Below are 70,981 nucleotides of genomic sequence, written 5' to 3' on the forward strand. Positions count from 1 at the left end.
GCTCAGCAGGGAGCCTGCTTCCTCCTCTCTCTCTCCCTGACTGCCTCTCTGCCTACTTGTGATCTGTGTCTGTCAAATAAATAAATAAAATCTTAAAAAAAAAAAAAAGAAAATGGGAGACTTGCCTCTACCAGGTAAAGAAATTCAGCTGTGTGGTATTGATGCCAGCAAGGAATAATAGATTGTTGAAACAGGATAGAGCCCAGAAAAAAGCCCTTATGGAAGTTTGATTTCAGACAGAACTGGAACTGCAGATTAGTGGGGACTTAATGGATTCACCAACCGATGCTGGGACAACTAATTAAGCATGTGGGAAAATAATGAAATCAGCTCCCTACCTCAACATACATTAACAAAATTAATTCCAGCTGGCTTACATGTAAAATACAAACCTGTAAATAATTTAGAAAACAAAACTAGAAGTCTTCATGATCTTGAGATAGAAAAGAATTTACCACAAACTATAAAGACAAAAATTGATAGATTCTACTATATTAAAATTAAGAATTTCCATTTATCACAGATACCATAAAGGATAAAAAGGGCAAGCCACAATCCAGAAGAAGATACTTGCAACATATACAAATAATAGGATTTTTCGTTTTTTTTCTTTATTCTTTTTTTTTTTTTTAAGATTTTATTTATTTGACAGACAGAGATCACAAGTAGGCGGAGAGGCAGGCAGAGAGAGAGGGGGGAAGCAGGCTCCCTGCTGAGCAGAGAGCCCGATGCGGGGCTCGATCCCAGCACCCTGGGTCCATGACCTGAGCCGAAGGCAGAGGCTTTAACACCCTGAGCCACCCAGGCGCCCCTTAATTTTTAATTTTAATTTTTTTTTAAAGAGAGAGAACATGTGCCAGCAGTGGCAGGGTTGAGAGGGTGAGGAAGAGAGAGAAAGAGAGAGAGAGAGAGAGAGAATCCCAAGCAGGCTCTATGCCCAATGCAGAGCCCAACGTGGGGCTTGATCCCAAGATCCTGAGTTCATGACCTGGGCCGAAATTAAGCCCAAATGTCTAAGCCACCCAGATGTCCCATGCACATCTGCATTTTCATCCAATCTTTGTATATAAGCTATGTGACAATGAATATTTTTAAATAGAAAGACAGATATGGAAGTAACCCACGTGTCCATCGGTAGATGAATGGATAAAGAAGAGGTAGTATATATATACAATGGAATTATTACTCAGCTGTAAAAAAGAATAGAATCTTGCCATTTATAACAACATGGATGGATCCAGAGGGTATGATGCTAAGTAAGTCAGTCAGAGAAAGACAAATACCATATGATTTCACTGATAAGAGGAATTTAAGAAATAAACAGGGGCATCTGGCTGGCTCAGTCAATAGAACATGTGACTCTTGATCTTGGGATTGTGAGTTCAAGCCTTGCACTGGGCATGGAGTCTACTTAATTAAAAAAGAAAGAAAGAAAGAAAACAAACAAACAAAGAAAAAAGGAGACAAACCAAAAAAGAGATTCTTGACTATGAGGAACAAACTGATGGTCACCAAAGGAAAGGTGGGGAGGTGGGTGGGGGAGGGGGGATATACATGAAGGGTATTAAGGAGTACACTTGTCATGACGAGCGCTGAGTAATGTATAGAATTGTTGGCTTATTATATTGTGCACCTGGAAGTAATATAATACTGTATGTCAATATATTGGAATTATAATTTAGAAAAAAAGGTAGTTAATAACAAGCATGGTTGAGGACGGGGGAAGCAGCAAATTGGAGAACAACTTGGCCATATCCATCAAAATTAGCATGCCTGCTTTTTGATATAAAAAACTCTCTAAAAGTAGTCACACTTGTACAAAGATGTACACAAAAATTTGTCCCCTAAAATGTTTTCTTAAATATTGAATAACTGTAAAAAAAAAAAAAACAGCCAACTTAAAAATCCTTTAATATCACCAACAAAAAAATTAAAGAACCTGATTCAAAAATGGGCAAGAGACTAAACAGACATTTCTCCGAAGCAGACATACAGATGTCCAAGAAGCACATGAACAGGCGCTCAACAAACACATCATTAGCGAAGTGCGAGTCAAAACCACAGAGAGCCATCACCTCACACACATTAGGATGGCTGCTGTCATTTTCTGTAAAAGCATACATGTTGGGGAGGATGCAGAGACACTGTGACCCTTGTGCATTGTTGGTGGAAATGTAAAAATGGCACAGACACTGTGGAAAGCAACTTAGTGGTCTCTCAAAAGATCAGGAATGGAATTACCATGCGATCCGCCAATTCCATTTCCGGGTGTGTACCCAGAAGAATTGAAAGCAGTCTCTCCAAGAGACCTTGTACACCCGTGTTTACAGTGGCACTATTCACAGTAGCCAAGATGTGGAAGCAGCCTGTGCATCCACAGATGCATAGATGAATAAAACACAGTCCGTCCACACAATGGAATATGACTAACCTTAAAAAAGAAGGAAACTCTGCCACATGCTACAACATGGATGAAACTTGAGGACCTTGCACGCTGAATGACATAAGGCAGCGATTCCTAAACTCCTATGAGTTACCAAGAATAGTCGAATTCATAGAAACAGAAAATGGAATGATGGTCGCCAGGGGCTAGGAGAGGGAGGGAAATGGGGAGTTCAAGTTTAAGAGGGACAGAGTTTCAGTGTGGCAAGATAAGGTCTGGAGACAGAATTTTGCACAATAATGAATGTGCTTAATGCTACTCAACTGTATAGTTTTAAAGGCTAAGGTGAGGGGGTCCTGGCTGGTTCAGTCAGTGGAACATACAACTCTTAATCTCCGGGTTGTTGGTTCAAGCCACTTGTTGAGTGTAGAGATTACTTAAAAAAAATAAAATCCTGGGGCGCCTGGGTGGCTCAGTGGGTTAAGCCGCTGCCTTCAGCTCAGGTCATGATCTCAGGGTCCTGGAATCGAGTCCCGCATCGGGCTCTCTGCTCAGCGGGGAGCCTGCTTCCCTCTCTCTCTCTCTCTCTCCCTCTGCCTGCCTCTCTGTCTACTTGTGATCTCTCTCTGTCAAATAAATAAATAAAATCTTAAAAAAAAAATCCTTCAAAAAAGGGTCAGGGAGGAAACACGAGACGCAGAACTTCCTTGGGTGTTTAAAGAATCATTTAAAAGATGGCTAAGATGACAAAGTTTATGTGATGATTTTAAATTTTGATGATTTTAAAAATTGGGGGGGGAAAATTCCATCAGTAGAGGACTGGTCACCATACATCTGTGCCGATCAACCGGCACATAGACAAGGTCGACCTGGTAAGGGCAGATCTCTAAGACATCTGAAGTTAGAAAAAAATCGTATCTGCGAAACAATGTGCACAATAGGATCCCATTTTATTTATTCCAGAAAAAATTTTAAAACTCTAATGTGCCTATCCATGTGTATGTGCAACCTCTTAGAATGTACGTGGGTGTGGGTGTGTATTATTAGACGTTGGGAAGTTCATAGAAACTGGACTGGAAGAGAGACCCCAATGTGGGGCTTCGGGCCAAGGCTGGGGGAGTGAGGGTGGGAAGGTACATTTCTGAGCCCTACTTTGTGTGTTCACTTTTCATCTGAGTCTTTTCCAACGAGCAGGTATTGACGTATCCATATCCATTGTGTAATTAAAATTTTTTTTAGTGTTTTAAGACCCAGGTGGCACTGAGCTAATGCCTCACGGAATAATGACATAGTATTACCCACAATCCGGAGGTAATTTGCTCTGCCCTAAGCATGCAGAGTGGCTGTCATTCTTGGGTAAGGGACGTAGACGCATAACCAAGTATTAGAAAAGAGGGTGATCTCATTCCTGCTGGTGAACAGGCACGTTTTATTCCTGCATTGATTCGCCGCGTAAAGTAAATCCGAAGGGATGGTCTCTGGCTCTCAGCTTCCGTACCGTCTTCCACCTGCCTCTCACCGGGTGAAGTCATCCTTCGCAAGGCTGCGGGCTTACAGCCCCTGCCACCCCCGCCCCTATCGCCAGGGCTGGTCATTCAGCGACAGGACTGGAGAGAAATGTGCTGTTTGTGAAACTGACCACACACCGTGCTGGGGCCCCGGGGCTCAGGGCAGGCAGGGCCCAAGGCCTCCACCAACGGCTGGCCGGGCTGGAAGGACAGATCCTCGGAACACAGGAATTCAGGGCTGTGTTTCAGACACTGGCTACATTCCATTTGGTTGTAAAAACAAAGCACCACTTTCTCTTCAGTCAACTTGGTGAAATTATCCTCCCTTTGAAAGAAGAAACCTCAGCTGAGCATACTTTTTATGGCATACTCACCTTTGTTCAGCTTTTTAAAAAAATACTCAGAGATGTGGGTCCAGTGAGGCCCAGCGCCCTGATCCTGGTGGCTCTCTTACCAGGCAGCTTCCCAGAGTCTGTTGTCCCCAACTCGAGAGCTGCGTCTATGTGTGGTTCCTGCATTACCTGCAATTTTGTTCTTGTCTTTGTTTCTGAAGACAAAGAACTTTTCATCTGAATTTTTTTTTAAAGACTTCTATTTGAATTTTTTTTAAAAGTAATCTCTACCCCCAACGTGGGGGTCAAACTCACGCCCCAAGATCAAACTTGCACACTGCACTGACTGTGCCCGCCTGGTGCTCCTCTCATGTTATTTTTGAGCCAAGCAAAAATTTCCAAGAGCAGGCTGAACTCAAAAACAGAATACTTTTCAAGAAAGAGAGGCCTCGAGGACATGGTCACACACAGAACTGAAAAAGCAAAATAAAGCCGTAGAGCCATGAAGCCCTGCAGGCAGACCTCATCAGGTTTGAGGATCGTGGCCACTGGCCCAGGACTGGTTCGAGAACCTGGAACAGCCCCTTCAGGCTGCAGGAAGCAGAGAGGATGGTGGTGAGGAAGACGATAGCGATGGTGGAAACGGCGAGCAGGTGAAGCCTTTCTCCAGGGCCCCCGGAAGCCCCGGGCCTGGGGCCTCAGGCCAGAGCTGGGACAGGGCGAAGGGCCAGCTCCAGAAGGACCCCACGCTGGGAGCAAACAGGGTGTGTCCGGGCCAGATGCAAACAGGATTTCCGGCGGCCCCTTCCTGCACACCTCACTGCAGCCCGATGACTCGATGCCTCGGCAGGCAGGTGTGACTTAGGAAGGTCCCCTAAGGGCAAAGATAGGGAATTTCCTTAAAAGGGGGAAAAAAAAAAGCTGAGATTATTCTGCAGGAAAATTTAATGTTCTCCTTATTCCTTAGGGAACGAACACCCTAGAACAGAGAACACATCAGCAGACTCTGAGATGAGACAGTCGGCCGCACTGAAAATAGTACTTTACATTTCATGTTTCGTAGCTTAAGAAAAGGTACTTCCCTTTTATTGTGGCCTTTGAGCCTTGCAGCAGCCCTACACTGCACAGGACAGGCAAGTTCTCGACCTCTCAAGAGACGAGGTTTTTTTCTTTTTCACGATGGATGGCGACTCCAGCCTCGTCGTAAGGCTGTGGGCGCTGAGGATTGGGTCGAAGGGGGCACAGCGAATCCCTCCGGCAGAACCGGTGCCCCACAAGGGGCAGAACGGGGTGGCGCGCAGCGCAATCCCCGTTGCACAGCGTGTGAAAGGAGTGGGTCACCTGGTCCACACTAGGCGCTCAACAAGCAGTCCGGTCTCCAGCCCCTGGGCGCCCCATGAAACCTTTCACGTTAGTGTCCTAAATCACACCAGAAACACAGTCCCTGATTTCCCCTCCCGAAGAGCAGTCTGGCCGTCACTTCCCTCGAGAGCTGCCATTCCCGCCCAGCGCTGGGCTGCGTCCCTCCGGGTCATTTTCTCCTTTCTCAGGACTGAGCTCTGGGCTGGAGCTTGATTCCTGGACCTGCTCTCCTTCCTCACCATCTGGGCCACGTGGGCAGCCTGAGGTGGCTCCCAAAGCTGTGGCTAGTGTCCCCAAGGTTGAGTGGACGAAGTGGGGCCAAAGTCCCTCCAACTTTGACCTCCGGTGACCCCCAGGCCTCGGAGGGTTCAGCCAGTCAAGCTGGACAGGCCACAGCCCTAACCTCCAACTCCAGGTGCTCTCAGATGCTCCCACATGCGGCTTGCTCCCCGCCCCCAGCTCCCTCGGAGGACAGCAGGTGTGTTTAGCGCCGAAACCGCAGCTAGAGAGGGTGGAAGCCGCTGCCTGTCGACGTGTCTAAAGCCAGTGGTTCCTGATCCAGCCAGAGGGGCCCGAGGTGTGGGCAAGGTGGCCGCCCCTGCCCCAAACCGCGGCAGGAAAACCCCTCCCCGGTAACACCTGAGCTCGGATTCAGGATCCTCTCAGAAATGCTCTTCCATTGTCGGCCACTCTGGAACCACCTTTTCTGGCTGCCCTAAGGGCACAAAAATTCAAATGATCCCCCATCCTCGCTGGTTCCCTTCCTGTGGATCCTCTGAAATTCCAGGGGGCCTATTCAGAGTCAGGGGTGGCTGGTAAAACTCAGGGAACTTCAGAGAGTTTACAAATGCTCACTGTTCTCCGGTCAGTAATTTGGGACTTTCTGGTTCCTTGTTCCTCAGTGAAAGTGTGTTTTACAGACACCCCGTTTGTCCATCTCATCTCCAGTCACCCCACCCACCCTCAACCACTTCCTCCGGCTCCAGACACAGAAGCTCCATTTGACCTTGTGTTCAAGTCAGAGATGCGGCCAAGCGCCCTAGCGCCGCTTCTCCCACTCGTGCACAGGCACCCGACCACTGCCTTCCGCCCCGATGCCTCAGAGCTCCTACCCCTGGGCCTCCAGCGGCCCTTCTCAGCAGGGTCTTTGAGCCAAGTAAGACTGGGTCCCTCCCTAATGGCTCCTTCTCTTAAGTTCCAAGCCTTGGCTCCAGCTGCCTCCCCAACTTCACCTCCCTGAGTTCCCCCACAACCGGCCCCCTTGCTGTCCCTCCACACCCTGAGTGCTCCTGCCTCAGGCCCTTCGCACTTCCGGCTTTTCCTTCCTGGAATGCTACCAGACCTGCCTCATTCACACCCAAATCCCAGGTTTCCAAGGTCCCTTTCCAGAGAGGGCTTCTCTAATCAGCTGCAGTGACCCTACTGCCTCCTTCCCCTACTCTCCTCTCAGAATAGTCTCAATCGTCCTGTCTCCCTTAGTGGTCTCTTTATAGCACCACAGTTTATCAAAATGTGCAGTTACATGTCTGTATTAAAAAAAAAAAATGATCCAGGGGCACCTGGGTGGCTCAGTGGGTTAAAGCCTCTGCCTTCAGCTCAGGTCATGGTCCCAGGGTCCTGGGATCGAGCTCCGCATTGAGCTCTCTGCTCAGCAGGGAGCCTGCTTCCTCCTCTCTCTCAGCCTGCCTCTCTGCCTACTTGTGATCTCTGTCAAATAAAAAAAAAAAAAAAAAAAGAAGCCTTAACCCTATTCCGCGCCTTTGGAGATGCAGCAGTCACTCATCAGGAGGCAAAAAAGCGCAGGGAATCTGCTGGCTTCTGTGAACAACCAAGAGTCGCTCTTGTTCAAGTCCCACGGGATCCCAGGCCAAGCACAGTTCCCGGCATTCCTGGCCAGGCTCTCCTCAGTGACAGGTTGGCTGCCAGCGGCTCCAGGCTCCCTGCCTGTCCTCGTGGCCACTCAGCAGACAGAACGGCAGTGGCAGGCACAGCAGAGGGCCCAGAATGGAGTCGCATGCACTGGTGGGTCTCACCCGGGTCACGTGGGCAGGGATGGGGGAGGGGGGGACCCTGGCTGGTGGGCCCGGGGCTGCGTGCACATCAGCCCCTCATGTCTGTTACCCGAAGAAGTGAAAACAGAGGCTGGGCCAGCCTCGAGAGGTTTTCACTTCCATCTGAGGACCCTTTCTGCAACAGAAAAAGGAACTGGTCAACAAAAATTCACTAGGACAGCTGACTTCATCAGTGTTTTTAATAGCACATTAACAATACACAGTTGACAAATGGGAGAAAATCACAAGCTTCTTAGATCTTGGCTTTTCCGCTTTTCCTCCTCGCCGTGTCCGTGAGCTCTGTGCTCGTGTAGCCCAGCAGCTCTACCGACAGCTAACGGATGCAAGGGAGGCTGACCGTGACTTTGGTTTCACACACGCCACCGAGGGGAAAGCAGAGACAAGGTCACTATCGGTAGTTCGCTAAATGCCATGTACTCTGTCATCGAGGTTCAGGACCACGGGGACCGGGCGCAGGCGGGGAAGGTCCGCTCAGGGGCAGTGACCCTTTTGCCCATTTTGCTTCGAGTGAACACGCAGACAACGATTACCAATGGCCCGTTTCCCTGCTTCGTGATCACAGATTTCTGCTCTAATCTTTAAGAACGAGCGGGGCCTTCACTTGGTCAGCCACGTCCTTGCCGCCCAGCGCCTCGACGATGGCGAGCGCGAACTCGAAGCTGGTTCCGGGCCCGCGGCTCGTGAGGATCAGGCCGTCCCTCTCCACGCGGTTCTCAGAGTAGCTGTAATGACCTGCAAAGCCGAGCGAGAAGGGGTCACGCCGCAGCGGGCTCTGTGGCACAGCCGTGAGCACTGCTCCGGGGGCGGCGCCGGGAGGCGGGCCGGGCTCCGGCGAGCACCGCGCGGACCCACGGCGGCGGCTGCCCACGGCCGGGAGGCGAGGACGCCCGGCCGCTGAGGGACACGCCGCAACTCACGCAGGGCAAACGCACCTGTGGAAGCCCTCGCGCGCGTGAGGCCACGTGGGGGAGGGAGGCCGGGCACAGCCGCAGGGCTCGAGGGTCCGCCTGGGCACCGACCACCGGCAGAGCGGCCAGCACTGGGAGGGGCTTCCTCTGGACCCCCCGCTCCCGCCTGAAGCCCGGTCCTCCTCGGCCGTCCTGTCCCCTCGGGAGTCCACCAACCGGGAGGATGGACTCGTGTCCCAGGAGAGGGGACCGGAAGTCCACACCATGCCCAGACTGTCACAAACCATCACCCCTCCCAAGTGTTCTCCCAAGGGCTCCTTCATCTTTCCGGAAAATCAGTTATTCTCTCCTGAGAGGCCCACCTTCCCTTCCCCTTCTCTACAGACTGCCGCCCCGCAGACGGCACGCCAGACTCCACGCCAGACTCCACGTCGGAGACCGCCTGCCACGCACCCTTCCCGTCACGCAGACGCCGTGTCACAGGCTACCTGTCACACAGGCTCCTGTCACGCAGACTCCCCCTCAGACTGCCTGTATCTCTCTCTCTCACACACACACACACACACACACTGCGCTGTCTCAAAAACAAAGAAGCAAAAACTAGACATGACACACAGGGGCAGGGTGAGGGAGATGCGTGGAGGGAGAAACCATATTCATTTCTCGGGGGCCCCTTCTGTGTTCCCCATTTGGCTTTTTGGAGGCAAATACAATAAAACAAGAATGTGCTTCCCCTGTATCTGAATTCAGTGAATGTGACATCTGGGCAAATCACAGCCACAAAGCTGGGCTTCCTCAGCATCAGCTCTCCAAGGCCATATCGTCCGCACAAGCAGTCACCAAACGTCCCTGTGCACAGACTAACCAGGCCCGAACTCCTCAGGAGCAGCAGTGCCCCCGCGACCTGGCCCCCCACCCTCCCCAACCTGTCCCCACCGGGGTCCCACCTGGCATTCCCCAGGCCCCTGCCTCCACTGCAGAGAAAGCTCTTCCCACCTCCTCCCACCACCCCTCAGAGGAGGTATACGTGATCCCTCCCCAGATCGGGTTGCTCGGGTCACTACACTAGCACCTCCCAGGACTGACCTGGTACAAACAGTCTCCTTGTTTACTGCCTGCTCTTCAAAAGGCTGGGCCGCCATCGGCCTCACGTGGCCTAGAACACTGATGGTACCCTGGGGGTGCCCCCACGTGTCAGGGGAACCTATGAACACACCTGTTCTCTCCTCTCCGCATCTGCCCCTTCACACACAATCTGCGCGTCCCAGCCCTCCCCTCGGCTGCCCTTCTCGCCACTCGCTGCTCAGCACCACAAAAGGTCACCCTTCCAAAGTGCACATCAGAGCATATCTGGTTCTGCCTCCAGGAGAAGCCTTCGCCAACTTCTTCCAGCACCTAAAGGTGACTCTGTACTCCCCATCCTGGTGGGCACACCCTCTGGGTCAGACCCATGCAGAGACTGGACTGGAAGAAACCAAAGGGGAAGACAGAAAAGAACTTGCCATCCTGGTGGGAGCTTAAGGTGACCTGGGTGGGGACAGTGGGGACAGAGAAGAAATGAAAGTTTGAGAAACCTCAGAGACAACACACAGGACCAAACGGGGTGGCAATGAGGACTCCCCGCTGCCTGTCCTGGGCGACGGGGCCGCTGGTGGCGCCACACAGACACCAGTCAGCTTCCACTGCATTCTCGGGCTTTAGAAACCACACACTCATGTTCACGTCCTTTGTGAGTGATCGAGAACACCTAGCACAGTTTATGTCCTATTATCCTTATTAGAAATCAAGTCACTCACGAAAATAACTGCCTACAGCACAGCACAAGTTTCCTAGTTACCCTACTAGAGAAAAAAAGATCATCTCCAGTTTGAAGAGAAAAGGTTTTCATCTCTAACCTCACTTACTGATGGTTACGCCGGGCCAAGGCAATGTCAGACGCCAAACCAGAACACTGGCTGGGTCGGACCTTCCGGAGCTCACAGATGAACTGCTGGTGAGGCGATTTCTAAACGGCTCACCGAACAACCCCTTCGTGGGCAAATATTACAAACACAGCTTAGACTGGTTAAAGACCTTTCAAGGCTCCACAGCTCTTTCCACAGTTTCCACCAGATGGAACAAACGGTCCCTACTGGCCAACTACCTCCACCTAGCGGCAGTGACGGACAAGGACGACACGCACACGCCGGGACCCGCGAGCCCCAGCCGGGTGCACGCAGTTCAGCTGATGTGGATTTGGGAACTCTGCAAACTGACACCCCAGAGCCAACTGCCACGAAGCATTCATTATTAATTTCTTTTTAACTTCACGCAAGCATCCCACATCCAGAAGTCTCTTCAGAGGAAAGGCAACTGGACCTGAGGGGTAGGCACCGAACCGCAGCTTTTACTGGCACACGTCTCACCCACTTGGTCAGTGGCTCTGTGACAGCAGAGTAGTTGCCATCCACACCCAATGTCCTGAAAGCCCGAAACATTTACTCTCTGGCCCTTTAAGGAAAAAGTCACTGACCTCTGAGCGCAGCAGCTCTGGATTCAAATCCCAGGGCTGACACTCAGCAGTCAGCTGACTGCTCTGAGCCTGACTTTTTTCTTCTGTAAAATGGGGAGGATGCCACCCGCCCAAGCCTGCTGTGGGAGTCCAGTCCCGTGGAGCAGGACCAGGGGGTGGTGTCAGTACAACACACGGCGGCCCGGTGAGGACAGTCTTCACTGCGGGGCTCCCCGCACTCGGCCCAGAGCTGGGCACTTACCAGCTCTCCCTTCCCCCGCGCGGGCTCGTGCCAGGCAACATTCTGCAGGCATTACACATAGTAAGTAACTCACGGGACCTGTCAACAGCCCTGCGAAGCAGGGGCCACCGGTATCCTCAGAGGACAGGTGAGAAACCAAGGCTCGGTGGTGGAAGGAGACCGCCCCCAGCAGGGAGCCGCGCCCACACGGCCTGGCTGGGGCCCAGCTCCTCCGGGCTCAGCTTCCAGACTGGGCCTCCAGATGCCTGCCAGCACCACCAACAGGGAGGAACTGAAAAGGCTATTAAAGTCACAATTTCTTCATTTAAAAACTGAGAAATGGGAAGACTGTGTCAGTCTTCTCACTGGATTGCTTATCTGAGCAAAAATTTCACTCCTATCTACTGAGCACACCAGAGGAGACACCCAGGAGCTGATGAGAGCTCCGCCTCTCGGAGCCTCTGAAGGGGCAGATGCTTCCAGCATTTTTCTCTTCACAGTAGGACTTACTGGCTGAACTCAATACCTCGTAACTTAAACGCGTGTGGGAGCCTCACTGGGACAGAGGCGGGGCCTGAGTTCCAGCCTGACTCTGGGCAAGTCGCCGGGCCTCTCCGAGCCGGTTTCCTCATTTGTGAAGTCAGTACCTGCCTCGCTGGGCACTAGGGCCTGCGAGGCTCCATGGAGATAATGTCTGTGAATGTACTTTATAAACTCCAAGAGTTAACAATCTAATCTGCTTCTATTCCTAATCAACCTTAGTGTTCTTGAGGCCTTACAAGAGAACAGACACAACAGATCACCTTCAGATAAAGGAGGAACTGTGGCCTACTACTCGACCCTTCCCCCAATATGTCGTAAGGACTAAAGGAAGCCTGATTCCGATCTTTCCAACTCTCCCAAACCTCTCCTTTAGCTCCATGTAGATTCTTTTTTTTTTTTTTTTTTTTTAAAGATTTTAGATTTAAGGATTTTATTTATTTAACAGTGAGAGAGAGCGCGAGTACGTGCTCAAGCATGAGCAGGGGATTGGGCTAGAAGGAGAGTGAGAAGGAGACTCCCCACTGACCAGGGAGCCCAATGTGGGACTCGACCCCCAGACCCTGGGAGCAAGACCTGAGCCAAAGGCAGACGCTTAACTGAGCCCCCCAGGCACCCCAAGTAAATTCTATTCCTACATTTAAAAATGCCCAGCAGCAAGAGCCTTTAAAAAAAAAAAAAAAATCACTTTCCACCCAGATGGTTTTATCAATAACTTAGTTATCTTCCTAGCAACTAAAATAAAATTGTAAGTTTTTAAGAACATACGACCTTGGATCAGATTTAAGAATATTCAGAATAGAGGCGCCTGGGTGGCTCAGTGGGTTAAAGCCTCTGCCTTCAGCTCAGGTCATGATCTCAGGGTCCTGGGATCGAGCCCTGCATCAGGCTCTCTGCTCAGCGGTGACCCCGCTTCCCTTCCTCTCTGCCAGCCTCTATGCCTTCTTGTGATCTCTGTCAAATAAATAAATAAAATCTTAAAAAAAAAAAAAAAAGAATATTCAGAATGTCAAACAGCAAGAGCGAACCCTAACATAAATGATGGATTTGGGGTGATAATGATGTGTCAGGGCAGGTTCACAGACCGTAACTCAGAGACTGCTCGGGTGCGGGAGAGGAAGGCTAGGAAGACGGTGCACGCGCCCAGGCAGGATGCATGCTCAAACTCTGCACATCCAGCTTCATTTTGTTGTGCGCCTAACACTGCTCTGAAAAACAAGGTCTGCTACTTAGAAGAAAAAATACAGTGAAAATGCACAACTCGACTTGGCTGTAAAGACCACAAAAGTGATGCTACCTGCCCTCCTTTTTGTCTTAGTTCAGTATCAGCCTCCAGCAGGCCTGAGGCAGGGGAAAAAAGGTAACCTCGAAATCAGCTGCTAACGTTACCGTGTTGTCTTCTCGTTTGCTCAGCGAAATGAGGTTGGTTGATGTTTTACCCAGAGCCAGCCGCTTCGCCTCCCTGCGGGCTGAGCGCCAGCCGAGCCACTTCTGGCTTCTAACTGGAAATTTCAGGTGCTCCTGCAATTACCCACACGAGTGTGAGTTTTCTCTCTCTTTGCCAAGTTCCCAGGTCTCTGCCTCTCTGCTACAGGCACTCCAGGGACAGATGGCAGAGGAAGACGCCACCTGTCTGACAGAACACAGTACGGGGCTGGTGTTCTGAAGCTCGTGCTGGGAGCGGCGGTGGTCATGAGGAAGGCTCCATCAGTACGGACTCGTACCTCAGATGCCTGGTCACCCTGCTTTGCTGGGAGTTACACACCGCCTTCTAGTTACAGAAATGCTTGAGAGATGACCCCTACCCCCCAGCGCCCAAAGGATACAATCTTAGGTTTAAAAAGCAAGCAGCAAAACAATGTATCTAGATCTCATTTGAGTAAAAACATTAAAATACAGGGGCACCTGGGTGGCTCAGTGGATTAAGCCGTTGCCTCTGGCTCAGGTCATGATCTCAGGGTCCTGGGATCGAGCCCTGAATTGGGCTCTCTGCTCAGCAGGGAGCCTGCTTCCCCCTCTCTCTCTGCCTGCCTCTCTGCCTACTTGTGATCTCTCTGTCAAATAAATAAATAAATAAAAATCTTAAAAAAAAAAAAAAAACCAAGCCATTAAAATACAAAGGATAATGAGTATGTGCAGAGAAGTTCTAGAGTTGCACACGGAACTTTCTAACAGAAGCTACCGCTGAAAAGCAGAAAGGGAGCAAGGAAGTAAGAAAAGGCATCTTTAGGTTTTGACTTCATCCCCCTTCTGTACTGTTTACACTCTGTACCACGAATATAAATTGTTTTTATAAAAATAAATTAATAAAAGTTAGCTGTCTAGCTGTTATTTATAGAAGAAATATGCCACCCAAGGGAGCACCTCGGTGGCCGAGTCAGCTGACTAACTCTTGGTTTCGGCTCAGGTCATGACCTCAGGGTCCTGGGATCGAGCCCTCCATCGGGCTCCCTGCTCAGCAGGCAGTTTGCTTGTTCCCCTCCTTCTGCCCCTCCTCCCTCCCCTCGTGCTCTCTCTCTAAAAATAAACAAACAAATCTAAACGAAGGAACAAAAAAAACCAAAACAATGTCACCCAAGGAAACAGACCCACCACCCAGGAAGAGAGCAATATTCACTTTACTCTGGACTGCAGGCGAAAGGGCACTTTCTGAAACTGCTGTCAAGGCTTAAAGTTTACCCTCAGACATCTGGCAAAGTGTTTAGTAAAAAATCCTAGTAAACCTGGCATTTCATAACCATTCCCATCTAGGACAATCGGGCGTCTGGCTGGCCTTTGCGTAGGCCACGTCCCTGTCAGGGCGCACACAGAGACAGGCACACACCATCTCTGCCCCCGTGCTTGCTCCCTCTCTCTCCCCTCTCTCTAGCCGGAATGCTTGAGAAGAGAGCTAGGAAGAGCCCACGCCTCAACCCACAGAGTCTCTCTGCACAGGGCTAACCTGGGCAGGAAACAGTGCTAAATGGCAGCTTTCTGGAAGGTCTTTCTAGACATTAAAATAGAAACATATACTTACTTCCATTCATCATTTTGTCTTTAGCAAGTGGGTGTGTTGTAACTTTGCTTCCAAAACCTATTTCATGAGCCAAAAGAGCCGTAGGACCTAAAAAGAAGATTAACAGAAAGACTTAAGGGTGGACACAGAAAAACCAATGGTTTAAAAACTGCAACAGCAGAAATAGTCTTCAAAACCAGGAGGCTCTTACCTAAAATATACTTATGATTCTGAAGTTAAACACTTTTTCATATGAGAGGTAAAGTATGTTTGTAAGAAACCATCTGCTGAGCACATCTGGCAAAAGAGTATGAACCCAAAATACTTCAATACCCATCTAATCCAATCACACCGAGAAGCATCCAGATAAACGGCGTGTGGCGCCCCTCAAGGAACTGTAGGCAGGGGTCCCAGGGGTCAGAGGAGGGGAGACCACCAAGGCTTCCCTCTGAGCACATAAAAGGCAGCTGGTGCTCTCCCAACTGCTGGGCTTGACTGCGACCTCACAGACTAATTTTTTCTACTTGAAAATGAAAGATGAGCACTCATTCCTCCATCTACCCACCCGAACATCCCAGGTGGCAGGATTATTACAAGGAATTGTCCAGCCCTGCGAAATGCCCGAAGTCCGAGATAGAAGGAAACTAGCATTTCTTTATTAAAAACCACTTAAGATCCTGCACAAATGTCTGTTTCTGATCCTCTGAAACATGCAGTTGCTAACTTGAGACTTTTGTCCAAATGTATTCACTTTTGAAAGCAATCAATTTCATTGATAACCACAAGCATATTTCGTAAGTAACAGTCCTCAAATAAGGACCAAAACCAGTAGTATCTTGTAACTTTATGTTACCTTAAAACTTTAAAAAAAGTAGTTATTCCAACTTTTTTTCTCCAAGCCTCACGCCACACCTAGAAAGAAGTGCTTCGGGACAGCAACGTAACCTTCAGCAGGGGCTGGGGTGCCGTGGCTAAGCCGGGAGGACTGAGCTCACGAGCTTTAGCTTCAGCCAACGCACGCACCTGCTCTGACCTTTCATTTATCAACCCAGTTCCAAGGAAAAGGGAGTTATAGACTCTACCTACCGGCTAGATCACAGCTGCTGTTCCCAGGAAGATCAACAAATAATACTTAATTACATAAGCCCTCCGCCTGACATCAAGCCAAGTCCCAATTTCTATCTCCTAAATCAAAAGCGTCAAATAGATGTGAGGTCTCTCTCCACCTTACTTTTATGCTACACACAGGACGGCCATGTATGGTGGCAAATTTTAAGTCTGTAAAGTCTAAGTAATCGCCATTCAAATTTTACTTGAACGGACTCATCAATTACCCTGAATTCTTTCTAAAATTTTAAGAGATAAGAAACAACTCCGTATATGACCTTGTACTTGAAAGCAGACCCTGAGAGGTGACCGTACAGTGAGTCAGGGGTTTTCAGCTGCTCCCTTCAGCTGATAAAATCACTGCCTCTGGTAACGTTAATAAACTCGTGTTTCGGTTGGATGTAGGAATTCCGTGATGCCTCTCTCATCGTGGTGAGCCCAAAATTACTGCTTTGGGGGGTTTAAAAATCCTATTTGGAGAATTCGAGAAGAGATATTTACCTGCCATTACTTGAAATTCTGGCGAATGAAATGTTGCTGAGTCTGCAGCAGGGACCCAGCCGAGCGGAGAGCAGAGAGCACTGCAGGCGGAAGCCCCTTGGGCCACCACAACACAGAAGCCAACAGCGCCACCGTGTGGTGACGTGCAGAGAGAACAGGTCACCCCCCCGCCCCCATGTCCCGGAGCTGGTACCCAGAGCCAGGCATCTGAGGACTCCTGGGTCCTTCACCTCCAGGCTCCTTTCCTTCCCCACAAGAGTGAAGGTCATTTTATCTTTTCATCAAGACAGTCTCCCTTCCAGTTTGTCTCAGTGACTCCATCCTATCCCTCAATACCAGGGGCAAAGCAAACACTGTCCCAGTACAGCACGCAGTTCCCAACTGCAACACTTCTGAATCTTCTTATTTTTCATCACTCTTCCTATTTTGGCCGCACCCAGAGGAGCAGTACAGAGTGTTCAGCAACACACACACAAGGCCAGAGCGCTGCTTAGGGCTAACGTCGATTTAAGTGATTACACGGCCTGAGCTCCTCAGCACGGCACTCAAGCTGCCTGAGCCCCCGGCAGTGAGCCAGATTTGGCTAATGATTATGCCACCTCAGTGACACAGAAGGACACACTGACATGTGCTTTTTACTTTCAGCAGTCTCAAGGGAACAAACCCGGCCCCAGACTTCCTTTCTCCCTTTGGTTAGAGAACCTAAGAATGAGGCTGCGGCCCCAGTGACCGTAGCGTCCTTTAGGGAGGAGAAAGCACTGTGCCCGAGGGCAGGTCAAGGGGCTGGCGCTGACTGGAACCCGAGGACAGTGCCTGCCCCGGTGGTCATCTCTAAGGTCCTTAAACACCCGGGTCTTTGGAACCCTGAGCTTTTACGTGGGTTACGTCAATCAGTGACTGCCATGCGTTAGAAATTAAAACTGGGAAACGTTTACAACACAATACTTGAGCATCCATGCCACGCCCAAATGATGGCATCGCCCCACTCTCATGTCACTCCTGTGAGAATGGGAAGGAAAAGGGCAAATAATGTCTTAATATCTGCTTCCACCTTATGACCCCCTTGAAAGAACTCCCGAGAATCTCTGCTGGAATTAGGCAAAGTCCCCAGGATCCCTGGCTTGTAACTTCTTTAACAAGTCCCTCGTATTGAACAAAACATCATGTCATTTTATCTAACTATCCATTCATTTATTTATGTATTCTTTTGACAAAGACTTCGTAAAGACCAATAACGAAGAAGGCACTGGCCAAAGTTATACGGAAAATGCAGATGGCAGAGTATCATCACACTGGAGCATTAAGACTGGATTTCACAGTGGAATCAGAAAACAAAATATTACCAAGTTTCAAAGATGTGGGGACATCTATGAAGGACCAACAACCTCCTTCTAAACTACGTGACAGATAACACGGTGCCTAAGATCTAAACTTTAACACGGAGGATCAGGCAGAAAGCACCCCGAGGCCTCGAATCCGCAGGGCAAGCACAGGACAGCGCTGCTATGTTTATGTCGGACCGATTCTTGCTGACTGGCTGCTGGCAGACACACTTCCTGGCACAGAGATCTGCGGTAACAAGCTGTTCACTGAATTCCAGAGGGCATTATTTTCCTCAGAGGTCAACCAAACACGGAAACCATTAAGTTTCACGGAACACAGACCAAAAGCACAGAGAGGCAGAAAATAGAACAACTGTACTCATTTCTGAAATGACACCAACTTCATGCCACCCAAACTAAACAGGCCAATACGGATGCCCTTCATGCTTTGTGAAGGGCCAGTATGTGGAACAAAATCTTCTGATTCAAGACTACCCGTCACGCATTTTTTAAGAAAACCCAACAACTCGTTTTAACACAGGATGGGTCTGCACGTTACCTGCACAGATGGCGGCGATGAGGCCTTTCCTTTTTTCTTGCTCCTTCAGTATCTCCTTCACAGCAGGAGACTGTGCAAAGAAAGCCCAAACACATCAAGTTATCATGAAGCCACGAGTTCAATCTCCAGCTGGAAACCCTGGAAGAATCTGCTTTTATTTTAAACTGCAAGATCTTCAATCTATCTTCTAACATTTCTAAATCAATAGAAAAATTACCAAATTCATGCCGTTTCTACATTGTTAGACCTAAGCAAGGCATTTAATAGAAGAGAAGGGCATCCTTTTTAAAAAGATGTTTAAAGATGAGATGAGAAAAGTAACTTCCCTTGGGCAAACTGACACCTGCCATTTTGTGCTCCTGGGACAAAGAAGGAAAAAGGAAGGGTATGTGGTGTTTTGGGTGTTTCCAGATGGCCGAGTAAGGAACAGGGTCCAGCAGAGTCCACAAGTCAGATTCGACCTGCTTTGTAAGCTTCTGTCTGCCGTGCCCCTCCCTTCTCTCCCGCTTTTCCTGCAGGCTGACTCCTCACAGGGGACCTCAGTGAAGAAGCAGGGGCCTGTTCTGAAGCCATTTTTCACCCCCCACTGGCAGTTCAGTCCCCTGCAGCTCCCAGGCCCCAGCCCCTTTTATGCTTAAACCTTCATGAAACACAAAATTAGATTCATTCTTCTACCGCACAGAATCTGTTCACAGATAACTGTTCCACCAATTTCACTTACTCATGTGATAAATGTTAGTAGAGATGTTTCCTTAATTAAGCCAGAACACCATTCTGTTCATTTCACCTGCTCCTACTTTATTCCCAGTCTCCTTCCTGAAATATTTCAGTAACAAAACCAACAGAACCCAGGCAGATGCTGAAATAATTCCTCTATACGGTTTTTACCTCAGATAAATTCTGCGCACCCAGATTGCCTCCCGGCAGAACCACTACGTCATAAGGTCCCTGTAGTTAAGAAGAAAAAATGGTAAAACATTTCATCTGAAACGCGCACTACAGTGATAGTCCAACACTTCCCTGTTGTAAATGTGGGTCTGAGCAAAACACTGTTCACAGAAGAGCAGTTACATAAAGGAAGGTCTCTCTCCACAGTGCAGTGTTGTCATAACTAGCAAAAAATCTAAACAGTTAACACAAAAGGATGTCCGTGTTGCAGAATTACAGGTGTAACATGATCTCATTCTTGTAAAAGAAAAAAAAAAGGGGTATCTGGCTGGCTCAGTCTGTGGAGCATGTGACTCCTATTCTCAGGGGCTGGGAGTTTGGGTGCCACGTTGGATGCAGAGCTTACTTTAAAACATTTTTTTTTTTTAAAGTATGTAGTCCCAACATACATGGGATACACATGTATGGTCTGCAGATACTCACAGACCAAAGAGGCAGCCCAGCTGCTACTGGGGTGTGGAGTGGGATGGTGGCGAGGGGACAGTGAGAAAGGGACATTTCAACACTTGGGACTTTTTGTAGGTCTATGCTGTATAAGAGTTATTTTTTTAATAAGAATGTACAGTCATAAAAATAATGAAAAGAAAACAAATTTTAAGTGAAAGGCACAGAAAAAAGTTTCCACCTCTATGAAAAGTGATACTTGGGGGGGGGCGGGGGGGAAACAACGGCAGTGTTTTCGTGTTCCAAGCACCCAACGTCCCAGAAATCTACTGAGTCCACACTTGCTGAATTAATGATATGGAAATTGGTTTAATATACTTTAAAGATGTGAAAAGAGTTTTAAAAATTTAGTCATTCACCAGATCACCAAGTGACAACTTAGTACATACTTAGGGTAACACATATTGCTTAGAATTACTCTTGAAGACAACATTCTACTGTTGCTTTAAAACCAAGCAAAACTACAAACTAAACAGAGAGTGTGTTGAGTACAGAACTTCTTTCACTCCTTTTAGAATCTGAATAAACAGATACAAAAGGTGACCACTATTCTAAGACACCCAGACACAAGATGAAACAGAACAGGTAACAGGGAGTACCTACTTCTAGTCAGCCACTTTGAATATGCTCTTTAGAACATCTCAACACCTTCTACATATATACCAATATTCCTATCCTCCACAATCTGGCATTGAAATATGTGAACTTATCAGACAGGAATAAACCATTCTCTGAGTGAGGACAGCCAAGCACAGGAATCACACTCTGGGCTCCTTGGCAGGGTGCGAATGGCCATCGACGAGCTGCCTCTGTCGGTTTTCCTGCCACGTCGATGCTCCAAGAGCATATGGCCCACAGCCCTATCACATGGCCATTAAGCAGCGAACCACAAGGAAGGGTGGGCCAAAGCTCCTGTGCATGTTTGGGTGGCCTTGCTTCTGAGGAAAGGGACCTTAGCTCTTCAAAGATTCCCAAGTGTTAGGTGCCGATAAAGTTGCACAATTTAACTAGAATTCTTACTCCTCCCTTAACCCCACCACTAATCAACTATGAACTGTCCCACGTAAAATGAATCACACAATTATGTCCGTGTCACTGAAAATGGAAAGGCAAAAAGCAGCTTTTGAATAAATAAGAAACAGGAAACGTGGCAGGTGATTCCTTGTATCAGGTGATGAATCAGGATGTATCAGGAGGCAAAGCAGCCTTCGAGGCCAGAGGAACACTGACGACAGCACCTACTCACTGAGCACAGGCAGCAAGGAACTGCCAACTTCCATGGATACAGAGTGAAAAACGGCAGTCCTCGACTTCCCAGGGCTTAACATAGTGGGGAAGACATCCAACCAAAGTAACTTTTTTTTTTTTTTTTTTTTTTTAATTTGAGAGAAAGACAGTGAGAGAGAGCATGAGCGAGGAGCAGACTCCCCACGGAGCCGGGAGCCCGATGTGGGACTCGATCCCGGGACTCCAGGATCATGACCTGAGCCGAAGGCAGTCGTCCAACCAACTGAGCCACCCAGGCGTCCCCAAAGTAACTTTTTAAAAATAAGTCAGTGCTAACAGCCTGAGATGTAATCAAAAGACATATGAAGAACCTGATAAGGAAGCCACAGGAAGGAGTAACTCCAGGTATGGAGAACAAACCTCTTTCTTTGCATCTTCCAGGCTGGCATCAGGACAAATGACGACGTCTCGGCTACACTGTACTGGGTCTTTCCCAGCCAGACCCGCGATGGTGACTTTAATCTAAGAGAAAGAGGGCATCAGATAAAACACTCAAACATAAATTTAGAGTAACATTTTCATAGCTGCTGTTTTAAAATAACTTGGCAGGAAATACTGCAACAAAACCATGTTGACTTTAAGTTAGTAAGTTAGCTAAATATAATAACTAGGTCTGTCCCCATTTGCCTGGGACAGTCTTGATTTACAGATGCTGTCCTGGTACCCTGTCTGGTTAGTGTCCTTTCTCCCACAAGTGTTCTGCTTTGGGCGATCATGTTAATAATCCATCTTACAAAGTTATTGTTGCTATTTAAGTATCACGGTGTTTCCTAAAGATAGAAAGACAAGTTAAAACAATGAAATATTACTTTAGCTTGCAAAAATTTACGAAGTTAATAAAACCAAGAGCTGGTACTGGGAATATGGGAATTTCCCTATACTGCTGGTGGGCCCACATGTTGGTACTTTGGGGAACCGTGTGCCAAAATCTGGTAACGCCACCTATGGGCTGTTCTTTGGCCAAGCAATTCCACTTTCAGGAATAAAATCAGGAAAAACTTCCACACATTTGCATAAGGAAACCTGTACAAGACTATTAAAGTATTATAATGTCCTGAAGCAGCGTAACAGAAGAATGGGTAGACTAGTGCATATTCCTAGAACATAAAAATAAGCAGCAATTTTAAATAAACAAACCGGATCTGGATGTGTCTTCATTCATGATAACCAGAGAAATGAAGGGTTAACAGACTTTGGGGTCAGACTGCTAGGATCGAAGTACTGGCTCTTATCCTCACTAAGTCTACAACGTGGACACCTTAGCTAGTCTCTCTATGCCTCAGTTTCTTCAACTGTATGATGAGGATGGCAGTAACTCACAGGGTTGTTACAGGACTTAAGCAAGTTTATTAAGTGCTTAGAATGATATCTAGGATCAGTAAATGCTATTTAAGTGCTCACTATGGACATATATATATAGAGAGAGAGAGAGACAGACACATGCAAAATGCAAATGCAGTCTAACGCTATTTCGAAGACATGCATGGGATGGATACACATCAATGAGCAGACAGTTATCTCTGGGGCCAGAAGGGGAATAATACCAGGGAAATATACAAAGAGGGCTGGGCAACGTTTTATTTCTTTAATGCACCTGTTCCTCAAGAAGTGGGTCTACGAGAAATATGGCAAAATGTTAATAAGCATTAAATGTGGACAGAGAATAAGCAGGTAATTATTACACACTCTATTTTTGTGTGTTTGAAATATCTTATAAAGTGTACCGAATATTATTTATTAAGAATGACTTTAAAACCCAGAAAGTTGAAAAAGGTGAGGGTAGAAAACGCTGGGGGACTTACTCCAGCTCGCCTCATGACATCTACAGGGATGACTGTCTCCATCTCCTCTGCTCCTTTGGCCAGGATGACCAGAGCTCTTTTCGAAGCCATTCTTATGTTGTATTTTTAAAAGAATTAAAAGAAGAAGAATTTCAAATATCTTGGCAGTGCAACCCTAAAATAGCCCAAAAGTTCAGGTTCTTTAAGCAAAGTGACTAAGTGCCTCCTAAGGAAAAGGTAATGATAAACAGAACGTAAAGAAGCACTTTGGGGTAATACTGGTTTACACAGAACTTCAATGCTGTACTTTTTGAGATGCGAACATGGTAAGGTTGCTAACACGTTAGTACTGTTCGGATTCTCTTTTACCATTTTTTAAAAACCCAGTATACAATGACTTACTGCAACTAAAATTTTCTAAAACACAAATACATGGGTCTTGCATTTCACACAATGCGGGGAGAAAGTCTTATTTTCGGAAATACTATTTCAGAGAAACGACTAAACTTAATTTCACGGGCAAAAAGCTACAGACACAGTCTTTAGCAATTAGCCGGTGAGATTTTTGGAGGGGATTTTCTTTTAAGTTCCAATAAGTGCACTAAGAATTTCTGGAAAGTTAACAGTGCTAAATATTTCACATTTTTAAAAATGATGTAGAAAGATGGGAATTCCCCCACTAGACTCAACCTAACTGGACCCGCTCTTCGCACTTGGCTCTTTTGTTGCAAACGGCAGTTGCCAAGCAGGGGTCCGAGCCGTTTTTAGCCTGTGCTTTCTGTGGAGTCTGCTATCCACGCAAAACGCGCGCTAATGAAAGCACTTCAGCCCGCACAGCATCGACCAGCAGCCGCCGGGATGCCATGCACACGACCCGGAGAATACGAGGCCGTCCCGTCTGCTCCTGCCCGAAGGCCGCCCGCCCAGCAGGCGCGGCGGGACCCCGTCCTCCGCCGTCCCCTTCCGAAGCCCGCGTCGGGCTGCCCGTGGCCCCCTCGCCGCCCGCAGCGCTCCCCAACCCCCAACCCGAACCTCGACTCTGCCCACACTCCCGAACCTCAACCCCTTTCGCAGCAGTTCCCCGCCGGGGACGACCAAACCACAAGCGGACTAAACGCGGACGATCACGAGCACGTACGCACGTGATCCGAGCTCGGGCCCTCAGACGCGCACTGCGCAGACGCACGCCTCCAGGCTTCTCGTTCTGCCCCGCCCCTCGGTTCTGCGCAGACGTTCGCCGCGCAGACCCCTCCGTGGTCTCCTCCCGCCACCTCCCCCCCCCCCCCACCCGGCCCTGCACTGCGCAGACGCACCCCCCCGGCTTCTTATTCGGCCCGTCCACCCCAGTACTGCGCAGACGCACGCCGCCCAGGCCTCACCTCCTCCTGCTGTGCACAGATTGGCGCCCCTCGCTTGCTTACGTCACATCCGACTGAACCCACCTAGAGCCGGCGTGGGGGGTGGTCGGCCTTTCCGAGTCGTTCCTGTGAGTCCAGGGATGTTTCCATTTGGCACCGCCAGCATCACGAGAGTCCCGCTGGTTCATGCATCCTCACGAAGTTAACCCTTAGCTGGTGGCCGCAGCCCGGAGGCGCGCGCTCCCTTCGGGAGCTCTAGCGGTTTGCTGTGAAGAGGCGTTTTCATGGAGCGGAGTTGAGTCCTCACGCTTCTTATGCGCGCTCGAGGTCCTTTTCCTGGAGCGCCTTCTGTGTCCCCTCCGACCTGTTCCCGCTCGTGTCCCCACGGTGGGCCACCCGTCCCCCAGTCCTGGGCGACTCTTAGCATTTCACGTGTGTTAGTTTCTCAGAGTTGTTTTTTCCCCCAAGATCCCGATGCTGCTACTGCAGCCACAGGATTCGAGCCCTGCTGAGTACATGGACCTGATCGGTGACACTTACTTAAGTTAGAAACTCAAATTTTGTTAAAAGTTTGAACTGAATATTGATACTTGCACCTATTTCAGAAACCAAAGTGATAAAAGCTACATTGAACAGATGGACTCCTATCCTTGTCCCCATCCAGTTCGTCCCCGCTCTTAGGCTCCCTGCAGGTAACGTATTAGCTTCCTGAGCATCTTTCCAGGATTTCCTTGTTCAAGCACAAACAAATACAGTTTTACTTCTTTCTTAACAGAAATGTAGCAGAGTGTATTGTTCTGTCCTTCTCTCCCTGCCACCACCTTATTAGGTTGGAGACCTTTCCTTCTCAAAAGGAACTTCCTTTTTTTTTTTTTTTTTTTTTTTTTCAGATAATATGCCACTGTGACATGTCTCAGAGTTTATCAGTGCCCTACTGATAAACATTTAGGTTATTTCCAACTTTTTTTTTTTTTTTTAAGTAGGCTCCCTGCCCGGCATGGAGCCAAACCCCTGCAGCTTGAACTCTCGACCCTGAGATGAAGAAGACCTGAGATGCTATCAACAGTCAGATGCTTAACCGCTGAATCACCTTATTCATATGTCCTACTTGTATAGGCAAAACTGGAGAGTAAATTCCCAGGAGTGGTGGATACATCCATCAACTCCATACAAGTTAAGTCACTTATCACTCTCCTCAGTAATATGTGAGCTCAAACAGTATTTTAAATACACTGGGTGTTTTTGAAGTTTCAGTTTAGCTATTAAAAACATGTATTTTCAAGAAATAACTTGCATGCCTTTGTTGGTTTACAAAGTGCTTTAATATATTTCATGAGATCCTTACAATGGTGGTGAGAGTGGTTTTTGCTAAGAATTGTACATAGATTTATAAATTGCAACACTGCACTGTGCAAAATTCCTAAGTATCTTTAAATAATCATTTGGCATTTTAAGAAAGCATTTTGGGAGTTCTGGAATGACTTCATCTTCGGCTGTTTACAGAGGAAGCAGGAAAAAGCCACCCCCTTTCAGTTTTGAAGTATGGTGGGAAATAGGCAAGTGGTCAGACACGTGTTTCAGAAACCAAGGAGGAATTTAGGTAGATGAAGGAAGACCAAGCAAAGATGGGCTGTTGTGTTCCAGTGCCCCCAGTACACTCTTGGAAGGAGGCAGCCGTGCTAGTGGCCTCCACGAGATAGCCAGCATAGAACAACAATGGCAAGACAGATGGTCTTTCTTGGTGGTGAGAGGGAGAGAGAGAACAAACCTGACTTAACACTCCTGAGACATCTGCATCACCATCAAGATCTGAAATGGACCTGGGTCAGCATCGATTTTTATCAAATGAATACATTGCACATAGTGTTTACAACTCAAGTATTGCTTATGGTAGATTATCTTTTAGAAATATCCACTCTTTCCTCTTTCATCTGCATGAGTGGTGGATAATTCCTGCCCCTTGACTTTGGGTTTGACCTTGTTTTATTTATTTTTTTAAAGATTTTTATTTTATTTACTTGAGACGGAGGAGGGGCAGAGGGAAGAGCAGACTCCCCACTAAGCAGGGAGCCTGATCTGGGGCTCAATCCCAGGACTCTGGGATCATGATCTCAGCTGAAGGCTGACACTTAACCAACTGAGCCACCCAGGCGTCCCGGGGCTGGCCTTGTTTTAGCTAAGAATATTAACAGATGAGACCTGATTGAAGCCTTGAAAAGCATTGACCTGATGACCAGGCTTGCTCTCTTGTACATTTGCACTGTCATATAAAGGACTTTCCTTCAGGGCTGCTACTGCTGCCCATTCAACCTGGGTTTCAGAATGAACACATGTGCTCCCTCGGTCAACCTGTACCTGTGCCCAAGGCAGTCACCACAGCCAAATGGCAGACTGTAGTACTCAGATTTTGATATGACATAACAGCTCAGTGATACGGCATTAAAAGGCTCATAATGAAAAACAGCAGTCTTCTGACTCAGTCCTTCCTACCCATCAACCCTGCTTTCCAGAGGCAAATATTTTCAGCTCTTTAAAATTAGTTCTTGTAATTGTCTCAATAGTTGACCCTTGAACAGCGTAGGCTTGAACTACATGGGTCCGCACATATTTTTCAATGAACACAGTTCAGTACTCTAAATGTATTTTCTCTTACTTGGGATTTTTTTTTAAGATTTTATTTATTTGAGAAAGAGAGTGAGCACAAGCGGGCAGAGGGGCAGAGGGAGAAGCAGACTCCCCACTGAGTAGGAGATCCAACATGGGGCTCAATCCTGGGACTCTGGGATTGTGACCTGATCCAAAAGTAGACACCCAACCAACTGAGTCACCCAGGTGTCCCTCTTCCTTATGATTTTCTTAACATTTTCTATTCCCTGGGTTATTTTATTATAAGAATACAGTATATATAAAATATAACAAAGTGTGTGTTAATTGACTATGTTATTGGTATGCTTTCCGGTCAGCAGTGGACAATTACTTTTTTTAGTAATTGTGGGGGGAGTCAAAGTTATATGCAAATTTCTGACTGCACAGGCTGGGGGGTGGGAGAGTGTTTGCTGGCCCTACATTGTTAGAGAGTCAAGTGTATTTTTAAACAATATTCTATACTGTAATTTTTCCTTATTGGTTTTAGACATTGTATATTAGCTTCCTGGAAAACATACTTTTCATTTCATAGCTGCAGAGGCTGGGGTCTGGAGGGGTGAAATGACTAAAAGGTCCTACACAGTCTTGGTCAAATTCAGATATTCTGATACCCAAATCCACACTCTAGCCACCATAAACTCTATGAGTATTTCTTAATAAGTCCGTAACACCCATGACACTCATCTTAACTTTCTAGCTCATAGCTATTTCTCATCACAAATTTGCAAAATAAAACAAAAAATTCAACCATTCACCAAAAAATGTAGCTTTATTACTGTCAGTGAAGACACCTTCTAATTCAGTCCCTGATTTCCAGGCAGGAAAACCTCATCCTATTCACTGTTTAATTCTACATTTGGTAAGTCTTTATGCATTGCAGGACGTGCAAACTAAAAGTCTCTGGCTGTTCTCAGAGAGCCTGAAATCTTTTCTTGAAGGGCTTGAAACATTTAAAGATACTGTTCTGCCTTGATGAGCTCCTCATCCAGCAATGGAGAAATGATACTGATAATGTGCGTGAAGGAGTTCAGGACATGCTACCTCCAAATGTCACCTTGCCATATTATTTTTAGTTAAAGGCATTTTTTTTAAACAAGAGGTGCAAGAAAGGCACTCAGATTCCCATTTTTTTCATCCTGAAAGCAGAAGAGGAAACTCTCAGGTGAGAGCTGCCCTCTCAGTGCCAAGAGGAAAGAACCACCACCAGAGAAGCACTTGAGTCTGGAAGAATTTGCACATGGAGACCTTGTTACAATAACCCTTATCTTCCTTCAGTCTCTCTGTTTTACTTTAGCTACTTTTCCATAGTTGCCACTCTTTGCTCAACTCCGTATGTAAACGCTTACCTTTTGCCACCTCTTTGGGTCTTCATTTTCTTATGAAGGCTCCTGGGTCCCCTAAAACTTAAATAACTTGTACGCTTTTGTTCTGTTAACCTTTTTATATCCATTTAATTCTCAGACTTTGCCAGAGACCCTAAGGAAATAGAGGTACAGTTTTTGCCTGCCCTACATTAACAACAGCCACCCGTGGCCATTCTGATCCTGGTTCCAAAAAACAACCCTCCCCCAAAGTAGCCTGATCACAATAAATAGCAAAGAAACTGGCGCCGGGTTACTTATTACTTTTCGGCTCATCACTTAACATTTCACATCTCATCTCACGAAATACTCATTTTCTATGAATGTGGATGTATCTTTTTCCTCATTGATAGTACTTATTTAGCATTTTGTCTTCTGTTTACTTATCTTTTTCCCTCTAATCCTGTGAATTCAGTAGGACCTTCCTGTCTTTGTCACTGCTGAATCCCTGTCATCTGCTACAGCCCCTGGCACAGAGCAGGTGCTCAGTAAATACTTGCTAAGCCATGTCTTAGTTTCACCCTAAAGATGTTCCTTCCTTTGACTATCCCTGTAGATCAACGGTTTGCATGTGTAGAACACTACAATGGGGCTCCAACCAATTTCTCATTCCTATTTTATCTTCTTTTCCACATTAAATTCATTTCGCCGGACACCGAATGGGAAATTTTATGTGCAGCGAATAGGGTCCCTCTATTTTCATCCTTTCCCAGGTTCACCGAAAAGGGGGAGGGGCTGAACTGCAGTTTCTGGGTATAAGTTAGGCCTCTGCCGCAGTGAGGGTACTTTTCTTTTTTAAGATTTTTATTTATTTGACAGATCACAAGTAGGCAGAGAGAGAGAGGAGGAGGAGACAGGCTCCCTGCTGAGCAGAAAGCCCGATATGAGGCTCGATCCCAGGACCCTGGGATCATGACCTGAGCCGAAGGCAGAGGCTTTAACCACTGAGCCACCCAGGCGCCCCTGAGGGTACTTTTCGACTGTCACTAAAGGCTGGCGCGGGCAAGCCTCGGAGAGGTCCGGCAGAAACGGCGAATTTCCCCTCCGAGCCCCCAAAAGGTTAGGTCGGCGAGACAGGAGAAGAGTGGGCGAGCCCTGACATTTGAGGCAGCGCTGGCGCAAGGGGGAAATTCTGACACCGAGGTGTGTGAGGGGCCCGGGGGAGCGGCTTCGCCTCTGCTCCCAAACTGTGTGAGAGCCCCCCGAGCGTGCGCCAGCCGGCACCACTCCCACCGCCGGGCGGGGACCAGAGGCCGGCGGCCGACCCGCAGTGACGTTAGGCCCGCTTCCGGCGGCCGTGGCCGGCGGTCCTCGGTGGCGCCCGGGATTGGCCGAGCCGCGCCGCAGGGGGCGGGGCAGCGCGCATTCCCAGCCACCCCTGCGGCGCGCTCGAGCCTGCGGCGGCCCCCTTCGGTCGGCCCTGCCGGCCGGAAGTATCCTAACGGACTCCCGGCCGCGGCGAGGTTGCCGTCACTCCTCGGCGACCCCCCGCACTTCCGGGCGAGGTTGCGGCTAGCGTAGGCGGGGCAGGAAGTCGGCCCTTCCCTCCCCCGCATCCCAGATTGGGTTCGGTGGCTGGCGCTGAGCGGCCTGCAGGCTCCCGCGCCTGGGAGCGCCGCTGCGTGCGGGTGGCCGGTCGCCCAGCGGCGGCTTTCTGGAGAGCCTGCGGAGCCCCGCGTCGGAAACGCGGCCGTGCGGTGGGCCCCGTCCGCTCTCATCTCTCCCTGGCGCTTTGTGGAACACCGCGCCCTGCGCTGCTGTTCACTGCCATCCTAACGGGTTAGGGTCTGATTAGGATTTCGATATAGGGTTGTCAAAAGCGTTAAAAACACCTTTCATTTGTGAAGTGTGAATAGTAATGCCCGCAGTTTGGTGAGGTCCTCGTGAGATCCTGCGTAGAGCAAGAGGTCCGAGGAACTGAAATGTGGGGTTCCATCGGGCTCTGTCGTGCTGTGGTCCTTTATTTTAATTCTGCTGCGGTGTTTCCAGATCCCAGGGATCTTGGCAACACGGTGATCCACGAGCCACAGCGACATTTTTCTCAGTGGTCGAAGCGGTCAGTATTCCGCCAGCAGCACACCTTGGAATCTAGCAGAACTTTCTGAGTCCTTGCTGCTGCCCTTTGCCTGTATCCTGTATCCCCCTTACTGCACGTAGTGTTAAGCTGGGGCTGCACCCACGGTGGAAACTTCCCGGCAACCTTTGGCGTGGCTGCCTAGTGCTGTGGACCTGTAGGCTTGGGCAGCGCCTGCGTAAGCAAGGGATTGCAGTCAAGGTATGCAACGGTGTTCCAGTCCCTCTCCCTCCACGCTGGGGTTCCTTATCTTCCACATTCTTAATCTCTTACTCTCCCTCACTCATTTTTTTTGTTGTTGTTCCTGGTACAGAAGGTACCCTGTACTTTGTCTCTTCCATGCTCTGGCACAAAGCAGTTCCCTCTAACTGGAATGCATCTGCGTTCCTACAAGCCTTTTAAGGTATTTTCCATTTTGCAAAACCCAGTTGCGGTGCAGAGCGATCCAGTAGACCATTAAAAGTATTCCTATAGTGCTTTCTTCTCCTGTTACAGTACCTGTAAGGCTGGGCGGCCTTATCATAGTTATTTGTGCGAACTTCCTCCCTCACTAGGGTGTGAAGGCTGTTGGCATGGGGCCTTACCTAGCTACACCTCACAAGACAGCAAAACTCATTCAAGAAGCTTTGAGTGCCTGTCATGTGCCCAGCGCTGCCCTGGGAGCTGGGGAAACAGTGAAAAACCCCATCCTCCGACCGCGCTCACCTCCCTGAGAGTGGGAGAAAATAAGCAAATGTGCCGATAACTGTGTGTCATGTGGTGATACGTACAATCAAGGAAAGTAGAGGGATGAAAGGAGATGGAGAGTAACAGGGAGAGGAGGAAACCTAAGTGAGACGGGGGAACAAGTCATCTAGAAAGTGAGATGATGAGATTTTAGATGAGAGAGCAGCAAAGAAGGGCCCTGAAGCTAGTGTGTGTCCCCTCCATCAAAGAACAGCAGGGCAGGCACCCTTGAGGGGAGTGGAAGGACGCAAAGTGGGAGAAGTGACGGGTCAAATCCTGTGCACGCTTGCATCATTCAGTAAATGCTTTGAATCTAATTTATTGACTTGATAAGGGACAGAGAATAATGTAATGATAGTAACATCAAGACTTGGAAATTGCTAGAGTGGAATAGACCTCCTAGGCACATACTAGGCGTTTGCAACTTACATGTGTGTCCATTAGAACTCTTACTTAGTGCGGTGGCATTTAACTGAAATAATATCTCAGTGAAAACGGATGGTTTATGCAGCAGTCTGCCGTAATGGCAATCTGGAAGAAAAGGACACAGATTTTAAAGGATGAAATGGATTAACATGTGACTGGAGTTACTTGGTAGAGAATAGCGATCACCATTGAAAAGTTCAGATGGAGGGGATGCCTGGGTGCCTCAGTTGGTTGAGTGTCTGCCTTGGGCTTGTGTTATGATCCCAGGGTCCTGGGGTCAGGCTCTCTGCTCAGCAGGGAGCCCGCTTCTCCCTCTCCTTCTGCCTCCTGTTCTGCCTACTTGTGTGCTCTCTCTCTCTGTCTGTCAAATAAATAAATAAATAAAATCTTAAAGAAAAAAGTTCAGAAGGAAACAAAATCCATCTTCTGATGTTGTCTTGCTTTTGATTTGGAAGAAAAAGAAAACTTGTATGTTAGTTGACAAAAGTTGAGTTTGTGAAATAATTGGATATATTTGTGTATTTGTTCATTATAAAAACACTATCCTTAAAAAAACAAAAACAAAAAAACCCCTCTATCCTTCCCCAGGGCTAAGGTGAATGCTAGGGAGAGTGGTCACAGGCAGAAGCTGGCTTTCAGCAGAATGTCATAAGCTTCAAGACAGCTTTGCTTGCTGGGATGATTTTTCTTTGCAAGTTGTCACTTGCAGCCCAAAGAACATTTCCCCCTAAGTGGCCTGTGGCAGCGATCTTCAGTGGGATTTTAAGATATAGAACACTTGTGTAGTTAATAATTTTTGGTTACATGCTCTTAAATTTTTAGAAGTCAATCTAGCTTCCTCCAGAAAGGGGCTACTACTGATGGCACTCTTCATCACCTTTCTCAAAGTTGAAATCGACTGTCAGTTTATTGGCAATCATTCACATAGACGAGCTCAAATGTGGTTTCCGACTCAGCTCTCAAACCACGACATCGGCAGTCGCAGGCTCCGCTGCTGAGTCAACAGATCTTTTTATTCATTCACAGGAATGAGTAGCTCCCGAGTTAGTCATGACTCCAATGTCGGAGTGAGAACAGCAGGGTTCTGGCCCTGGCTTCTTTGCCTAACTGCGGCTGTTGGTGTGCCGAGTAGATACGCTGTCCTGATTCCAGCCTGTCCGTGTCTAAGCCCAGCTCTGCCCCGTGCTAGCTGGATGATCCTGAACAGATCAGCTGACCCTCATGCCTCGGCCCCCACCTGTACAATGGGGATAACTTCACAGGGTTATTCTGAGGGTGAAAGGCGTTAACAGAGATGAAGTTACAACAGTGGCCTGTAGTAGACACTCCAAGGTGTCATTGACACTTGGCTTGGTCACTTGAATTTCTTCCAGCTTCAACACTGGAAGAGTAACAGTAGTTCTTGCCTTGTAGAATTGCTAAGAGGCTGAATAGTACGCCAAGTGCAACGTCTGAAATGCAGGAAGCAACCAGTAAGTGTTGGCTATTATCAAGTACTAGAAAACATTTGTCATGGTCACAATCTGTTTAAATTCATTGGGGAAGGGCCCATAGGAGAGGAACATAGAAAGTGATAGACCATAAGAACATGCCATCTTGATGGGGATCATGAGGGATACAAGTTGCTTAGATCGATGAGCTCTTGCCTTAAGTTGCAGTGACAGGATGGATTCAAAAGAAGAATGAATTGAAGACTAAGCAAGTTCCCAGAGCTAAAACTAAGTATTGAGTATATCCGTCTTAATGCAAGGTATGAAAGGCTGCAAGGAGGCTAGGTACGGGGCTTGTGATCCTGGGGTCCGCGGAAGACCAAGGGGCACTGATAAAACTCAGGGGTCTGTGAACTTGGATGGGAAAAATTACATCTTTTATTTTCACTAACTTCCAGCAGAAATCTAGCATTTCCTTCAATCTTGAATTTAAAAATCAACAGAGCATAGCCAGAGGCATGGTATCTATGATATCACACCAGTGGAAATCAGTTATTTTCATATCACGTTACAGTTATTGCAGATACCCAAATACCATTTACACTCATGATTAATTTGAAATTATGACTCATGGTTAATTTGAAATTGTGACAGGTGTGTGTTAATGACGAAGTCCACATAGTACCACATTGCAAGTTGGCCTTTTAAGTATTTCGTGAGTAGATTTCAAAACACTTAGTTTCCTCTGTAATCCTTTGTATCGTATTTTACAAACTTAAGAAATTATCCGGTGAGGGGTAAACACAGACAGAGAGCACAGGATGAAGGGACACCGCGCACAAAAAAAGGTTAAGAATCCTTGTCAAGAGCACGAACTCCAGAGCCAGCCAGTCAGGTGAACCCTTTTTCTGCTCCTTACCAGCCTGGTGACACTGGACAGGTTACCCAGCTTCTCTCTGCCCCAGTTTTCTCATCTGTAAAGTAAGGACAAAGGCTATTGGAAGGTATAATTGGGAAAATGATGTAAACATGTAGGATAATGCCTCACAGGGAGTAAGCACTCTGTAAATGTCAGCCATCAGCAGAAAAGCATCTTACGGGAGACCCAAGGAAGGGAAGGGTACAGCGTAGGTGGGGGTACACATTCCAGAATGATTTCCCAAGGGAGAGAGAGAAAGAAAAGGTTAGGGCATGAGGAGGTAGGCGGGCTATGAGACTGGAGTTAACAAACTCATGCATTCATGTCCTCATTCATTCATTCAATAAAGGTTTCTTGAATGCCTGCCACGGGCCTCTCAACGCTTTTGCTAACACTTGTGGAGTCTGGAGCAGGAGTAGAAATAGAACTCACATACCATATGTCTGAATATTTAACAGTGGCGAATCAAGCTAAAGATGTGTTAAATGTGTTGTTTTTCTACTCCAACAGAGATGTCTTCAAAAGAACAATAGTAATTGTTTTTATGTCACAAAGTTGGGAAAATGTCAATGATAACCGAATTTAATTATTGCAGTTAACTGAATGTACTTGGATGGTCTGGGAATGTTTAAATGGGTGGTAAAGACAGATAATTCATAAGTTTTATGTATTTGCTCCATAAAATTTTCTTTTTTCTTGCCTTTATTTCATTTGTTGTAATTGAGAAATTCACATAATTTGTGTCTTGTCAACAGGGCTGACAAAAGAGTAAAAAACCATATAATTGTACTCAAAGCATACAGAATTTATATGCATGCAATGTAAAATGTAAATGTAAATAGAATTTTTTAAAATAAAATTATTTTTCATGTTTGTTTTTAAAAAGTTATTCTACTAAAAGCTTTAAACTTATCTATTAAAATAAAAAAAAGATAATTGATAAATATCAAATAGCCAAAATTATTTCAATCTATCTGAGGCTTTTAATTTTGAAATGTAATTAAGTTTCATTAATTTTTTTTTTGAGAGAAAGCATGTGAGTGGGGCTAGGGTGGGTAGGGGGAGAGGGAGAGAGAATCGCAAGCAGGCTCCACACTCAGCATGGAGCCCAATGCGCAGCTCGTTCTCACGACCCTGAGATCATGACCTGAGCCGACATCAAGAGTCAGGCACTCAAGTGACTGAGCAATCTAGGTGCCCCTATTTGTTTATTTATTTAAGTGATCTCTGCACCCAACATGGGACTTGAACTCATGACCCCAAGATTAAGAGTCACATTCTGTACAGACTGTACAGACGCCCCCAACCCTGCAGTTCTTATGTTACTTACTCTGCATATACATATTTAAAAGTAATATGAATAAATATTGCAAAGGGATCCTCAGACTTCATGTGCAACTGTTATGAATTCCACGCTAATCCACAAGAACTCCCAGAACCGCAAACAGGAACATTAATAAGATCAAGAAGATGGACACTTGGGACTTCTGGAAACTCTACTTGCCATAAAATTCTTGCAACATAATAGGTTACATGAGAATCTGTTACATCCCAGGCATTGCAAAAACAATAGATTATACGAGAATCTATTATACTCCAAGGATGTGGCTAACTAATTTGCCTTTCCCAGCTGCAGCACTCTGGGGCTCACACTGTACCGGCCACTCCGAGGCCACAGCCCAGTACAGAGATGCTATCACCATGTGTTTCTAGGCCGTAGACCAAGAGCCACGCTTACCTTTGGTTAGTGTGGATAGCACGTGCCTCAGGTTAACTACAAAATTTGCCTTAGCTTCCTGTGATGATTTTATCAAACAAGAGTATGTTAAATGAACAGTATACAACTCCTTAAACCCTCGAATGGAACTGTGCATAGCCTTCAGCAGACTGTGAAGCAGTTGACTTTGTGTAACACAGGCGGGTGAACTAATCTTGAGAATCTTTCCTCTCGGTGAAGACTTTTATGTCACTAGCCCTGCCTGAAAAAGTGAGTTAATTACTGTGCTGGGAAATGACAGACGTCACTTTCAGAGGAGGTAATGTCTCCGCCCACAGACTATCCAAAAGGTAGATTAGTAAGTAACATTAGTAACATTTAGTTAAATGAAAATAGAGTCCAGTTAAATGTCACACGGCAAAGTTAAACAGAGGACCACATGTAAATGAGGAGGCACCTTGGTTAGATGGGTGACTTTGAAAGTGTTAGGTGATCAGCAATGTCATTTTTATATGGTATGAAAACTCTTACATGAGGCCAATTCTCCTGAAACCAGTGGAGGAGATCCCATAATTATCACAGGTAAAGTGAGTCTCCGAGGACTATCAGAATTTGGGAATAAGTTCTGTGGACAACCCATGCATTTTCCTTCTCTTTGGCTACTTGCCCTGGTTCCCTTACTGATCACCAGCCTGGGAGCTAGGGAAGGAAAATTTTAAAGCAGTAAGTCTTGTAATAACAGTTACTGTTTTCTTGAGACCTACGAGCCAGGTGTCTTTTGGATGAGTCTATGGATGTGGAATGTCCAGAACAGGTAAATTCATAGAGACAAAAAGCAAACTTGTGGTTACCAGGGTCAAGGTTGGGGTGCAGTAGGGAGTGGCTGCTCATGGGTATCTCTGGGGAGTGATGAAAATGTTCTGGAATGATATCCTGATGATAGTTGTACAGCATAGCGAATATCAGTGAATTCTGTGAAACAAGCACTTTAAAATTATAAAATTTATGTCGTGTGAGTTATATCTTAATTTTTTTAAAGGTGACTTCTGGTGAGGTCCCAGTAGTCTGGATAGTGGGCTATAGGATCTAGCTTTCCTTTAGTGGACAACAGGTAGCCACTGAAAGTTTCTAAGGAGGATGGTGGCATGATAGGGGTTGTGGAAACATGTAAAGTGCTTACCGCAGAGCAAGTGTTTAATAAACATTAGCTCCCTCCTCCCCTCTCTTCCTCCCCAATTTGACACTAAGCCCTAGAGTGTCTCCTGGGAGAAAATAGGTCTTTTCTGTTTGGATCCTAATGGAAAGCCACCTGATTTAGTTGAAACCACTCTTGTTATAGTTTCCCTGGTTGTCTTCCTAAGGATGCCCTAGCCTCTCAATGCTGGACAGGTTATCTTAGTGTCCCTAGAGCATCTTCCTCCTCTTCCTCCCTCCTCCTCTCCACCCCTCCTTCCTCTCTTTCTCCTGCACTCCTCTTCCTCTTCTTCTTCCTTTTCAATTTTTTTAAGTTTTTATTTGTTTACTTAAGCAATCTCTACACCTTACATGGGGCTTGAACTCAGGACCCCGAGATCAAGAGTGGCATACCCTTCCAACTGGCCCAGCCAGGTGCTCCTTTTCTCCCCCCACCTTTTTAAATTGAAACAATGGTTTTCTTTAAAAAAAAAAAAATCAAAAAACCCTCGTAGTTCTCAACTTTATCCAAAGCCATCCGCCATATAAGTTCTATGTCTTCCTTGACTCCACTTCTCTTCATTTCTCCCTTCTTCTTCCCCCATCTCACCCACAGAGCAAGGAGCTCAGTAGAGCTCTGGTTGCCGTGGGTTCCAATCCCGGCTCCCCATCCTGCTGATTATCTGGCTAGATTCATAGGCACAATGTTCTCATTTGCATAATGCTACTCTAATGATAATGATAATGTCAACTCCTGGGGTTCTTTTGAGGATAGTATTCATTTAAGTGCTTATTAGAGTGATGCCTGGTACATCAGCAGCCTCAGTGATTATGGCTAGAGCATCATATTATTATAGGGCCAGGGGTAGGGTATGGCAAAAGTACTGACATTTCTTTAGAAGTGGATTTCATCCCTCAAATCTCAAATATGTGTAGGACGCATGAAAGGCTTTGACAAGGATTTTAATGACAACATCCCGGTCCCAAAGTCATCTGAGAGATATCCTAATAGTACACACCTGCTTCCAAGCAATGATTTTTTAAGAGCCATTATCAAGGGGGGGTGGGGGCTCTGGGGATTTTGGGGTCAGCAAACAACAAATGGGCGACCTCACAGAGTCGTGTTGGGGATTTCCCATGAGGCCCCGCCCCCAGCTGAGTCACCAAACCCCTGTGTTTGACTTGCAGAGAACGAGAGGCAGAACCTCACTGCTCTGAAGTTGAAGGAGTGGAAAGTTCTTCACCAGCCCTGAGACCTCAAGGTTTGTCCATTTGGGCCAGTCGGGGGAACGGAGTTGGGGTAAGGACAGACGCTTTATTCCGTTTCTCCATGTCTAAGCTTTTTGCCCTTCTAATTTCTAATAAGTTTTATTCCATAGCCTATTAAATAAAGATCAAGCACCTGGCCTAAGGAGATTTCTTACTTCTTAGTTCTGTTACTATATGAGCTTCAAATCTCAAAATGGGCAAATATATGCCAATTAAGAAAATGTGATCATGAGTTGAGCAGAGCGGAGCTTCAGCATTTTAACAACTGGGTGTTGAAATGTTCACATATTGTTCTGACAATGGGGAAAGAGTCATGAGATGTCTCCCCACTGAGCTAGACTGTTAGATAGGACTGACAGATTGTCATTTGAAGAACCCTATCTCAGAGCCAGCAAACAGCTGGCATTGTTGAAATCTGGAAGAAAGGCTAAGTGTCTATGAAAGTCCCCAAAAATTCTTGTTATGGTTATTTCTCCGTTTTGGCAAAACATGTTGGAAAGTGCATGCTTAGATTTTGGCAAACCTGCACAAAGCTATGTGTGTAGTCAGGTTTGTCTTATCATAGAACTGTCCATGCATTTGCCAGCTTTTCCATAATCTCCCATCATTAATTGTTTCTGAAAATCCCCGAGTTATCTTGTGGATGGCATAGGTAATGGTTGAAATGTAGATAATCCTAAAAGGAGAAACCACCTCATTCTTGGAAATTTTTACCTTTTGCAGACCGGTATTTGTGACACCAGCTACTCTTGGAATCTTCTTTGGTCGTATCCTATTGATGCAAGATTTCACCATGGGCAGTGGCTATTACAACATAGTGGCTGCTGTATTATTGGTCATGAATTTTGAGAGGACAAGATCAATACAGGATTCCTGTAGTAAATGCCCAGCTGGTAAGATCCAAATTAATATGTGTGCTTGATCTGTTCTGTTGAACTCATGGTTCAGGTAGTCTAGTAGTCAGGGTTACTAAGTTCTGTTTTGATTTTTTTTTATTCATTCATTTACAAATATTCCTTGCATGCTGTATCTTGGCGTGTGAATGCAGCTGTGTCACTTAATCCCCTGTGCCCCAGCTTTGGGATCTGGGGATCATGAAAGAACCTATCTTATAGCTCTGCTGGGAGGATCCTATGCTAGGTTCTGAGCAGTGCATGGCACAGGGCAAGACCTCAGTAAATGTCAGCCTTATCTGTGAGGACCTGTGCTCAGCCTGGGGAGCACAGCAGGGATTAAGAAGGGGCAGGGGGCTTTGCAGAGTGGGGAGAAGCAGACACATGTACATTTTAGTATCCTGATGAAGGGTGCTGATCTCCTGAATCCCATCACAGGGGTCTCCTGGATCAATCAAGAGAAATTCATTTTTGTTCAATAGTTAAAGGAAACAGTTTTCTTTCTTTTGGTTTATTGCAATATCTATACTTTGTTATTTATAATTCTGTGGCTATGCTAAGGGAAATCTTGCAAAAGTGTAATTATAATTATAAAAGTCAATCAAAATAAAGTGTATCACTGTGCCACCTAGAAACTAATCATTGTTTCTTACTCTAGTTCTCTTGTGAACTTCAGAATGCTTTGGGCGGTGACTGTGCATTATCAAACAGTATACCTATTATCTACCTTCTTAGGGACTTTCTGTGGGAAAAGCGAAGGTCAGATCTGCATTCCTTGTCCTCCAAATAGTTTCTCCAGCACCAGTGGACAAAAGTCCTGTGTCATATGCAGGCGGTGTGAAGGTATGATTTAAAAGATGTATGTTGATCCAGACATGTGTTGGAATGACAGGTTTTTGTTCCCTAGTGTGTTGACCTCTCTGGAGAATGTTAAGTATTAACAGGCTCCTCTGTCACAAGGCAGGTCCAGTAAAATAATCTGCTGTAAAAGCAATAATCTGTAGATTGACCTTTTAAATATTAGAGGACACACTCATTTGATGAGAAAGAAGCATTTAATTAGGAAAATATAAAAATGTCTTCTATAGAGATTTAAAAATGAACTTTATACTTTAAGGTCAACAAGAACATTGTAGGAGTGAGCATGGTTTTTGCGGGGGAGGGTTGTTTTTCTTTTTTTTAGCATGATTTTTACTGCAGAACATCAATTTGCTTCCTGGAGTCAGAGGTCAAGTGTAATATAACTTGGGAAATTTTGTAGGTGTTTTCAGGACCAAGAAGGTGTGTTCCCCCATCAGCAATGCAGAATGTGAGTGCATCTCAGGATTCCACTGCTTGGGGACAGGATGTGCCATGTGTGAACCGGATTGTAAACAAGGTCAAGAATTAGCCAAGGAGGGTAGGTTTGCTCTTCTTCAATCTAGGGCAAGTCTGCTTATCTAGACATACGTCACTAGTTTAGGTCTCGGTCCTTTGACTATAAAGTAACACATAGATGAGTAGAACCTTAAAGTAACATGCAATGAACCACTGAGTCAAGCATATATTTACAAAATTATTTTTCGATCAATGGAAATAATTTGAAACCACATTTGTTATTCACCAGGATCATGCATTTTCATACATTTCATACATTTATACACAATCGTCTATGTACGATTAGAATAACAACTTTAGTTATCTTCGGGTTTTGTTTCCAGAGGCATTGTTGAACAGACTGTGGCGATTGTATTGTAAATGACTTTATTATTGTGTGATTAAGTTCATCACAGGAAAAGTTATGAAATCTTAAAAATATTCCCCTTTTTAATTGTTGCTTTAATTTTTATGCAGGTTGTAAAGACTGTCGCTTTGGGACATTTAATGATCAGAAACATGGCAGCTGTCAACCCTGGACAAAGTACATATAATTTCCTTTTGCTTTCAAAATAGAGAATCTGGGTTAACCTTTTTGGTTTATGTATCTATTTTTTATGAAGTTTTTTTTTTTAAAGATTTGTTTATTTGTCAGAAAGAGAGAGAGAGCACAAGCAGGGAGAATGGAAGGCAGAAGGAGAAGCAGGCTTTCCGTTGAGTAAGAAGCCTGACTAGGTCCTCAATCCCAGGACCCTGGGATCATGACCTGAGTTGAGGGAAGACGCTTTAACTGACTGAGCGACCCAGGTGTCCCTGGGTTAACATTTTTAAAGACAAAGAATGTTATCACTGAAGTTTTAAAAAAATCTGCCTGGGGCGCTGGCTGGTGTCGGTCGGTGGAGCATGTGACTCTTGATCTCAGGGTCATGAATTCCAGTCCCACGTGGACGTGGAACCTACTTAAGTCTATCAGGTATAGGCATAGAACGGCATACAAATAGGCAGCGTGTGAACAGTATGAGGTCGTAGTACTTGGATACACAGAGTGAGCATTTTCTCCAGAAATAATGCCCAGAGCACTTAGCTCAAATTTGCTGGAGCTTTGCTACTGTCTGCCCCGGCTGTTCCGTTCTGTTTCCTTCCAATCTCCTTGCTGCCTCTTGCTTTTCCTCACTGGTCACTGAGCCCATCTTCAAGGGTGCAAAGCCAGCACTGAGAGTGATACAAGAAGGGTAAACTATGTTTTCTACCCTCAAAAACCCAACACCTACTTGGGCAAACAAGATCATCACGGAAGTAAAACAGCCCACGGCATCCCTGGAAATAGGCCTGTTGACCTGTGCGATCAGGAGCAGAGCTGCTCAGAGTGTGGTCTGAGAACAGGCGCTGGTACATTGACAGTTTGTGGCATCTGTGGCAGGAACACGACACACTCTGAGAGTGAGCGTTTAGAAATGTGTAAGGCAACGGACAGAGTCCTGTGTGTCTGTCAACTCATAAAGATTGAGGTCTTGTATTTTGTATGCCTTCGCTCTATTTTTCATTCGATTTTCTTACTAGAAAATCATGTTGATTATTATTTTACATTTAGATTCTTGGGTTTTACAGAAATATTGGTTTGTACAGATTGGGAAAGTTTTTTTTTAAGGTCTTTTAACACAAATAGCTCAGAGAGGTCAATGAGTCTTCATGGAAAGTGGGATTGAACTTGTTTCAGAGGGAGAGTGAGTTTGCATTAGGTAACAGGATGAGGGAAAAGACACAGGACAACGGTGATGGTGATGGCATCGGTGACGGTGATGGTGGTGATAACGGGGATGGTGGTGTTGGTGATGGTGATGATAGCTACCATTTATTGGGATGTGTGGGTTTGGGTTCATAAAGCCCAGCCCCTGCAAGTGTGTCCCTGGGACCATTCGTTTGCTTTTCACAACAGTCCTTGGGAGTAAATACACCTTCTCTTACAGATGAGAAAACAGGCTTAGAGAGATTTTCTTAACCTGCCCATGGTCATTCTGTACAGGGAAAGACCCCGGCCTCAAACCCACATCGGTCTGATGCCAACACATCATGGGATTAGGAACTCCTAACCCTTATCCTAGGTTGTCTGTCCTTCATATATGGTCAAATATGCTTAAGAAATTAAGGGCGAGGGGCGCCTAGGTGGCTCCATGGGTTAAGTCTCTGCCTTCAGCTCGGGTCATGGACTCTGGGTCCTGGGATGGAGCCCTACATCGGGCTCTCTGCTCAGCAGGGAGCCTGCTTCCCCCTCTCTCTCTGCCTGCCTCTCTTTCTGTCAAATAAATTAATAAAATATTTTAAAAGATTTTAAACAAAAAACCATCTATAAAGAAATCGAGGGTGAGAGACTAGCCAGGCAAAACAGTCTGGGGAGAGTTGTGGGACAGGGCTCCCCAGCCTGGGAAGAAAGAAGAAGAATCCAGTGAGTTGGGTAGAATAGGGTGAATTACGGAACTGTGAAAGCTGGAGGAAACGAGCCAGCCAAGTGTATGTTTTCCATAATATCTTTATACCCAGACCCACACATCTTTGTCACTAGGCTACTTTATTGGATGGAAAATGTCAATATTTTTAATTAGAATGACCTGTGCCTAAATTAATTATTTAAACTCTTTTCATTGGGCGGTCTAAGCTGTTCCTTGGATGGAAAGTCTGTACTTGTGAATGGGACGAAGGAAAGTGATGCAGTATGTGGAGCGGCGTTGGCTGACTTCTCTCCAGGTACAACCTCTGCCACCATGCCTGCCCCTGCAAGAGATCCAGGTAGCTGGTTCATTGTTATCAAACCAGAGTGGATGTATTATGGCTATTCTGATTGGAATTTATATCACCCCACTACTGTGATGCCTCACGTCTCTGCCTGCAATGGGTACCTCCTGCATGCCTTCCTTCTTTCATTCTGGCATCAAGAAACCCATCAAAATTTTTCAAGTGTTTGTCACGCAATCTGAGACGCATGTTAGTTATCAGAACAAGGTGAAACTACGCAGACAAACACTCCACCTTTGATAATGTCAGATTAAGGGGATTATAGAGTCCCATATTTTCCATATTCTAGAGAGGCCAAGCCACTTAATTTTTGTGGGCCTCTGGAAAAAAAATTTTTAGGGTTTTTTTTTTTTAAGTTTTCTTATATGCAGGGAAGTTTATTAAGTTAGCTGGTTAGAGATGCCCAAGGCACCACTTCTCCTTGCGATTAGGGATTTACCAATGTAACTATAAATATACGCATATTTGCAAAACTACATATCTGCATGCATTTCTCCTTTTGCTCTTTTTTAAAGGTCATACGCCCCAGATCATCGTCTTCTTCCTTGCACTGACATCGGCTGCTGTGCTGTTCCTGGTGTTGTTTCTAGTGCTCCGTTTCTCTATCCTTAAATGTGGCAGAAAGAAACCCTTGTATTTATTCAAACAACGTAAGACCAATATAAGCATATTCGATATGAGCTCTTTTGAGGCAAAACTTTTTACGATAGAAAGGAAAAGATTCTTTTTTTTTTTTTTTTGGTTAGTATAGCACAGAGGTTATCAAGGAGGGACAGTTTTGTCACCAAGGGGACATTTGGTAATGTCTGGAGACATTTTGGTGGTCACAACCTTGGGGGTGTGGAAGGCACCTAGTCAAAGGAGTTGGAGATGCTGCTTAAATTCTACAATGTACAGGAAAACAGTTACCCACCCCCCCTCCAGCTTTCACCAAAATCTATGATTTAAAGAATTGTCCTTCCCTTCTTCACCCCCACCTACAACACAAATGCCTTGCCAAGAGTGGTGATGAGTAATTAGTGAGTTGCGATGAAGGCGTAATGCATTTTTAAAATATTTTAGACCATTAAAAAAACCCTTTCTATTTTGAAATAATTACAAGTTTTACAGGAAGTTGTAGAGACAGTACAGAAAAGTCTCAGTTGTCGTTCATGGGGGTACATCTTCTGGAACTAGAGCACAATATGAAAACCGGGCAGTTGACCTTGGCACGTTGTGTGTGTCAAGCTGTATGTCATTTGATCACATGTGTAGACTGGCATAACCTCCAGTACAACCAATACAGAAGTATTCTCTCCCCACCAGGATCCCCTCCTGCTGGTCCTCTGGGGTCACATCCACTCCCTCCCTGTTCTTCCTGATAGCATAGGTCTGTTTTTCATCTCTACACTTAAAAAAAAAAAAAAGATTTTATTTACTTATTTGCCAGAGACAGAGACAGAGAGAGAGAATGCACAAGCAGGGGGAATGGTAGGCAAAGGGAGAAGCAGGCTCTCCACTGAGTAGGGACCTTGAGGCAGGACTCGATCCCAGGACCCTGGGATCATGACCTGAGCTGAAAGCAGACACTTAATTGACTGAGCCACCCAGACGTCCCCCATCTCTACACTTTTGTCACTTAGAGAATGTTATATAAATAGAAGCATGCAATGTATAAGTTGATTATAAACCTTTTCAGATTGCCCTTTTTTTTTTAAAGATTTTATTTATTTATTTGTCAGAGAGAGAGGAGCGAGAGTGAGCACAGGCAGACAGAGCGGCAGGCAGAGGCAGAGGAAGAAGCAGCCTCCCTGCCAAGCAAGGAGCCCAATGTGGGACTCGATCCCAGGATACCGGGATCATGACCCGAGCTGAAGGCAGCTGCTTAACCAACTGAGCCACCCAGGCGTCCCCAGATTGCCTTTTTTCACTCAGCTTAATGCCACTGAGATCCTCCCAAGGTGTGATGTGCTTCAACAGTGGACTCTTTTTTTAAATTTTCTTTTATTTTCTTTTTTCTTCCCTTTTACCACTGACCAGCATTCTGTGGCATCGTTGAACCAACCTCTGTTTGTTTGACCATTCACCAATTAAGGGACATTTTGATTGTTTCCAATTTTTAACTGTTGAATATCAAGCCTTTGTGAATAATCACATAGAGGTTATGTGCAGACTGAAATTTTCATATTGCTCACATAAATGCCCAGGAATGCAATTTCTGGGCCACATGGTTTGTTGTTTTAAGAAACTGCCAAACTATTTTCTGGAGGAGTTGTACCATTTAACGTTCCACCAATGGCATATGAGCCATCAATTCTCCTCACCCTTGCCAGCATTTTCTACCGCCACAGTTTCTTACCCAGCCATTTGGAGAGGAATACAGTGATAGCCCACTCTGGTCATCTGCCTTCCCCTAAGGGTACAATATCTTCTCACGTACTTATTTTTTTTTAAGGTTTTATTTACTTATTTGAGAGAAAGAGCAAGAGAGCGCAAGCAGGGGCAGAGGGAGAGGGACAAGCCGACTGCCTGCTAAGCAGGGAGCCTGAAGCGCGGCTCGATCCCAGGACCCAGAGATCATGACCTGAGCTAAAGGCAGATGCTTAACCCGCTGAGCCACCCAGGCATCTCTCACGTACTTATCTTCCACCTGTGTGTTTTCCCCAGTGAAATGTTCTTTCATGTCTTTGGTCTGTTTTCTAATTAGACTTTTGTTTATTTTACTATTGACATTGGAGAGTTCTTGGTACCAGCTAGATGAGTCCTTCAGCATGTGTGTGGTTTGCGTTTCTGCCCACTCTGTTGCTCGACTTTCCTTCCTCTTCATGGAGTCTTCTGCAGAGAAAAGGGTTTTAATTTTGGTAAAGTACAATTCGCCAGGTGTTTTGTGTTTGTTTTTTTTTTTCCCCCATTTATGGAGTCATGTCTGAGAATTCTTCAAGTCCTGGATCACAAAGATTTTTATTTTCTCCCGTGTCATCCTCTAGATGTTTTACATTTAAATCTGTGGTTTAGTTTTAGCTAAGTGTTGCATAAGGTGTGAGAGGTAGGTCAAGAATTTTTTTTTTCCTATGGATGTCCAGTTGTTCTGGCATCATTTGCTGAAAACATCATCCTTCCTTCATTGAATTGTTTTTGTGGCTTTCTTGAAAAACAGTTAGCTATACTGGTGCGGGGGCTATTGCTGGTTTTTCCCTCTTGTTCCACTGATCTGGGTGTTTATTCTCTGCGGGTACCACACTGTCTTGATTACTGTGGCCATAAAACAGGTCTTGAAATTACGTAGAGGGTAGCAGGCTTTTTCCCACTTCATTCTTCTTTTTTAAAACTGTTTTAGCTATTCTAGTTCCTTTGCACTTCCAAATAAATTTTAGGATAATCTTATCTGTAACTAGAAAAAGTCAGCTGGGAGTCTGACAGCAACGGTGGTAAATCTGTATATTAGTTTGGTGAGAAATGATGTCTTTACTATGTTAAGTATTTATGTCTTAACATAGTAAAGACATTTCTTCTATTTCTTTTTCTTTTATTTCTTTCATCTGCATTTTGTGGTTTTCAGCACACCAATCCTGTACATATTTTGTTAAATTTAGGCTTTAGCATGTAAATTTTTAAAAAAATTCCACGTGGTATTTTATCTTAAATTTTGGTTTCCACCCGTTCGTTGTTATTCTGTGGGGATAGCTGATGTTCATAGATTGATCTTGTATTCTGTGATTTGGCTGAACTCACTTATTAGTTCTAGGAGTGTGTTGTAAACTCTTTGGGATTTTACGTGGACTATAATGTCATCTGCAAATAGAGACAGTTTCGTTGTTTCCTTTCCAGTCTGCATTTCTTTTATTTCTTTTCCTTGACTTAACTGGGCTGACTAGAACTTCCAGCACTATGTCGAATAAGATTGAATATCCTTATTCGACAGGACCAGGATTGAATATCCCTGCCTCGCTTCTACTCTTAGGGAAAAAGCGTTCAGTCTTTCACCAGTAAGTATGTTGTAAGCTATAGGTTTTTAGTAGATCTTCTTTATCAGGTTGAGGAAGTCCTTCCTCTATTTCTAGTTTTCTAATATTTTTGTGAAATCACGAATGAGTGTTTAATTTTGTCATATGCTTTTTCTGCATCAATTGATATGATCATGTGACTTCTCTTCATCAGCCTAAGATGGAGGATTACATAGATTCATTTTTGAATATTAAATCAGCCTTGCATCCCTGGACTAAGTTTCACTTGGTCATGGTATATAATCCTTTTTATATACTGCTTAACTCTATTAGCTAATATTTTGTTAAGAATTTTTATAGCTATATTCATGAAGGATAGCAGTCTGTGGTTTTCTTTTCTAGAATTGTCTTTGTCTCATTTTGGTATCAGAGTAATACTGGCTTCCTGAAATAAGTTGGGATGTGTTCCTTCTCTATTTTCTGGAAGAGATTGTGTAGACTGGCATTAATTCTTCTTTAGATAGTTGGTAGAATTCTCTCGTGAAACTGTCTGGACCCAAAGACTTTCTTTTTGGAGATTTTTAATTACAAAATCAATTTCCTTAATAATTACAGGACTGTTCAGGTTATTCATAGTGAGCGAGTTGTGATTGTTCATGTTTTTTAAGGAATTGGTCCATTGCCTCTAAGCTGTGAAATGTATGTGTTTAAGTTATTCATAGTATTCCCTTATTATTTACTTAATTCTCCAAATATAATTGTGGACTTATGTGTTCTCCTTTTCAGTTTTATCAGGTTTAGCTTTATCTATTTTGCAGCTTGATTGTCTGAGGTACACACAGTATTGCTAAATACTGGGTAAATCCTGGTCTTCTGGGTAAAGAGACTTCTTTAAAATTACAGAAGTTCCCTCTCCATGCTGATCATTTTTTTTTGCTCTAAAATCTACTTTATCTTATATTAATATAGCCCTACTTTAAAAAAAAGTTAATGTATACATGGTTTACCTTTTAGCATTCTTTTGCTTTCAACCTAACTACATTTTATATGTTTTTATAAAGATTTTATTTATTTATTTGAGAGAGGGAAAGAGAGAGAGAGAGAGAGAGAGCATGCACATGACTGAAGGGAGGGGCAAAGGGAGAGGGAAAGAGAGAATCTCAGACTCCACACTGATTGCAGATCCAGACACAGGGCTTGATCTCATGACCCTGAGATCATGACCTGAGAAGAAACCAAGAGTCAGACCCTTAACCAACTGAGTCACCCAGGTGCCCCCATTTTATACTTGGAGTGAATTTCTTGTAGACAACTTATATCAGTCACGCTACTAATCTCTGCCCTTTAACTGGTATATTTAAGCCATGTATATTTAATGTAATTATTCATATGTTAGGACTTAAGATACAATTTATTTTTTGTTTTCTGTTTGCTTTCTCTGGTTTTCATTTCCCTGCATTCCTGGGATTACTTGAACATTTTTTAGAAATCCACTTCGATTTGCCTATAGTTTTTTTGAGTGTATCTCTTTGTATAAATCTTGTAGTGGATGCTCTAGTTATTACACATAATTTATCCATCTACTAGTATAAACATTGTAACACTTTGAATAAAGTATAAAAATATTACCTCCTTTTGCATCCTTTTAACCTCCTCCAATTTATAATATACTTATCTTTTTTTTTAAGATTTTATTTATTTATTTGACAGATAGAGATCACAAGTAGGCAGAGAGGCAGGCAGAGAGAGAGAGGAGGAAGCAGGCTCCCCGCTGAGCAGAGAGCCCCACGTGGGGCTCGATCCCAGGACCCTGGGACCATGACCTGAGCCGAAGGCAGAGGCTTTAACCCACTGAGCCAACCAGGCGCCCCTATAATATACTTATCTTAAATATTACCACTACATACTTTGAGAACCATATTAGACACTGTTATAATTTTTGCTTCAACTGTCAAACATAATTTGGAAAACTCAAGGGAAGGAAAGTTTATTGTATCTACCCATATATTTGTTCATTCGTTTTCTTCTTTATTCTTTTCTGATGATCCAAGATTCCTTATTTTATCATTTCTCTTCTATTTAGAGACTTTCCTTTAGCCATCCTTTTAGGGTGGGCCTTCTGGTGACACAAATTCTCTTAAGTTTTCATCTGAGAACGTCTTGATTTCTCCTTCATTCCTGAAAGATATTTTCACCAGGTATTGAATTTGGGCTTCCAGGAGTTGTCACCAGCCCTTCTGGTTAGACGGGGCTGGAAGACATTCTACACAGTAGGTGGGGTTGTGATTCAGCTCCTTGCCTGGAATTGGGCAAACCAGGCACTATGGTGGGCAAAACTCCTTGTTTGAGGGTCTGAGGCAGGCAGATTTGCACACCATCAACTTCCCTGGTCAGGGTGAGCCCTCAACTTGGCTCTGAAGATAAACAAAGCTTCTGGTCGAGATTGCTCCTCAGACGCTGCAAGTATGTACTCAGTCTGCCAAGATCTGTGTGCTGGTTGCTGCAAGCTCCTCTCCCTTCACCACAGTCAGATTCCTAGTGGTGGGACCCTATATATTCCCCTACCTTTCCTGTGGTGTGAGATCAGACTGGGTGCTCCCGTAAAGGGACCCCCCCCCCCCATGCTGGGAGAAGCTGGTGGTTCCCTTTGAGTTCTCTTTTCCCACTGGAGGAGCCAGAGGCTCAGGGAGACCTCTCTGTATGGTGATGCACTGGCCTGCAGGAGGGGCAACGTGGTCAATGGTAACTGCTTCTCTTAACTTCCTAATACAGTCTGTCTTGGTCTCTGTAGTGCTGAGGTGGGGCTTCTGTAGCCCTCATGCCCATGTTCTAGGATTCTGCCAGGGTGTCTTGTTCTTGAATAGTTGTTAGTTATTCTTCTCATGAAGGAGTCATGGTGCCTTCTTGTGATATTACTCCCCTTGGATATTTTTTTTACAGTAAGAAGCATGTAATATTGAGGCAGGCTCTTTTGCTTTGTTGGGCTATAAAAAAAAATCTGTTTAAGATGAGCAGTTGCTTGGGGCTGGGTGGCTCAGTCAGTTTAGCATCCGACTCTTAATTTCAGTTCAGGTCATAATCTCAGAGCTCTGAGATTGAGCCCACACTGGGTTCCACACTCAGCACAGAGTTTGCTCATCCCTCTCCCTCTGCTCTTCCCCCAAGCCCCACTTGCACACACATACACACACACACTCTCTCTCTCTCTCTTTCTCTCCCCCTTTCTTTTGCAAATAAATAATAAATAAATACAATCTTTTTTTAAAAGATGAAAAATTGTTCAACAGTAACACAAATACTTCATGCTAACATGTGAAAGGAAGCCAGGAAGCCAACACACAAATCACTTCTTTAATTGTCGATAGATGGAAGTAGTGGGAGTATCTTTAATATCTTGATGCCATAAGCATTTCACTCAAAAGAACCTGTCTAGTGTGTAATGTGAGTAACCCTCAAGATTAAAATCCATACTGCTGAATTGAAACTATGGTTATGTTTGGGATATGACTAATTTTGTGCTATAGTGATTCATGCTCAAGATTTTGGGCCATCACAGAAAATAAAGAAAATTGCTTTCCAGGACAAGTAAGAGTAAATGGTAAGAAGAAATTGTAAATAATCCTGGGAAAAAGTTCCTATTTGCTATCATCTCTCTTATTGATAAACTTGCTCAAATTAGAGTTGAGCATGGTTGCAACTTAGAGATGTCCTGTGACTGTGATTTACAGAAATTGGATGTTAAATGGTTAAAACAAACAGCAAAAGATAAGTTGCTTTTAAATTACTTTTCAGCATTTATGAGACCAGTACAAACTGCCCAAGAGGAAGATGCCTGTAGTTGCCGATTTCCAGAAGAAGAAGAAGGAGAATGTGAGCTGTAAAGCAGAAATCCAAACCGCCACTGGGCCTGTCTTGAGAAGAATCACAGGAGAAACATGAGTGATCCCACCATCATATCTTTCTAAATCGAAGACACCATCCTAGATAAGACTCAGGATTACCCCTAAGTTTCCTCAAAATGTTAGCAGATTGGCCTTTAAAAATGTACCCCTTTTAGCACATGTATGGGACAGAGCTGGTGGGAAAGGGGCATTTTCTAGATAATGCTTAATAGGCTTCACTAGTTTGTTTTTGAAATCCAAAGAGAATTATGCTTAAAATTACATCATGTAGCCCAATGGTCTGGCTAAAATGACAGTCCAAAATCAATACCACTTTTTTGAGCTAATAGAACATATGACAAAAAGCCGTAAGATGCAAGAAAAACCGCCAACCAAATTTTCCATTGGTTCAGATATTCAATACAATGAGCTCTACTGATGTGAGGGGGGATATTATGACAGTGCCCAGATTTGAGGTCAAGCGAAAAATAGTTCAGAACTTGAGGAAGAGTTTTGGAAAGAGTTCCAATGTCTTTGCACATCTTGTGGTCCCCTCCATCTTCACATCTCCTGCTTTGTACCGCTCCTCTCTGAACTGGGGCTTATGTTTTGGTTCTTTGTTGTTGTTTAAAGTTTTTTTATTTATTACTGAAGTGTAATTGACAAACAACATTATATCAGTTTCAAGTGTACAACATAGTGGCTCCACAATTCTGCACATTACTCAGAGCTCGCCACAGTAAGTACTGTCCCCATCTGTCACCATATGATATTATTACAGTATTACTGACCATATTCCTGATGCTGTACTTTTCATCTCTCTGAATTATTTATTTTATAATTAGAAGTTTGTGTCTCTTAATCCTCTTCATCTGTTTTGCCCAGTTTTGAGATTTAGCTTATGTGTTTTTAATTCTTAAGAACATTAAAAGTAATATCTGGTACATCAAACTCCCACAGGCCGGATTTGAGCGGTCATAGGTCTCTGTATGGCTTATGAGCTAAAAATGATTTCTACATGTTTAAATAGTAAAAAACAAATCAAAAGAAGACTAATATCTCATGACATGAAAAAGTATGTAAAATTCAAATTTCAGAGTCCATAAATAAAGTTTTATTAGAACACACAGCCACACTCAGGTCACTTTTGCATTACAAGAGCAGAGTTGAGTAGAGATAAGAGACTGTAAGGACCACGAAGTCTAAAGTGTTTAACATCTGACTTTTCATAGGGTCAGAGTCAAGGTCAGAACATCCATCTGTGTGTTGCTTTCCTCCCTCATCTGCCTACATACCCACCTGGCCCCCAGGCACCTTCCTCAGGAACGTCCCTTCCATCCATTCCCTTGCTTTAGAAAAAGAAAATCATTGCTCATATATTTAAGTACCCCAAAACTATGTTATTTAGTTTTGCTTGTTTTTGAGCTTTATGAAAATGGTATTATGCTGCATGTAACTTGCTTTAGTCACTCAAAATTCTATTTATAAAGACTCATTCATGTTATTGTATATAACGAGAATGCATTCTTTCGATGATTGTATAATTTTATAAATATGTCATAATTTTTAAAAAGAGATTTATTTATTTATTTGGCAGATAGATCACAAGTAGGCAGAGAGGGAGGCAGAGAGAGAAGGGAAGCAAGCTCCCTGCTGAACAGAGAGTCCGATGTGGGGCTCGATCCCAGGACCCTGGGATCATGACCTGAGCCAAAGGCAGAGGCTTAACCCACTGAGCCACTCAAGTCCCCCATAAATATACCATAATTTATCAATCCATCCTGAACCAAAGGACATTTGAGATGTTTCTGGGTTTTTTTGCAATTATAGACAATGTTGATATGAATGCTCCTGTGTGTGTGTGTCCTGTGGAAGTTTAAAAAATGTTGTTGTCTTTTTTTATTGGGTCATAGTTCTTCGCATAGTCTAAATAATAATTTTTGGTCACTTGTATATATTACAAATGTCTGCTTTGTTTGTAACCTTTTTCTCTTTTGCATTGTAGTTTTTTCAGTCTTTTGAGTAATAAGCAAAAAAATTCTTACCTTAATTTGGTTAAATGTACAGCTCATTTCTTATATAGTTAACATTTTTTTTTACTCCTGATTAAAGAAGCCCCTCCCTGCCCCAGTACCCTACAGATACTTTCTCACCTTTTATTCTGGGAGTTTTAAGTGTCTATTTAAGTCTAATCTATCAAGAACTGTCTCCTGCATTTGTTGTTGAGGTCATGGTCCAACTATGAGTTCTGTGACCTGATGCCCTTCATTCCAAGGTCCATCTTTTTCCCTTGGATCTGCACCGCCGCCTCTGTCCTACACCGAGTTTCCACATGTCCTCGCATCTGTTCCTGGGCTCTCTGTTCTGTTCCATTGATCAAGGGGTCTGTCCCCATGCAAATACCACACTGTCTTTGTCACAGAAGGTTTATAAAAGCTCTCAATACCTGGTAGGACTAGTATTTAATTTAACATCACACAAAGTTTTATAAAGTTTTTCTGGGAAGAAACTCTGTATATCATTTATTAGATTTATTTCTAGGTAGCTTGCTTTGTGTTGGCTTCTTATTTTATAATTTTATTTATTATTATTTTTATTTTTTTAAAGGGGGCTCCGTGCGCAACATGGGGCTTGAACTCACAACCTTGAGATCAAGAGTTGTTTGCTCTACCAATTGAGCCAACCAGGTGCCGCTGTTTGCTTTTTAGGTGGTTTTGTTTGTTGCCAGAGTATAAAGATGTAGTTGATTTGTTTATATCAGTTTATAGCCAGTCTCCTTGCTAAACTTTCTTATTATTTCTGATAGTACATATGTAGATCCTTTTGGGTTTTCTGTTCAGACGATCATATTACTTGCTATAAAAATAGTTTCTTCCTTTTTTTCCCTTCCTTCCTTCCTTCCTTCCTTTTTTTCTTCTTTTTTAAAGATTTTATTTATTTTTTTGACAGAGACACACACACACACACACACACACACACACAGCAAGAGAGGGAACACAGCATGAGGAGTAGGAGAGGGAGAAGCAGGCTTCCCGCCTAGCAGGGAGCCTGTATGCAGGGCTCAATCCCAGGACTCTGGGATCATGACCTGAGCCAAAGACAGACGCTTAATGACTGAGCTACCCAGGCGCCCCAGTTTCTTCCTTTTCTGATCCTTTGTTTTTTATGTCTTTTCTGCTTGACTAAGTGCTGGGTCTTGCAGTACAATGTAATGGTCTTTTCCATCTTATTTATAGGGGATACTTTCAGGAATTCTTTAAAAAATATAATTGATCAAGTTAAGTTCTCTTCTGCTCCTGGTTTGTGAAGAGGGTTATTTCTTATTTTTAAATCATGAATGCATGTTGAATTTTACCAAATGATTTTTCTGGGGGAGAAAAGAATAATTTGTCAATGAGTCAGCCCATGGTTCTATCATCTTTGATTTGGATCTGAACTTCAGCCACAATCCAAGAAAATTACTGCCTGAAAGAAATCTAATGTAATAATAGGTATTTCTGTTTTCCTCCCTTTTTTAAAGGATGCGTTTTTTTAAATGATTTGGTGTATGAAGTAATTACATGTGCTCAGAATAAAAATTGTTTTAATTTAAATAGATAAAGTACCTTCATTAATCTTCGGATCTTGTGGATTTCCAGTGCCACCAAGAACAAGGCTGGGGTGTAGATTCCAACATGGCTTCCCCTGTCAGCTTTGGACATTTGGTGTAAAATTCTCTGTGGTCCATTACCCACATACACAAAGGGATTGGTCATGCTCTACCATCTCGGGTCACCCTTGATAACTCATCTGTCCCAGATTAGAACCGTAGAAAGTCCAGTTTATTCTGTGTTTATTACACAGACTGTACAATACTTTATCATAGTATATTTTGGTATAATGTGTAAAACTTAAAAAGGAAAAACACAGGGACTTGGGGTATGAGTCATTTTCCCCCAAGTGACAGTTAACAAAGAAAGAAAATCAAGACAGAATAATATGATCCCCTTTAGGGATTAATTTAGGAATCTGATAAGTTTGGTAGATATGAGTTTTTACAAAAATAAGTGAGCATATTTCGGGATGTACAAATTGGAAACAGTTTTCTAAATGCTTAAAGGCAAGCTTAGGTTACTTCTGAAACAAATTTTTATTTTCTTGTCTGGTGGAAGGTATCATTCTGATGGAAACTTTTGATATGAGGGGCACATGGCTGCTAGAATGGGTTTCTTTCTTCTGTGCAGAGCAGAGCTTTCCATTGTGGGTGAGAAGTACCCATGGACCTCAGCTCGGGTGAGTTAAATGTGGTCTGTGTGTGTTGGGGTGGGGAGAGTGATCATTACTGACATTTTTAAAAAAGGGCTTTAAAGTAAAACACAAAGCTTTTATTTTCACAGAAAAAAAGAATATCTTAGAAAAAAGCTTATTAAAAAAACTTCATATTACTATGGCAACATCAAATCATAAAGGCTTAATCATGAAATAACATGCCATTCTTTGTAAACCATGGAAACAGACTTTAGTGCTGGGGTATGTGAAAGATTAAGAGTTTGGCATTTCTTGCTCCCAACATTTTAGTTACATAAAAATGAAGGCTATTTTTTTTTATCAATATAGATTCTGATAGCTGTATTTCAAATGAATTGTCATTGAAACCTTTCAAATATGTTTCTCACATATTCATTGGAGAGGCTGATGCTGGCTCTGAAATACAGATGACCCCTCCACTGAACTAGCATCCCTCCAGTGCTCTGCACCTGGCACCATGCGAGGGCACAGAGATAAAGGACTCGCTGCCCATCTGAGGGCTTTGAGTCCAGGGGACTGACCGGTACAACCCGAAAAGAGCCATAGTGTCACCGAGACCTACTGTGTGCCAGGAACACCATTGTGAAAGTAGTTGGAAGGAGTCTCCCAGCCTGGTAGGGAGGCAGCTGTTGTGATGGGATGGACGTGGGGCTCTGTGTGGTGGGAGGCCCACTGGAGAAGGGGTGGAGGGAAGGCTTCCGTGCAGGGGTGGGGTGGGGTGGGGTGAGGAGGAGTTATCTACTCCCACTGTGTTTCCCAGAAGGAGCAAAGGGTCCAGGCCAAGGGGAGGGAGGGCGGGGCCTGGGAACTGAGGGCCAATGAAGGAAGCTTCAGGGCCAGCAGCAACCACATACCCAGATTTTATATGCAAGGTTGGGAAGCTTGGATGTTAAACTGTGGACACTGACTTTGGAACCAGGCAAGGGATTTGATCAGATATGCACTTGGGAGAGATCTCCCTGATTACAGTCAGGAAAATGGATTAATGAGAGGCAAGACTGGACTCCAAGCCAGATGAAGGGGCTCCTACAGGAGTTGGGGTGAGCCTGTTGGGGTGGGGCATGAAACCTGGTTTCTGACCTGGGCAGCTGGGGGAAGTGGGGTGTACGCAGAGCCAAAGCCCTGCAGGAGATGATGGAAGAGGAAGGAGCTGGTTCAGTGTCAGCACGGACCCTTGGGCGGGGGGGTTTCCCGCACAGGGTCATGTTGGTGGTGGGAAAGAGGGATGGAGGAAAGTGGTCTCGCAGACGCCAGGGCAGGGTTTCCAGAATCCAGTAGAGGAGAGAAGCGTCAGGATGGCCAAAGGTCACCAAGAGACCAGGAAGTGACAATAAAACATACCTTAGGTTTAGTAACAAATAGTCAACCTTCCCAGAAGGCCTTCAAGGGAGTGTTAACCATGAAAGCCAAGCCCTGGGACCGAGAGAGGAATGGGGGAGTGAGAGCAAATGCACTCACTTTTCAAGAGTCAGATGGTGAAAGAAAGGAGATGGTGTGAGACCTGGGGGCTGCCTGCAATCTCGGGTGGAACATCACATAATACTAGATGTGGTCTGGTCTGCTTGTGAAATGAGACCCAACACCACCTCCACCAGAACTGAGGCCCTGTAGAACTCTCTGGTTGGAAGATGTGGTGTGGGCAGAGGTTTGTGCCGGTTTTCTGGAGAAGGAGCCTTCTTTGCTAGGATGGAGGTAAGTGTGATTGAGATGCGTGATTCCACCAGAGTGGGGGGCAGGGTTGATAACTGGTGTGAGCAAGCTAGGCAGCCGGTGTCTGAGCTGCCTGCCTCCTGAAGATGGCTCTGTGTTTTTGCTGGGGGGGTGGGAGGAAAGGATGCCAGCCGGCTCCTTTGTTCCCAAAGAGGTGTCTCCCTTAAGGCTGCCTCCCAGGGATATACTCTGAGAAGATCTTTAGATAGGTATTTCCATGCTATATGCTCCCAGTTTATTTGACTGCCTTCTCTCCAGGAGCACTGGGCTCTATCCACACCAAGCCCACTGACGTTTAGAACTCCAAGCTTTAAGCTTTGTTGGTTGCAGGAACTCATTTTCCAAGCCAGTGGCTTTGGGGAAACGTTCTTGTGCATTGCCCTGTGTGCTCCTCTCTCACATTCTTCTCCATGACCAGGGCTCCTCCCTCTCCACAGTACCCAAGATCTGTTTCTCCCCCAAACCACGTCTCTGCACTTCCTGCCTTCTTCAATGTGGCCTCTTCTCTCCATTTAGTTGTGGAGTTCGTTCTTCCAGTCTTCAGGTTGATTTCTGGGGTACTAAGGAAGATTTGATGGTTATCTAGTTGTGTCTGTGGGATGAGGCAAGCTTAGGGTCTTCCTATTCTGCTGCCATCTTCCCCCTCCTTCTAACCTATACTCTTTCTCTCTCTCTCTAAGTAGGCTCCATGCCAAGCATGGAGCCCAATGTAGGTCTTGAACTCACAGCTCTAAGATCAAGACCTGACCTGAGATCAAGAGTCTGATGCTTAACCAAGCCACCCAGGCACCTTCTTGTGTTCTCTTGTAACTGGAGAGACTGGAATAAGGTGAGATGCAAATGTTTAAGAGAATCTAGAATGAAGGTTGCAGCAGCTGGTTCCTGGTGACCCAGAGGATGGCCCAGAACTTAGGGAACAGGGAGGATGGAAGATTCCAGTTTCATAGGAGGATGGGGCTGGATGAATGCAAAGGCTCGTAGTTTCCTGATCTTGATGGAGGGTAACAAAAGGGGTGTCTGCTAGAAGGTTCCGAGTCCTCCGCTGGTGTGGAGGGTTCCGGGGAGGCTGGAGGTTGGGAGAATGGGACCCGTTTCATTGGAGGCTTGGATTCCTGTCAGGACCCAGGAGAGCCCTCACCTTGCAGGGGTGTGGGCAAATACACTGCGGGCAGTTTCCTGCCGTGGCTCAGGAGAGGTGGGACAAACTGCCCTCAGGTCAAGGTTTTCCAGGAGGGAGCAACAGAAGGTCAGAGGGCCAAGGAGGTCGAAGATACTGGCAAGAGCATAGCAAAAGGACTCCACGTTCCAATTTTGTACAGTAATTGTGTCCTTATTATAAGAGTAATTTTAATCCCTTATTCAATCTTTCTGAAGACAAGTTAATGAAAATAAACACGTGGGGTGATGATAGCGGCCACGCACTACAAAGCAGCCTCTTCTGGGAAGTGGAGCATTAGTGTTTCCCAGGGACAGAGTTTCAGTTTTGCAAGATGAGAAAACTGATGGGGGCTAATGGTGGTGGGAGATGCACAGGGCTAATGTGCTTCATGCTTGTAACTTATGCACTTAAAAATGGTTACAGTAGGGGCACCTGGGTGGCTCAATGGCTTAAGCCTCTGCCTTCAGCTCGGGTCATGGTCTCAGGGTCCTGGGATCGAGCCCCACGTCGGGCTCTCTGCTCAGCGGGGAGCCTGCCTCCCCCTCTCTCCCTGCCTCTCTGCCTACTTGTGATCTCTCTCTCTCTCTGTGTCAAATAAATAAATAAAAATCTAAAAAAAAAATGGTTACAGTAGGGCACCTGGGTGGCTCAGTTGGTTAAGCATCTGCCTTTGGCTCTGGTCATGATCCCGAGGTCCTGAGATTGAACCCTGCATTGGGCTTCCTGCTCAGCCGGGAGCCTGCTTCTCCCTCTCCCTCTGCCTGCTGCTCCCCCTACTTGTGCTCTCTCTGTGTCAAATAAATAAATAAATAAAATCTTTTTAAAAATGGTTACAATGGTGAATTTTACATTGTGTCTATCCTACCTCAATTTGAAAAAAAATAAATAATTCTTTAAATTATGAAGCAGAAATCATGAAGCAGAGACAAGCTGCTGTTGACTACTGTGTCCCCCATGCCCCGCACAGCGCCCAGCACATAGTAGGGCTTCAGTAAAAGTATAGCAAACACGTGGAAGAGAGAATGACTGAATTCAGACAAGAGTCAGAGATGGCCAGAGGGTAAGTCAAGCGATCTGGCCACATAGGCACTCATACTCTTGTGTTCTTGGGTTTCTTTCTCTCCTCCTTGAGTGCTCAGGAGCGTTTCTAAAAACCATCCAGCTTGGCAGAACACACCTTTTTTTTTCCCCCCCTGACATATTACATTGAATAAAAACTCAAGAAAAACAGATGGCAGCTAAGAACTTGTCTGCTCCCACTTTGGAGGCCTCCTCCTCATGCCCTCCTCCCCTGCCAAACATTTTCCTTTCTTTCTTGGAAGCTCCAGCTCATTCCTCTGCCCGTCCAGGCCTTGGGGCCACACTCTCAGGGACTGGCATCCAAACAGACCCCAGGATCATAAGTGGAATGTGCTTGTGCTTAGATAAGCCGCATCTTAAGGCCATAGCCTTAATTTTCTAACTATGATTTTTTTATTGGACAAATAACTTTTATAGATAATTAAGAAATACTTACACATTAAAAAAACAATAAAACCACCATTTGTTTACATGGCTTTTGTGACAGAGGAAGCATCTGTCCTCCGCGTATGATGCTGGGATGTGGATCAGGGCATGTTCCCGTCAGTGTTATAACGAGAGAAGAAACAAAATACATTTTCATCTTGTCTAAGTTTTTCCTAGGATCATCTGAGTGTTGAATTAAAATGTTCTGGTCCCCATCAAAGAAAGGGAATCCAACACTTAGTGTGCCTGTCCCATATCCACCATATTTCAGAGCAACCAAATACCCCAGTTCAGGAGGGAAATTGCGATCTCAGAAAACAACAGCAACACCACCATTTTGCAGCCCGTAATGCAATAATTCGTTAGACAAAGATCATTAAAGGATGGAACCATCAGATGAAACTGGACAGACGGATGGAAACCTGTGTACGTATGTAGATGCATATAGACACACAGAAGAGGGCTGGCTGGACAGAGGCAGTGGATAAAATCTCTAATCCACACAAAAGAGGTTTTGTCTTTAGCTGGATTTCAAAGCTGAATTCACTATATAATCCCCTTGAACCCGCCCCTCCTCCAACATTCTCTCACTTGCTCCAGGAGGCCTCCTGCCAAGCTCCCTCCCTGGCAAGGAGCCTGGCAGTACCCTGGGTCCTGTCCCTTACCCTCACCCTCACCATCAAACCAATTTACACCCTCAGGCATGCCTCCAACTGAACAAATGTGACCAGGTCACTGTGCTGCCTACCCTTGATCAAGGACTTTCCAGCATCCCCAAGGTCAAGTTCAAAATCCCAGGTCACCATCCTAGCCAGCACCGAGCCCGCCTTCCATGGAATCGCCACTTCTCTGCACACACCATGCTGTTCTATGACTCTGGGTTTGATGGCTTTTCATTCTGCTTGAAATGCTCTTATCTGCCTGACAAAATCCCTCTCTTCCTTCAACATCTGCCAAAGCAGCCTCTTTCTGTGAGTCTGACCTCCCTCTGTACAGCCCCCTCTCCTGCCCGGGTTCTCCCCTGGGCATCCTATCTATGTCACCCCATCCCATGCCTCCCGCAGTCGGCATATTGCCCTGTGTCCGTCCATTGGTCTTTCTTAGCTGGCTGTAAACCTCTTGAGAGCACGAATTGTGGTTTACTCATCTCTGAACCCTCGATTCCTATGTAGTATACAGTATGTGCTTAATAAGTGCTTCCTAAATATATTGCTTGTCTCCTTTAAAACAGTGGGGGAGGGGTGCTTGGGTGGCTCAACCAGTTAAGCATCTCAGACTTGATTTTGGCTCAGGTCATGTTCTCAGGGTTGTGAGATCAAGCCCTGCAAGGGCTCTTTGAGCTCAGCATGGACTCTGCTTGGGATTCTCCCTCTCCCTCTCCCTCTGCTCCTCCCCCTGCTCATGCTCTCTCTCTCAATAAACAAATAAGCAAATAAAATCTTAAAAAAAAAAAAAAACAGAAGTGGGGGGAAACCTTACATTTTACCTTAAGGAACACTACAAGGAGAAAAGAGATTTATCGGCCTGACTAAACTTTTGGTAATTCTAGACAATTGCCAGCAGTTTCCTCTGACAGAGTTAGTAAATTCTTGATTACCTGAGCTAAAGAAAACAGCAGCGGTGTGAGAATCGAGACATTTGTACTTGAACTGTAACTGACCTAGGAAGGGGTGTTTGACTAAGGTTTTAAACAGATTGACTCTTGCGTCTATGCTCTTATCATATGACGTTCTCCATGGATATCCTCGTGCAGTAAAGGCTCAGGACCCGGGATCTTCAATTTGCCCCATATAATCCATGTATGGATTAGTTAGAGTGGGTACACAGTTAGGAAGTTTAAAAATCTTCCAGATTTAAACAGTATGGAGGTCCCTCAAAAAGTTAAAATTAGAACTACCCTACAAACCAGTAATTGTGCTACTGGCTATTCACCCAAAGAATACAGAAACACTCATTCAAAGGGATACATGAGCCCCATGTTTATAGTGATATTATAATAGCCAAACTATGGAAACAACCCATGTGTCCATCTACCAATGAATGGATAAAGATGTCTCTCTCTCTCTCTCTCTCTTTCTCTCTCTCTCTCTCACACACACACAGTGGAATATTACTCAGACATAGAAAGAATGAATTATTGCCATTTGCAACAACATGGATGGAGCTATTGGGGATGACGCTAAGCGAAATAAGTCAGGGAAAGACAAGTACCACATGATTTCACTCATATGTGGAATTTAAGAAACCGAACAAATGAGCAAAGGGAGAAAGAGAGTGAGAGAGGCAAACCAAGAAGACACTTAACTACAGAGAACACACTGAGGGTCACCAGAGGGAGGGAAGGGGGGATGGGTGAGGTAAGGGATGGGGTTAAAGAGGGCACTTGTCCTGACGAGTACTGAGTAATGTTTAGAATTGTTGACTCATTATCTGGTACACTGGAATTCATAATTATATATAACTAACATTACTGGAATTGAATGAACACTTAATAAAAAATTAAAATAGAAAAACCCCTCCAGATTATACAAATATCTCAATCACAACATTTCCGGCATAATTTGTAGAAGTTGGTTTCACATGATTGCTTCCCTGCCCAAGGTCTGACTTGAAAGAGGCCCCCGTGTAGACAGGGCTGAAGTTCAGCCTGTGATGTTGTTCCCTGCCGACCGCAGACTCGGTCTTCTTTGCTGAGTCCTACGTGAACTTTTTTGTGCAACTTGCTTTCTCGACAACCCAGAACAGTCAGAGCTCTGCTTCCTTTCACGGACTTTCATTCATTGTTTCAGCTTCATCCAAAAAAACGAACCCTGGCTCACATACATATTTATTTGACACATTCCTTAAAAACCAACTGTAAAAAACAAATTTCTATTAGAACCATAAAAATCAAAATATATTGAAATTGATAATAAATAGATTCTAATATAATTTAGGGGAAACAATTGTCCTAAGATCTGGACTTTAGTAACCACAAAACCTTAAAATTCTAACTTCGGTAGTTGTAGGAGAAAAAAATCCTTTCACCTCAACTTTGTTGTGAAAGGTACACATGGGTAACGAAACACGGGAAGTTTGGATTTTCCAAATCCAAATTCGGAGTACTGGTCAAGGATAAGCAAGGTAACTTTTTTTTTTTCTTGAGCCCCTTTGGTTCCTGCTCAGAATCTAAAAGGTGCTGTCTTTCTCATTTTCTTTGCTTTTTTCTTCCTTCCTTCCTCCTTCCCTCCTCCCTCCTTCCCTCACTTCCTCCTTCATTTCCTTCCGCCAGCTCCTTTCTCTTGTTATTAGCAAGCATGACACTCAAATATAAACATAGAAACACATGTGCCTTTACTCTTGCAACATTTGATTTTCTTAGATTCCAGTAGCTTTTAAGTCGATCAACTGGAAAGCACGAGAGCCGGCGGCCACAAGAGGGCAGTAAACACCACCGGCAGAGGGCTGGCTGGGGCTCCAAGGAGAAGCGCTCTCTCCTTCTATGGATGAGAGGACAGATGCTCAAGAGGTCTGGGGACTTGTCTGAGAGAGTGGAGTTCCCAGAGTCTGTTATCCTCAAAGTTTAACATGCCCCCAAGTGCCAGAATGAAACAGGAGGTGGCTACTTAGGGACGCTCTTCCCCAAGAACTCAGCAGTCTGATGATTATGTACAACTTCCCAGAAGAGAGAAAGTAGATGCTCATGGACAGGAAATGAGAAACTCCTTCCTGCTTTAGGGCATTTGAACTTGCTGTTCCTTCTGCCTGCAATGCTTTCCCCTGACCTAACCCCCGGGGCTCAGCGTAGATTTGCACAGACATCTCAAACTCAAGATATTCCAAACTGGTGTAGGGTTCCTGCTTAGGGGTGGACGGCACTGGACGGACCCTCCTCACTGTGATGGTGATGGGACGGTTACTTAGCCTCTCTCGTTTATAAAATTAAGCTAAGAGCATCTGCATCGCAGATGTTTCCTGAGGCTTCAGTGAGGTTACACATTCAATTAGATTGTTCGCATCACGTGACCCGGTGTGCGATCACCTGGATGCCTGGCAGCTTCTTCAGTAACGGGTATCATTTTCCTCCAGAAACCAGGCTTTCTTACTTCCTCTCTCAAGCATCCCTCGACTCTCTCTTTCACCATCTGCATTTAACTAACCAACTGATCTCAATGTACATTTCCAGAATCCGGTCCCACTTTTCGGTCCCAACTGCCACTATCCTAATCTGTGCCTTCAGTACTTTTTGCCTGGATCATTGGAGCTGACTCCCGGCAGCTGCCTCCCATCCAGGCTCTACACAGCAGGTCAAATAATCTAAGTAGGATGGGGCTTGGCCATGTAATAAGAGCCTATTCTGAACGGTGAACTCATCTGGATTTGAGGCTTAATTTGACGGAGTTTTAACCTCTGTGTTATTGACGCACCTAGGACTGATTTTTATGCTTGGTGTGAGGTAAGGATTCCATTCCACTTCTTCTACGTGGATGACCTAACCTATCCCCCCTTAATCTGCAAAATCCCTCTTGAAAACTCAGTATCTAATTACAGATGAAGTGAAAACACAGTTTTTGGGCTTCATTCACACATTAGGGTTCAAATTTGGCCGGGAAAAAAATTTGACTCTGCGCTTGAGACATGTCCCTTGGAAAATGTTTTCAGAATGAGCTAAAATGGGGAAAGTGGCAGTCACTCCCCCACACCCATGACCTTGTCTGGATGACAGAAATGCAGTTGTTTACCTCAAGCTCTGATTTAAACGAACAGACAGACAGGGTTGCTTCTGAAATTTGAAAATTGAAAAATGGAGAGGGCGTCCCATGATGTACACCCAGGTCTTTTATCCCAGTTAGAATATGAAACTCTTTAATGAATTCTAACAATTTTTGATTAAGAAATGAGGACTGAGGGGCGCCTGGGTGGCTCAGTGGGTTAAGCCTCTGCCTTTGGCTCAGGTCATGATCCCAGTGTCCTGGGATCGAGCCCCGCATCGGGCTCTCTGTTCAGCAGGGAGCCTGCTTCCCCCTCTCTCTCTGCCTGTCTCTCTGCCTACTTGTGATCTCTGTCTGTCAAATAAATAAATAAAATCTTTAAAAAAAAAAAAAGAAGCTATGTCTCCTTTAAAAAAAAAAAGAAATGAGGACTGAGCAATTCTACCTTTGTTTGGCTCTGAGTCAAGGACTAGTTTTCAAATGATAGTTATCTTTAAATGAATAATTGACAAGTTATTGATTCTTTTTTTAAAACATTTTATTTATTTATTTGACAGAGACACAGTGAGAGAGAGAACACAGCAGGGGGAGTGGGAGAGGGAGAAGCAGGCTCCCCGCTGAGCAGAGAGCCCGATGCGGGGCTCTATCCCAAGCCCCTGAGATCATGACCTGAGCCCAAGGCAGACGCCCAACGACTGAGCCACCCGAGCGCCCCGACAAGTTACTGATTCTAAAATGGCGCGTGGTGCTCCTCACCCCACCTGCCCTTTGCCACCAGCATCTATGCTGTGAATTTCCTGCACTGATCACCCAGCCCAGAGCCACTGTCTTTCCTAAGAGCAAAGGGGATGGCAGTAGAGGACCATAGTCGGTTCAGACCTATGAACATTGGCCTGGGAGGATTGACCCCTGAACTCTGGGAGCAGGTGTCGGGAGCACTATCTGTGCACTGGCTGCTTGGTCTGAGGACCAAGAAGTGACATTGCTCCTCGCAGTGTGGCCCCAGCTACAATGCACGCCACCAGCTCTGATCCTCTGTGCTTTGGGCTGCATGATTCATTTTAAAGAGAAGGTTTCTTTTTTCATTTCATTCTTACCTATGTCTGTTATTGATCAAACACACACAATCCACGTCTTCCTTCCCTTCTTTTGCTTTTCTTTTCACGGAAGGATCTCTAGACTGGCTGGATTCCATCTGCACCTCCAAGCTCTCCGAGCAGCCGCCCTGCTCATGGCAGAGGGACCCCGGGAGCCCAGTGCAGCACCTGGCAGAGACCAGGTGCCCCTCTATGAGTCACCTATAGAGAAGGGGAGGGTGTTCCGCAAGGTGAACCTAGAGAAGGGCCGGGGAGCTTCATTACTCACCTTACCCTAAGGAAGGCAGCAGAGTGGGACAGCAGTTACCGAAAGAAGCTTTGCAGCCAAACATACACCTCCTTTTTGGAACAAAGAAGAAATAAAAGTTAAGATATACCTTTGTAGATGTGACGAAGGTTTGGAGAGAGCAATTAGGGTATTTTCATACATTAGTTGTTGAAGGTGGAACTTGGAAACGTTTCTCTCCTGCATCATCGTGTCTTTCGACTTTCTGGCTATTTGAGCATCCTCCTGAACGAATTTCGGAATTATTGAAAGGTTTTAAGAGCACCGGTTTTGGAAAGGTTGTCAGAACAAAGACAATGTTTAATCTGTGAGTCACATCTTCGTTTCTCGTTTGGAGACTTATTTGCTCTGCAGTGCTCACAGAATTTTTTTTTAAACTGCAAATGTTAGCTAAGTATTCTTTTATTAATTTGCTGCAGATCTTGTTCTAACATATTATCATGAAGACATTTAAATAGAACGTCAAGATTCATAAATTTCAGCCTTAGCTTTTCTGATAAAATCAATAGTTTTTTTAAAAAAATTTAATTAATTTATTTGATTAGAGAGAGAGGGAGAGAGCACAAGCAGGGGGAGCAGCAGGCAGAGGGAGGAGGAGAAGTTGACTCCCAGCTGAGCAAGGAGCCCAACGTGGGGCTCAATCCCAGGACCCCAGGATCATGACCTGAGCCTAAGGCAGATGCTTAACGACTGAGCCACCCTGATGCCCCTCTGTGTAGCTTTTTAAGGTATAGATAATATGATTTTTAAAAAGATGTATGTATTTATTTCAGCGAGAGAGAGAGAGCAGGGGTGAGGAGCAAAGGTGGCAGGAGAGAGAGAAACTCATGCAGACTCCCCGCTGAGCATGAACCAGACGTGGGGCTCAATGCATGGGAGATCACCACCTTAGCTGAAACCAAGAACTGGGTGCTGAAACCACTGAGCCTCTCAGCACCGCCATAATGTGTTTTTTTTTTTTTTTTTTTTACACTCTACTGTGAGCATCTATCTTTCCAGGTCAATAGCCAACTGGCCGCATCGTTTGCATGCTGCTAGAAACATCTAGGCAAATACATATTTGCATATTCTCTAATAATCTCCTCGGGATGGATTCTTTGCAGTGGTATTACCACATCAAACGTGATCTATTTTTTAAAGGTTTTTGAGCCATAGTCCCAAATTTGGTTCTGAGGACGGAAGAGCCCTCGGCCTGCATGGCCCTGGGGAGGAAGGCGCACGTTCAGATGTCTGCTTGAAAAAGCTGTGAGGGAGAGGGAAACCCGGTTCTAGTCAGCTGCAGTCAGCCGAGCCGGGAGAGTGAAACGGAGGTATGCGAAGAAGCCGAGATCAAAAAGGATGTGGGAGAGGTTTTCAGAACTTTCTAAAAAAGATGGTCTTGCGGTTGGTTTTTGTTTTTGGCATTTTTCTTGAACTCTTAGTGAAGTGCCGTGCTGGGGAGACCGGGCGGAGGTGCTCCATTATTATCTTTGTTTTATTTTATTTTTAAAGATTTACTCATTCATTCACGTGTGAGAGAGAGAGAGCACGAGCAGGAGGGGCAGAGGGAGGGAGAGTCCCAAGCAGACTCCATGCTGAGTGCAGATCGCGACATGGGGCTCGATCTCATGACCATGAGACCATGACCCGATCTGAAACCAAGAGTCAGATACTCAGCCGACGGAGCCACCCGGGCACCCTGGAAGCTCCATTTTTAAAGGCTGTACCGTCACAATGTCAGCAAACAGCCCCCGGGGCCCTACACAGCTGCTTCACTTTCCCCCCAGTCCGAGGGCTGGTTTCCACACACTCAGCCACTGCCCGCACACCTTTGGGTTTATCAAACGTGAAGCCCAAATCTCACGCTTTCCATGGGGTCTGAGGAGGCAGCGGCCCAGCACTTTAACCTCCTTCATCTCAGACATAGTGTCTTGGATGAGATGACTGGAGGATTTTCAGGAGCCCTTTGCCCACGTGGGCTCCTGAAGACAATGGAAACCTTGAAGCAGACACAGTGCTGGAAACGAAGAGGGGATGGTGAAGGGTGTGAAGAGGAAACACTACCCGGACCTTGTAGTGGAGTGACCAGCAGCGGGAAAGGAGAACGGTGACTTGCAGATGATGCATCAGGAGTGAGGCCGGTCCCCACTGCCCGGCACAGGGCTGAGGACCGCAGGCCAGATGGCGGGATTGGGGCTGAGAAGGCTGAGGCTGCTGAATGCCTTTTGTAGTGGTTGCAGCTCAGGGAAGGCGCTGTGTGCGCAAAAGTGTGTTGTGTAGCTGGAAACACGGTTTAGGTGGAAAAGGAATCAGAGAGACGGATGTGGGTCATACACACAAGGTCAAATGTGAGACCCAACAAAGCAGAGCCCAGGATGGAGATGCTGGGGGTACTTTTGTGTTTTCAGTTGCTGGAGAGATGCAAGGGTTTAACATTTGAATTCTTCTTTTTTTTTTTTTTAATTTTATTATTAAGTAATCTCTACGCCCAACATGGGGCTTGAACCCACAACCCCGAGATCAAGAGTCACATGCTCCTCTGACCCAGCCAGCCAGGAGCCCCTGATTTCCTTTCACATGCTTGTTGCCTTGAATGTTTCCCCAGAATTTTAGCCCACTTCTGCCAGAGCCAGGCAAGAATTCTCGACATCTTCCACAGATGTGTTTAGGCTTTGAAAGGAGAACCTACCGCTCCTGGGGCAGGTGGTTTTTGCCCTCTCAGCTTAGCTGAGAGTCAGTGCTATAAAGTGTCAGCCTGGCTGACTTCATTTTTGAAGAACAATGACTCATGAATATCCCAGGTTCACTTTTAATCTGTTTTTACATTTTTGGTATTTAAAAAAAAATAATACATTCGTTGCTGCAGATAAAGATTTAAACTTGACCTGTGTGTGGTCGCATTCATTACTAGAAAGAAGAATTTAGGGAAGCCTGAGTGGCTTGGTCGGTGAAGCGTCTGCCTTCTGCTCAGGTCATGAGCTCAGGGTCCTCGGATCCAGTCCCTGTTGGGCTCCTGCTCAGCGGGGAGCCTGCTTCTCCCTCTCCTTCCTCCCCTTTCCCCCACCCTGCCCCTGGCTCCTAGAAAGAAAGAAAGAGAGAGAGAAAGGGAGAAAGAGAGGGAGGGAGGATGGATTAATTCATCCTTCTGCTTCCTTGATCTCTGCCTTTGCCTCTGGACCCCGCAAATGTGCCTGAGGCCAAAGATACCGTGGGAGCTTCTCTGGACCCGGACAGCCTGCGATGGAGAGAGACCCACTACGGGGTGCCGTCCGCAGGGAGAGGCCCTAATGGAAAAGGCGAGTCCAGCCACTGCGCGCCATAATGGAACCTCCTAAGAACTGGGCAAAAGGGCCCGATGGTTTGTGTTACGCTGACAAAATCCTCCCACATGCTACTTGGCAGTAGAGAGAGAAAGAAACACAGGCAGACAGCCCACAAAATGGCCAAATTTGAACTCATTTTTGCCATTTTTCCCCTCTGACAATTAAAAAAATGAAAGTCCTAGAAGAGTCCGTGTGTAGGGTGTGGCTGCGCAGGCTCAAGGACGGACGCTAAGGGAGAGCCAGGCTGGAGGGGAAGAGAAGTTCTGCTCCAGGGTTCGTGCCAGGGCTTGCGAGCAGCTGCTTTGTGGGCCGTGGGCCTCCCTTCCTCCTGGCAGGCCCGGCCCCCTCGCTCAGCTCACCCATAGGCCCCACCTTTCAAAGAGAACGTTCAAGTCTACGAGGACTCTGGATTCCCCCGTATCTTGAGGAGAGCAGACACTGCTGCTTCTCTTTCCTGGAAGGTAGAACGTGCAACGACTGCTTTAGGGCTGTGTTCACGCTGGGACCGCAGGCTGGTTTCCTTAAACCGACAGTTCCACGTGGGCTTTGGGACTCCTGGAGGTGGGGTGTGGATTTGTTAATGGAAATAAATAAAAACTATTCTGGTTAAGTAGATTCATTTTTATTTTATTTTATTTTATTTTATTTTATTCTATTCTATTTTAAATTCCAGTGTAGTTAACATACAGTGTTGTATTGGCTTCAAGTGTATCGTGTAGAGATTCAACACTTCCCTAGAGCACTCAGTGCTCATCAGGGTAGGTGCCCCCGTCATCCCCACCTCCCACCCAACTCCCCTCTGGTGACCATCAGTGTGTTCTCTATAGTTAAGAGTCTGTTTCTTGGTTTGTCTCTTTTTTTCTCTGTTTGTTCTGTTACTTAAATTCCACCTGAGTGAGATCATATGAGACGGTATTTGTCTTTCTCTCACTTATTTCATTTAGCATAATACTATCTAGCTCCATCCTTGTTGTAAATGACAAGATTCCATTCTTTTTTTTTTAAGATTTTATTTGTTTATTTGACAGAGATCACAAGTAGGCAGAGAGGCAGGTTGGGGGGGTGAAGCAGGCTCCCCGCTGAGCAGAGAGCCCGATGTGTGGCTCAATCCCAGGACTCCGGGATCATGACCTGGGCTGAAGGCAGAGGCTTTAACCCACTGAGCCACCCAGGTGCCCCAAGATTCCATTCTTTTTATGGCTGAGTAACAGTCCGTTGTATATATACAACATCTTCTTCATCCATTCATCTATTGATGGACACTTAGATAACTTCCTTAATTTGGCTGTTGTAAATAATGCTGCAATAAACATAGGGGTCCATGTGTCCTTGTGAATTATGTTCTCATAATTTTGGATGAATTATCCAGCAGTGCAATTACTGGATCATAGGATGCTCTTTTTTTAAGCTCTGAGGACCCTCCACACTGTTTCCCACAGCAGCTGCACCAGCGTGCGTTCCCACCAACAGTTCACAAAGCTTCCCTTTTCTCCACATCCTCACCAACACCTGTTGTTTCTTGTGTTTTTGATTTTTGCCCTTCTGACGGTTGTGAGGTGATATCTCATTGCAGTTTTGATTTGCATGTCCCTCGTGATGAGTGTGCTTGAATAGTTTTTAACTACTTTCAATCTAACAAAACTTGAGTCTGACAGCAGTATTCATTCTGAGCCTGTCATATGTGGAACGTCAACTTAGCTCTTCTGAGATTTCCTTTTTAGGGATTATAGAAGTTATCTCTGAAATTATTTTAGATGCTCTCCTAGATATATCCAAAAGGACAAAGAAATTGTGCCAAAGGAGCAGATAAAGAGCTGGAAAGAATCTATAGGAAAGGGAAACTCTAGGCACACATCAGAGGCTGAGTCCGTATGAACTGAAAACTCACCCATGTTCTAGTTCTAAGGCTGTGTAACAAAGGTCCCAAAATACAGGGGCATAAGACAGTCACTTTCATATGATTGTGGATTATGTGGGTCAGGAAATCAGATGGGGAAGATTTGCCTCTGCTTTACCAGCCCTGGTCCTCTAGCTAGAAGATTCCATGGCTGAAAGTAACAGGCTATTTGGGAGCTGAGGTCATCCAGAGGCTTCTTCACTCACATGTCGGGCAGTTGATGTCAGCTCTCAGTGGGAGCCCACTGGCCTGTCAGCCTACCCATGGCCTCTGATGTGCCCTGGGATTCCTCATAACACAGTGACTTCAAGGCAGTCAACTTC

At 45.3% G+C, this 70,981-nt stretch overlaps 2 protein-coding genes across 6 annotated transcripts; one reads left to right on the forward strand and one right to left on the reverse strand.

Moving 5' to 3' along the window:
• Positions 1-7,818: 7,818 nt before the first annotated feature.
• Positions 7,819-23,946, reverse strand: LOC111154652 (Parkinsonism associated deglycase). 4 transcript variants are annotated; one of them, XM_022514432.1, is made up of 7 exons: positions 23,924-23,946; positions 22,803-22,893; positions 21,361-21,462; positions 19,210-19,269; positions 18,322-18,391; positions 14,854-14,940; positions 7,819-8,389 (listed from the first exon to the last, which is right to left on the reverse strand). In XM_022514432.1, exons 2-7 carry the CDS (start codon positions 22,890-22,892, stop codon positions 8,229-8,231), a joined length of 570 nt encoding a protein of 189 aa, XP_022370140.1. In that variant the 5' UTR covers position 22,893; positions 23,924-23,946; the 3' UTR covers positions 7,819-8,228. The 4 variants fall into 4 exon arrangements, with proteins under 4 accessions (XP_022370140.1, XP_022370139.1, XP_022370137.1 ...); XM_022514431.1 differs by having other exon boundaries at positions 23,920-23,938; XM_022514429.1 differs by lacking the exon at positions 23,924-23,946 and adding an exon at positions 23,839-23,912.
• A 14,712-nt stretch (positions 23,947-38,658) lies between these two features.
• On the forward strand, positions 38,659-51,382 carry LOC111154790 (TNF receptor superfamily member 9). Of its 2 annotated transcripts, none has more exons than XM_022514702.1 (7): positions 38,659-38,773; positions 39,509-39,616; positions 40,035-40,172; positions 40,607-40,673; positions 42,783-42,913; positions 43,435-43,569; positions 50,635-51,382. In XM_022514702.1, the coding sequence occupies exons 1-7, from the start codon at positions 38,659-38,661 to the stop codon at positions 50,721-50,723; spliced, it is 783 nt and encodes a 260-aa protein (XP_022370410.1). In that variant the 3' UTR covers positions 50,724-51,382. The 2 variants fall into 2 exon arrangements, with proteins under 2 accessions (XP_022370410.1, XP_022370411.1); XM_022514703.1 differs by having other exon boundaries at positions 38,670-38,773; positions 42,783-42,871.
• Positions 51,383-70,981: the final 19,599 nt, after the last annotated feature.

This window comes from Enhydra lutris, unplaced genomic scaffold (assembly GCF_002288905.1).
Source record: "Enhydra lutris kenyoni isolate GAN:26980312 unplaced genomic scaffold, ASM228890v2 scaffoldscaffold38, whole genome shotgun sequence".
Classification (NCBI taxonomy): Eukaryota; Metazoa; Chordata; class Mammalia; order Carnivora; family Mustelidae; genus Enhydra; species Enhydra lutris.

Coding starts and splice junctions, on each gene's coding strand:
- LOC111154652 (XM_022514432.1), bottom strand. CDS start 22,892: ATGGCTTCGAAAAGAGCTCTGGTCATCCTGGCCAAAGGAGCAGAGGAG. Junction 21,463..22,802: donor ATGTCATGAGGCGAGCTGGA/GTAAGTCCCCCA, acceptor TCTTTCTCTTAG/ATTAAAGTCACCATCGCGGG. Junction 18,392..19,209: donor GTGCGCAGAATTTATCTGAG/GTAAAAACCGTA, acceptor TTCTTTGCACAG/TCTCCTGCTGTGAAGGAGAT.
- LOC111154790 (XM_022514702.1), top strand. CDS start 38,659: ATGCAAGATTTCACCATGGGCAGTGGCTATTACAACATAGTGGCTGCT. Junction 39,617..40,034: donor CATATGCAGGCGGTGTGAAG/GTATGATTTAAA, acceptor GAAATTTTGTAG/GTGTTTTCAGGACCAAGAAG. Junction 40,173..40,606: donor TCAAGAATTAGCCAAGGAGG/GTAGGTTTGCTC, acceptor ATTTTTATGCAG/GTTGTAAAGACTGTCGCTTT.